Source organism: Sceloporus occidentalis, unplaced genomic scaffold (assembly GCF_023333645.1).
Source record: "Sceloporus occidentalis isolate IW3139 unplaced genomic scaffold, rSceOcc1.0.p SCAF_11, whole genome shotgun sequence".
NCBI classification, from domain to species: Eukaryota; Metazoa; Chordata; class Lepidosauria; order Squamata; family Phrynosomatidae; genus Sceloporus; species Sceloporus occidentalis.
The window spans coordinates 2,421,339-2,493,427 of NW_028316991.1; the positions used below are offsets into that span (position 1 = coordinate 2,421,339).

General features: G+C 40.1%; 1 protein-coding gene and 1 non-coding gene across 3 annotated transcripts; both read left to right on the forward strand.

The window, feature by feature from the left end:
* The first annotated feature begins 2,659 nt into the window (after positions 1 to 2,659).
* Positions 2,660 to 53,561, forward strand: LOC149305431 (ATP-dependent chromatin remodeler CHD7-like). 2 transcript variants are annotated; one of them, XM_089477455.1, is made up of 37 exons: positions 2,660 to 4,297; positions 15,748 to 16,148; positions 23,996 to 24,128; positions 24,216 to 24,353; positions 24,888 to 24,953; positions 27,093 to 27,148; positions 27,447 to 27,561; positions 29,456 to 29,539; positions 30,611 to 30,748; positions 30,848 to 30,969; positions 31,480 to 31,723; positions 31,942 to 32,118; positions 33,306 to 33,449; positions 33,977 to 34,238; positions 37,480 to 37,690; positions 38,259 to 38,454; positions 38,698 to 38,865; positions 39,153 to 39,332; positions 39,471 to 39,581; positions 39,683 to 39,888; positions 40,241 to 40,440; positions 40,701 to 40,860; positions 41,799 to 41,888; positions 42,984 to 43,087; positions 44,617 to 44,746; positions 44,838 to 44,910; positions 45,108 to 45,165; positions 45,385 to 45,610; positions 45,712 to 45,920; positions 46,040 to 46,720; positions 47,376 to 47,536; positions 48,402 to 48,629; positions 49,060 to 49,500; positions 49,760 to 49,981; positions 50,662 to 50,802; positions 52,298 to 52,402; positions 52,680 to 53,561. In XM_089477455.1, exons 1-37 carry the CDS (start codon positions 2,660 to 2,662, stop codon positions 53,559 to 53,561), a joined length of 8,901 nt encoding a protein of 2,966 aa, XP_089333581.1. The 2 variants fall into 2 exon arrangements, with proteins under 2 accessions (XP_089333581.1, XP_089333582.1); XM_089477456.1 differs by lacking the exons at positions 23,996 to 24,128; positions 24,216 to 24,353; positions 24,888 to 24,953; ... (27 more) ...; positions 49,060 to 49,500; positions 49,760 to 49,981 and having other exon boundaries at positions 15,748 to 15,802; positions 50,672 to 50,802.
* LOC149305432 (small nucleolar RNA U6-53/MBII-28) lies at positions 45,215 to 45,306 on the forward strand. Its single transcript, XR_016271764.1, has one exon. It is a non-coding gene; the product is annotated as a small nucleolar RNA U6-53/MBII-28 (small nucleolar RNA).
* Positions 53,562 to 72,089: the final 18,528 nt, after the last annotated feature.

The following is a 72,089-nucleotide window of genomic DNA, read 5'->3' on the forward strand; positions in this document are numbered from 1 at the left end:
AAGGGTGGGTGGACCATCCTCCCCTCTGAAGCAACAGCAGGAGGAGAACTCCGAGGCTTGTCCTTCCAGAGGCCCCCATCAACCTTCCCTTTTTTTTTTTTTTTTTTTTTTTCTCCTCTCTCTCTCCCCCAAGGCAATTTTTTTTTAACAGTATCTGCCATATCCTCTTAAAGAAAGAGACGGACAGATGGTGAAAAGTCTTACTGTTGTGAACAATAAAATTACTTCTTAGGTCACAGAAGAAGGATCAACATGATATGCCGCCATACTGCCCAAACCCAACAGTGCTTTAGCATCCTAGTTAACCCCTTAGTATCCAAACGAGTTGGCTATCTCTCTGAATGCATTTAGTTGACAATGGCTTCTCGGACCACTAAACTAGTTGCATGATTAGCTGTAGAAAATTCAGCCATCAACCTCAATGTCATATATATTGTAGTCCCCCCCCCCCCCTCCCATCCGAGTATGGTGGGGGGCTGGGGTTTAAATGGGCTAGCTGTGTGAGTATAACAGGACGGAGTACCCTCCAGCTCACGGAGGTGACCTTTGCCCCTTTATATCCTGTGACACTCAGCCAGCCTTTGTGCTGCCCTTTATTCATGGCGGCTGTGTTTCCCTGTCCTATGCCGCGGCCTACCAAAGAGAGGAGATAAATTATTTTCAGCTGCAGCTCAGTCCAAAGAAAAGGCCTCTGGAGGTGTTTGGGACGGAGGGGGGCAAACTTGCCATACGTTCTCGGGAGGTGGCCTTTTCTGCTCCATCTGCCCCCGCCAACATATCCTCTGCATTAAAAGTACCAAAAATGAGCTTTTTATTTAATTTGTGTGTCTTTAATTCCCTTGTGGTTTCAGCTGTAGCGTTAACTGCCAAGAGATCACTTGAGGGTTAATGGCATCAAATATGATGTCTGGTCTTCCATCTCCTCCCATCGTATTCTGTCACGCAGGGAGCCGTTCTATGCTGACACAGATAAAATGCAAACACACATCAGTGACTTCCAATGAGCCCGACGATCAGAACGGACAGGCCGCTCTGACGGCTGCTTCCTTCAAAGTCATGGAATCCCATTTATTTTTATGTTTTATTAAAATTATTTTTTAATAATAATGTCTGTCCAGCGCATCTAATGGTGTTAATCTGGATCGCTAGATTGGAGGTGTAATCGCTTAAACTTTGGCCGTACTAAAGCCTCTACTTCAATGGCGGAGTTATTGCAGCATTCTGCATAGATTTATATGAACTAAAGGTTTGTGTGTATTAGTTTTTATGTACAAATACCCCCCCCCACTTTAAAAGGGGCCGCACAGTGTCCACAAGGAATTGATGGGTTTAGGCATTCGTATCATGCAGCGATCCATGAAGTCGAGAGCTCCGACGATGGAAAGTTTTTAGAGACTTATGAATCCAGCTACTTGTTCCCTATGCGTACCGCAGAAGCACCTACCCGCAGCCATTAATGTGTGGAAAGAAAAATAAGATTACGGGTTTGAATCCTAGTGACAAATTCCAAGCATGAATGGAATTCTTGAATTAGTTTCTTGTGTGAATTTAAGACTGAATGTGTTCATCGTCCCTGGTCGGGATCTATAGGGGGGTTTGATTTTTCTGCTTGTAGAGTTCAGTTATTTATTTTTATTTTATTTTTTTTTGCACTTTTTGTGTTAAAACATGCATTTATTTATTTTGTCTGAAAACATCAGAAAAAATATCATTGTACTGAAGCAAGTAATGTTGGCATGTATTGCTGCCTTTAGATCATTTGCCGCTTCTGGTATCAAACTTGAAGTTTAGTAAACGGACCCTTTTTTGTCTAAAACTGCAGTATTGTTCAACTTTTTTTTCTTTTTTTCTTTTTTCCTCCTCCTTTTCTAAGTGTTGCTGAAGTGCACTCTCAATAATTCAAATGATCTGACCTTGTTGCGAATAGCCCACTTTATTTTTCAAAACTTCCCCCTCCGTGGTGGACCACAATGATCCCAGAATATCGCAAAAAAAACCCCAAAAAAAACCATGGCTTAGTTTTGTGGGGTCTTTTTATCTGCTTTGGTCACCGTTTTGTTAAAGGACTAGCCAGATCTGCTAAGTTCTTGATGACGGCGGTGGCTGCTCGCTCATCTGATTACCCTCCTCGGGGAATAAGGTTAAGGACGTGCTGTTGGTAACTAGAGCATTTTCAGGGCTTCAGTTCAGCAGATGGGATGCTCGGCTCTATCCATACATCTGTCTGCCTGCTGTGGCAGCTGAAGCCGTTGTGTCCTTTTGTTCTGTTCTAGGCACCCTCCTGATGAGGAAATAAGTGTGCGGTATATTAATATACGGCATATACAGCATATATTCTTAGGTGGCGGGCCCGTGTTCATTGTACTTGTTTCCTGTTAAAGTCTAAAACTTAAAACCATCCCCCATTCTTAGCAAAATGTAATGCAAATTTTCGATCTCCTTTTTGATATTGTTGCGGTTGTTTGCCGAGTTAACAGTGTCTTCATGTCTTTTCTTGGCACACAGGAGTACCTGACACTGCATCATCCGAGAGAATTAAGAAAATATGGAATGACATGAAAGATTAGTTTAAGGATTAACAACTGTGAGGACAGACACCTCGGCGAGGTGAAGCACAATCTGACACAATCGCGGCTCAGAAGAGCTGTGTACAGAAATCATGGCGGATCCCGGCATGATGAGTTTATTTGGAGAGGATGGGAATATCTTCACCGAAGGATTGGAAGGCCTTGGAGAATGCGGTTACGCTGAAAACTCTGTCAACACCATGGCACAGCAAATGCCCATGGATCAAGGATTTGGTTCTATGCAGTCGCCGCTCCACCATAACACAAGCAATCAGAATCAAGGAAAGTTGACCCACTTTGATCATTATAACCAATATGAACCACAGAAAATGCACATGATAGAGCAGCCCAATAGGATGATGACAAACACTCCTGGGAATGGTATTGCCTCTCCACATTCACAGTATCACAACACGCCTGTTCCTCAGGTCCCCCATACTGGTGGCCAAATGGGGGTGTACCCCAGCATGCAAAATGACCGACATGGGCCACCTTTTGTGGACAGTGGCTCTATGTGGGGGCCCAGGGCTGTGCAGGTGCCCGATCAGATAAGACCACCATACCAGCAGCAGTCACAGCAGCAGCCTCCAAACCCTTCCGCCCCCCAAGGACCCCCTCAGCATGTTCAGCAGATGGGGAATTACATGGTCCGGGGAGATTTTTCAATGCAACAGCATGGCCCACTACAGTCACAAAGGATGAACCAGTTTTCGCAGGGACAAGAGGGTCTAAACCAGGGTAACCCATTTCTTGGTTCTCCAGGACCAGGTCACATGCCTCATGTTTCCCAGCAAAATCCAAACATGGGGCCTTCATTGCGACACTCGGTCCAGCAGTTTCATCACCATCCTCCCACTACGCTTCACGGAGACTCCGTTTCTCACAGTCCTCGATTCTCTCCTAATCCTCCTCAGCAGGGAGCAGTGAGGCCACAGTCCCTTAATTTTAATTCTAGAAACCAGACTGTACCGTCACCTACATTAAACAACTCAGGGCAGTATCCCCGGTATCCTTACAGTAACCTTAATCAGGGATTAGTTAATAATACAGGGATGAATCAAAATTTAGGCCTTACAAACAACACTCCAATGACTACATCTGTACCTAGATACCCAAATGCTGTGGGGTTTCCATCAAATAATAGCCAAGGACTGATGCACCAGCAGCAACCCATTCATCCTAGCGGCTCGCTTAACCAAATGAACCCACAAGCTATGCATCCTTCACAGCCTCAGGGAACTTACGCTTCTCCACCTCCCATGTCACCCTTGAAAGCAATGAGCAATCCAGCAGGTACCCCACCACCGCAAGTCAGGCCTGGCAGTGCTGGCATACCTATGGATGTAGGAAGCTACCCAAATATGCCCCATCCTCCATCTCACCAGCCTCCTAACAACATGGTTATGGGACAAAGGAACATGGGTCCCAGAAACATGCCTCAAAATCAGGTCTTCATGGGTATGTCTTCAACACCCAGGGAAATGGGTGGGCACATGAGACCAAATGGATGTCCTGGAGTTGGCCATGCAGATCCGCAGGCAATACAAGAAAGGATGATGTCTGGCCAGCAGCATCCCAGTCATCAATCTTTCCAGCAGCAAATGGCAAACTGTCAGCCTCATCCAGCAATGCCCCATCAGTCTTCTCCACCGTCACATTCCCATCATCAGCCATGGACTCAGCTTCACCAGTCACCTCAGAACACACCGCAGAAAGTGCCTGTCCATCAGGTAAGTGAACGCCTGCAATGAGCTTCATATGCCCGTTAATAACGTTTTTATATTTTTAATGTGGATACTGTAACAGGTTCTTACCATTTCATTATTGCCAACATCTGCAGCTTCCACAAATTCTAATACAATACGTGTGCGTACTCGTCATACCCACACGCTAAACAAAACATGCCTTAACTTCCGTCTCTGTGTGCATCACATTGATTTTTTATTTTTTTTTGTTCTTGGCTAAATGGCACAACGTTAAACAGGAAGCTGTATCTGTAGCTTTTTGGGTATGCGGTGGTTTTTATTTTTCCGTCTTTCCTAGACTGCCTTGACAAGGTCCTACAAAATAAAACTACGAGGGACGGCACATCCTGCCCTGTACTCCTTCTGTTTAGGAAAGGTTAATAACATCCTCCGTCGTGTGGTTGGGGAAAGTGACGCCCCGGCACTATACTAAACTGTAACGATCATGGGACGGGTAACTTTACGGGGAGGAATGACACCGGGGCGTTAAGGTGGCGGCTCCTACTATGCTGGGCAGATTTTTTTTTTGGCTTGAAATTCAAAGAACGCGGTAGGTAGCATTTATACCCAGACTAGATCCTTTTTATGCATCTTTTGGCTACAGCGTGTTGGACCTGAGTGTTGCCCGTTGCGGATTGTTTACCAGGTTTGTTGGGACCCAGTGTATGACAGGGAAGTAAACAACCTCCCTTGTTTAATGTATGGAACTGTAATGCGGAACTATCATGAAAAGTGGCAAAGTATCCGGTATCCTTTCTGCCGGCCCTGCGGGGGCCGTATTGTTCAACGGCCGGTGTCCTCCGCCTCGGTTCCAAATGGGAGTACAGCGGTCAGATACTTAAAGCCTTAAAGCCACGGTAGAGCGGAGATATCTCGATGATATCGCTAGAATGCCTCGATAATCTCGGTGCTTGCGCTGAATATATTGTATATCTGCTTTTATTTTTAGCCCCGTATTTCCCTTCGCAGTCATCGTGGCTCGCTCTCCAGGAAATTCCAGGCATTTTTATGTAGCTTTATGGGAACGTGGTTAAGAAGCAGCTTAGACGTTGCAAAGACACGAGATGGGCATAAACAACGTCGTGGCAGAACGTGGCAGGTGCCATAACAGTCTGTTTTTATGGAGTAGCTAGTCTTTTTTTTTTTTTTTTTTTTTTTTTTTTTTCTCTCCTTCTTTTCGGGGTCTTCTTGCAGCTGCATGGAGATCGTGCCGTGAAGGAAGAACTATGCCACGGCGATAAATAATTTTGTGAAATTGCAGGGCTGGCTGTGGTTTCCCTGAAATATGTCTAAAACGAGTATTTTGAGATGCTGGCCGTACAGTAGCGCGTTTGCTGGACGCGGAATAAAAGCGTGTTTGTTTTTCCTAGAACACAAATTCTTGCTTCTTGCTAGAAGCGGCTTGTGGAGCCCCATAACATCGAGACCGCAGAGTTTCCAGGGATGGGGCCGACACTGGATCAAGTCACGGAAGAGCAAATAACGGAGAAACAGTTTTCCTTGTGTTTGCTGGGCATGGGTGGCATAGATTTTGGAAAATCTCTCCATATATTTATGTCTCTGATTTCTCCATAAGGAACAAGGAGAAAATGTATTTATTACACATTTTTTATTCTCTGTAAATCCTGTATGAGAATCCAGATTCTCTGCCGCCGGTTTAATAGAGTTTCTGGATACCGCCTTTTGTGGTTGGCGTTCATAACGTTTTTTTTTGTTTGTTTTTTTTTCCGGAAATAAAGAATTATCGTCATAGTTAAGATATCCTTTGTCAACTAGAAAAAGCCTGTTACTGGGATGAGCTTCCAGTACTGGCAGGAGAGCACTGGGGAGGAATAAAAAAAAAAAAGGGAAAGGGAGGAAGGATGTGTGGAGACCAAGAGAACATTAAAGGAGAGGGTGGTAAGGAGGATGTGTGGAGCATAGAGAATGAATGAAAGGGCCATACAAACAGGTAGATTTAGTAAATAATGTAATTCCATGTTTCCTATCTGCCAGCTACCCTTATATAATCTGTTCCCTTTCATTATAAAGGAATACATGGAACAGCCTTCCAGCAGAAGTGGTAGAGGTTAATACAGTGAGGGAATTGAAATATGCATGTGATGGGCATAAAGCTATGGAGAATTTAAGACGAGATCAAAGACTGATTAAGGTCCGAGTCTCTACATCATGGGCAGACTAGATGAGCCGAATGCTTCTTATCTGCCGTCGAGTTTCTATTTAGGTTTTGAACTGGTTTTCCCGGACGTTGCTGTGTGCTGACGCAGATTTTTCTCCGGCGCGTTTTCTCAAGCTGTTGGATGAGCTTACGAGCCGTTTCTTGCTTCCTATAACAATGTATTTTTAACTCTTTCTCTGTAGGGAAAGGCTAGATTTAGTTGAGAGATATATATAATTTCGCTGTGCATTGCCGGGGGGTCCGAGGGCTCCCTTGCTCTCGGATTTATAGCGTAACGGTGACTTTCCAGAGGAGGGAACGCTCTCCCCGCTCCGACGGAGGTATATTCTGTTTGACATCCCACGTGGGTTTTCAGTAACCCTTTCAGCGCTGTAACAAGTTACTCGTGCTTGGCGTCGGAGGATTGCGCCTGTGTGCTGCTTTGCTTTTTTGTACGCTTAATACGCCCTTTATTTCCAATGCGTGCGGGTTCGTTTGGAGCTTCATTTTAACTTCCTAAGGGTTGTTAATTTGTATGGATTGCATGTGAAAAGACGGCAGGACGCTGGCCGCGGTTACAATGCCCTTTGTTTCCCAAATTTTACTTATAGCGCAGTTTAAATCTCCAAGGGAGGCGTACACTGGGGCAAAATGTGCATTTTCGCATATCTTAAAGTATTTATTTAAAGTGAAGAAACCAAGAAACGGGTTTATTCACTTTTTTGTTTGGCCAATTTGGTATTCGCTTTGGGTCCAAATGTGCATTTTTGTTTTGTTTGAATGGAGGTGGTGATTATATTTGCACTCCAATTAGATTGATGTAAAATGCTAATTCATTGACAAAAATCTTACCTTTGCTTCCCAGGTATCTTGGTGCGGATATTGAGGTTATCTGCGATACATTAAAAAATCCATCCGATGTATCATTTTATAGACTTTATGCGAAGCCTGTATAATTACAGAATACTTTTTTTTATTAAAATAAAACTTCCCCAACCCACAGGAAATCTGGTGAAGGAATTAATTTATTTTTTTTTATATAATTTTTATTTTTTCCACTCGAAAGCCTTAGACGCAGAAGGGGCTCTGTGCCCTTGAGCGTAAAGTCCTTGTGTGGATGATTTCTCCGGTTTTTCCATCTCAGGTACTATCAGCGGACTGAGTGAGAGTAATTGGTGCCATTCATTATCTGCTCACCAGTCCGGTTAAAGCCAGTTCTCGGTGTATTAGCATAATGTGAGTCAACAACCGCATTCTGATTTGGTGGGTGCCGGAGTCACCTGACCCGCCGGTGGAGGTTAATGTGGTGCAGGAGTGGATCCACTCTTTCACTGCCAGGTCCAAGGAAATATTCAGGACTCTTAGTTTAAGGAGAAAGCATTCTGGCGGACCCTGGGCATATTTAGTTATAGTTTCTAAGCACGTTTGTGGCACTTCATAAATTTTGCTGTGAAAATTAATATTCTAGGTTTTCTTTAGTATTCATCAACTACTTGTGCAGTCACCCCCCCCCCCCCCCGGGTTCCTATTCGGTAGCATGCATAAGGGGATTTACTGTACTGCGGGGTTAAATGGGGTATTATCTCCTTGGGTGATAATCACACACACATGTATATACAGTATCTCTATAGAGGGAGAGCTTGGGTTGTGGATTCCTTTTTTTTAGCCGTATATATGACAGTAATATGGTCATTTGTGTGTGTGTGTGTGTGTGTGTATATGTGTATATATATATATATATATATATATATATATATATATATATATATATATATATTGTGGATTTTTTTGTAGCGCGTCTTCTAGTTGTCCTCATAGTAACCTTGTACATCCTCCGGTCTATACTGAACAGGTCCGTTCTAATAATTAATGTAAATGCTCTATTTCTGTCCAGAATGCTTGGAGTCTCTAATACGGACATGGAAATGAAGGCAAAACATTCTTTGTATATTCTTGCAATGTTAATGAATAGATTGTGCGCTTGATGCTTGCAGGCAGTTTTCTCTGAACTACACCTAACATGCGCGAATGTTCTTCTAGAGAACACTGGCCATCTATTGGCTCCACACATAATGACTGTTTATTCAAAAAATATATTTAACTATGTATTAGGTTTCTCATTTATTGCATAGCCCCTCAGCTTGGAGGCCTGGGCTGTTTGTCCGTTCATGGGTCAGATAGAGCTCAGAAGCCTACAGTGTAGTGAGGCTCCTCGCCCTGGTTCTGTCCTCCTTGGTATCCATTCTGTTATCTTCTTTCTGTCTTTCTCTCTGTCTGAACTCAGTGACTTTTGGGGTTGGTGGTAGCGGCATTACCTTAACTGCTTTCACTTGTGACAACCCTGTATGCATTTCACTAGAAAAACATCCAAACTACTTTGATTATATTGATCGAATTGGACAAAACCACTTCAGATGGCAGTCCATTCCACAATTTAACAGTAAAGTAACCTTATCTATGCTTAAGATGAAAGCTTCTTTCTTTCAGTTTTGTGGGACGCCCATGTGGTGTTTGAATCTATGCTCTGTCCTGATGGCCTTTGGGTAAACACCAAATGAACATTGGTGTCCTCCAAGGTGGCACAAGCTGTGGACAGGAGGGAGAGGGATAATTTGATGTACATCAGAGGGTAAGAACTGAATGGGAAAGTGTAGGGTAGAAGACAGCTCAAATAACTCATTTTATAGGTGTCCTTGTGTACATTAATGTGACTCTGCCCCATCTCCCAACCTTTTCACTGAAAATCTAATCTGTAGCGGAGCGAAGCAAGTTCAGGCCCCAGGCTTCACAATAGCCCTTGCATATGCGCATAGTCTCTAATTCAAACCGGCTTGGAATTTACCCGCCTGCAAAAACACTTGCCCCAGGGGCAGCTTTGATTCTGTAGGGGGCTTGCAGTAGTTTGTTGCCCTTAGCTGGATGTACATATTCAAGCCTTCAAATACATTAGTTTTCCACATGTTTTGCAGCAAGATTATTGTAATTGTAATAATTGCCAGCCTACTTCGCAATAAGGTACAATTTGGGGGTAATTTACATTCGCAAAAAAGAAACCTGCTATTTTGGCGTAAGAAAAAATGGAGTCTTCAGTCAGAGTTCATACCATACAAGGGGTTCCATAAGCTTTCAGGACCCCCAAGCTCTATATCAAGATGATTCTAAAAGAGTCCGGAAAGCTTATTGAATTGTACTTTTTTCTGTGTTGTCTGCAGCAGTACACGGGAGTTTTCTTTTGTTTTCTACCAACTGTTTTTTGTTTTTTTTTATGTTTTTCTTTTATTTTATTTATTTTTAAATTATTATAAGGATATTTTGTAAGTTCTTCCTGTCTGTAATGATATCCATATAGGGTTAAAATCTGCAAGCCATGGGCTCCTCCAACTCTTGATGGCTGGCTGTGCTTCATGGGAGTTGTAGTTTAACAGCTGGAGGACAACATGCTGTCCAATCCCGTTCCCACCCTTGTAATGTGATACGGCACCGGATAAAAACTCGGTTACAGGAAACAACACCCTTTTATTATAGCTAGCAATCATAGGGCAGAATAGGCAATTTAATGCAAACCTCCTTTTGAAGTAACCATTTTATCCCGTATTCCACCCTTGTTTACTGAAGCCTCATCAATATGAATCATGGTTGCATCATAGAAAGTGAATAAAACACAGGTATGCGCTTTATTTGCTTCAGCTTGTTTCTGATGACGTTTTTCATGTTCGGGACATGAAACAGGAGCGAAGTATTTAAATAACCAGACGTAGGCTGGCACTGCAACATTTCCAACGTCGTGGATGATCCTTGTGTTGGGTTATACCTTCCCAAACGTATTAACGTAAAAAAACAAAACGATCTCTAATACATAGTTTCACACTGAATGCTATATATACATATATAAAGCAATAATATTACAAGTTATGGATGTTAGATTAATAGGGACAGAACGTTGATCCAGGGATTTATTCTGATTGCCATATTTGGAGTCGGGAAGGAATTTTCCCCCTGGTATGGGGCAATTGGCATCTGCTTCATAAGGGTTTTTTGCCTTCCTCTGGATCAACACAGTAAGGACACAATATGTATATAGGTTGAACTTGATGGACTTTGGTCTTTTTTCAACCTTATGAACTATGTTACTATGTTACTATGTTACTATATATATATAATGTGTGTGTGTGTATGTATGTATGTGTATATATATGTATATGTGTGTGTGTATAATATATTAAATGCATACATAAACAGTCCCGCGGCACAATCATCCAGAGATTGTGTGAGAAAATCACATCTAAAGCAGTATTTTATCCTAGTTTTCCCTTGGTTTCCACTCATCTCCCATCAGATTAAATAAATTGGCCATGTTTTTAAAGCAAAATTGCAAGGTATAACACAGATTAAAATACTAGCCCTGGAATGTGACATCTTGCACGCCTCGTGTCTTGTTTAAGGAGCGCAGTAATATTCAGGAAGGGTTAACGGAAGCATTTAACAAGTCCCCGCCCCCCCCAATCGGATAACTTAATTTTAAATGTTAAATGTAATTAATCAAATGTAGACTCGCTTTATTCTGTATTATGCATTTAATGTCTTCATACCCCTTATAGTTGTTACCAGCTCAATAACAAGATTCTCTATTGCCCATTGGCAAAGTAATAATAAAAAATATATTTATAATTACACACAAAATTGTGTATTGTTTGGATTTGCGTATTATGAGCTCAACATATTAGGGCATTTACTGAGCAAAATCCAAATAGTCTTATGGGATAGCACTTGCTGCTCCGCTCCAGCGTGTGTGAGAATGAAATATGGATGTTAGTAGGGCCACTGAGGTTTACTGTAGACGAGACACTGAAATATCAACGGCTCTTAATGTTTCTTGACCTTGGTGGAAACACTAGGCTAGGAATATTTGAAAATCAAACGGAAACTATTGCAAACTAACCCGGTTTGTACGTATGCCTGTAATAATGTTTATGTACTCCTCCGCTGCGGTGAAACATCTGCCAGGGAGCCGTTCATTATAGAATGTGTTAGAAGCTGTATGAGCCATTGTACTGCACTGCAGACTATGATGGTGTTATATAAATCCATACATATTGGAAATGACAAAAAACGTGCGGATGTGGAGGTCCATTGCGTAATGAAAGCGTTAACCTTTTGTGACTAATCTTCTGATGTTTCCTGCATCACTTCCTCCAGTAATCGTGTAGTGAGTGATCTGGAATATCTTCTCCTGCGTACGTAGAATGAATAACAGACTGGGAAAGTTTTTTAGCAATAAATACGATCTTGTTTTATAGCGCGTGCGCACAAAATCTAAACATACAATAAATATAGGTTTTTATTTCCGAAATCTAAAAAGAACTTAAGTGGCAGAATGAAGCCTTCAGTAACATGATCTGAAAGGCACGCTGCGGACGTTCCTTTATCCCCTCGCTGCCAGTACTTGGGGGTTTCCTCTTTGCAGCGATGACATCACAGTCTGACAGCCAATGGGAAGTTTCCATTACTGACCAAATGATCAAACAGTTGGACTTGAGCTTTCTTCTGTCATCTGCTTATTTTAATATATACTTAAGTCATTTTTGAAATAAATGTAAAGATTTTCATTCTTATATTTTTTTTCCCCCCTTCTCTGTTTAAACTGGAGCAGTGTGTTAAAGTTGCAGCCGGTGTGTTACACATTACATTGTGTCATATCTTTTTCGTTACACTTTGTAAAAACAGTTTTTTGTATAAATTATCGTGATGGTGTTGCAGATTCATGGTAACTGTTTCAATGTTTCAGGAAGAGACAGACAAGGAAAGTCCAAGGTATTTAGACACTTGCTGTGCTTCCTATCTAGTGGTTTGGTTTTGTGATGTGGAACATGGAAAGTTCTCCTTGGTTTGGGTCTTCTGAAGTCTTGGCTCTTAGTGTGTGAGGATTCACAAGAATTTACTACAATCTTTTGTGTTGTGAGAGCTCTAAATAGTGCCTTTTTGAAGTAATGCGGATAACTGCGTTGCTTCGGTCATCCTGAAAGTTCCATCTGTGATGATAAAAGTGCATTCGTGCGAGGAGATCTCAGAAGGAATGCCCTGGCGCTTTGGCACAGAGAGCCCTAGAGGTCAACCAACAGTAGGATGACCTTTTATTGGACCGTTCAATGTTTGCTGTGATGAAATTAAGAGGTCCAGGAAACTATGTTCTGTAACAGAAGATGTGAAAACCTCCCATGATAGTTTGTGGGAGTAAACAATCAACCCAAAAGTGGAGCTTCATAGAGATTCCGGTAGGAAACACCAACGCTAGTCTGTTTTGCTGTTTTAATTAATCTGTGGGTCTCCAGTGACCTAATTAAGGCTTCATGTGATGTGCCATGTTACGCCATTACAACTAAATGTAATATTCACTAAACAGACTGTGGGTAGCAACAAACACTTTAATTTGACTGACTTGATTAAGCCTGTTTTGACGTGCCATCGGTAAAGATTTTCTCCTGGTCTTAGCGCAGGGTATAACTAAGTCTTAAAGTAAAGAAGATGAACGTCTACGTTCTTCCCTACCACAGACAATTCATGTGAATTCACTTTTTGCTTGCTGTGAAGCTCCGCCTGCGATGTCTCTGCATCCTATTTGGCTCTAATGCACTGCAGACTCCTTTGGGAGTGATAGTTCAGCCTTATTTTATAGCATGTTAATCTATTAAAGTTGCAGTTTTCCATTCGGAGGCATTTTCAGCAAATGTTTTTGACGGCTCTCATTACAAACTGGTGCTCTGCTAGTCTTTTTGCCTCCACAGTCATGGCACGGCAGAAGACTTGTTTAACCGTGACTTGTTATGAAATAAAGGCTGCACTTACGTATAGGAAGCCTTCTGTATTACTTCTGTATGTATACAGTTGCCCCAATCTGACCCTTCTTATAGGAGAAACTCGTCTTGATTTAGTGAATAAACATCTTAGCTGGCTTTGGACAATGGAAGAACCAAATGTCACCAGGCTTTGCCTATACAGCCAGAATTCAGGGCAATGAAAAATGTTCTGAGTATTTGTATTTGGCTTGAGACCTTGTTATAGGTTAAGGAAAAAGGTCATGGCTTCTAGCTATGCGTCCTGTAAGTGACTTGGCTCCTTGGGCCCTGCATCATCTATAAAACATGTTGGTAATTGCATAAATGGCTGACCAGTTAGGAAGTCGTCAGATGCTGTATTGAAAAGTTATTATGGTGTGAGGAAAGTCTGGTGAGTGGACATTCAGCGAAAACATTTGGTTTCTGCCGTCTTTGTTAAAGCTATTGAGCTCATCCGTACTAGACCTTTATTCTTGTTCTATGCGGATTTAACCTGGTCCGATCCTTAACTAACTGTTGAGCCCTCCTTTGACCATGTGCTAGACCACTTATCTGTCTCTTAACTGCTCTCAATAAACCTTTCATGGATTTGCCGTAAGTTTTATTTATTTTCTCATCAATAATATTTGAACGTTATTGATGTATTTAAAGGGACGTGCCTATCTCTTTAGACATTCCATTGACCTGGAATGAGTTTTCACCCTTTCTTTCCACATTTATTTGTGCTATTTTTCTGTAGTTCTACCTTATTTGAGTTTAGTCGAGTATGTCAGGTGGTATAAAGTTAGGCGCAAAGGCCTAAATGCCAATGTTCCTTTTCGTCCTTTCTCCCCTAAAGCTACAATGCCAATATCTGGATACAGCTATATTTAGAGATAAAGATAATATATTTTTTGTAAATGGTTTATATATCAAATAAAGTACAGTCTGCTTTTGTAGCAAAGTATCTGGCAAGGGGAAAAACGGACGTAGCAGGCACAAAGGAGAGTATCCCCAGGTTCTGCTTAGGCATTTACTTATCTTTCAAAGAAACCTACAGATAAACCACTCTGGAACTTGAGGGTTAAACTAGTATTATCCGGATTGAATGCGCTTTGCTGATGCACTTTACCCTTCTCCTTACGTTACCTTTTGTATGTCTTGGCTTAACGCCTCATCCTCCCGTCTTTACGTAATAAACCCGCTTTCCAAAGGACCAAACACGTTTGTGATCTGATGAGATGTTACCGTCTGTTGGCAGAAGCACAACTCTTAAAGTTGTAGCAATGCGGTGCTCTGCGCATGGTGGACTATATTATGCCGAAAGCAAAATCTGCTTCTATGCCTTGAAATATGTGCAACAAACAGCTGTCTTGGATCTTAGATTTATTTTATAATTTCAGCCCAGAGAAGCTCATCACAAAGTGCATGTTGGACAAATTCAGTTTAGGGAAGGCGATGTAGGGAAGGTCACAGTTCCTCCATGATGACTTTTGACTCCAAGGTCCTTCAACAAACCAGCCGATATTATAGTTGACTTAAAGATGTCTTTGTGCCCCTATAAGATCAGTGTTTCAGACGTGGGGTAGATAGGATGAGAAAGAAGGGTTGTTATACATTTTCAACAGAAAAGGGTAGTTAGAACCTAATGCACCAAACTTTTTCGTAGAGGACCCGTTTTATCAACTACCATGGATACCAGGGCGAAGACTGTAAAAAGCACACTGGTGTATATTAAATCGCGGCATTTAGGGATAATTGATTAGCCGTCCTTCAGCCCTCGCATTGATGACAAAACAAGCCCTTTTCCTGAGTGGTTGTAATCAAGACATTGCCATGTGACTGGATTCTATAATCTTTAGCCCTTTATAGTGACTATTAAAAGAACTCTCCAGGTTTTTTTTCATGTGATTAGGGCTGGCCATCTGTTCTTTGTTAAATGTTTGTAGAAACAGCTTTCTCTAAAAGATGTGAGGCGTCGCTGGTCTACCAAACAGTACTCTGCGTTGGATCACCTTTTTGCCTTCCGCGTAACCTTATTGCTACCAGTCCTGATTTCATAGAACCTATAATAAGCCTGTCCCCGGCATTCTATGTAGAACTAATATAAAAGGGCAATATGTTGGTGTGGATTGCATTTCACACCAAAAAGCAAACTTTCCATTAAACTGCCCATCCTATTAGCTATGGTTCTTATTCGTTTTTGTATGATTTCACTGGACAAAAACATATCTCCATTTAATAAGTTTGACTTTTCCTGACATCTTTAATATTCAGCCTGTTTCTGACTTATTTTCACCTTTAATTCTTAGGTGGATTTCTCCCAGTGTTGTGATTTTGAGTCAATTGGGTGTTTTTTTTTTTTTGTTTTGTTTTGTTTTTTTTAATTTTAAATTGCGTTGTATGTAATGTTAAATGCTTTATAAATGGTTTATTTTACCTCCCAATGTAATCCTTTGTTTCAGCATTCCCCATCAGAACCTTTCCTTGACAATTCTCTACCGGATATGACTCGGATTAGTGGTCCCAACGCTCCCTTAATGAATACAGAAGACTTCATGCCATCAATACAGTCGGAACAGCCTCCGCAAAAGAAAAGGAAGAAAAAAAACAATCACGTAGCTGGGGAGAAGACCGGTGAAGGCTTCCCTGGTGAAAATGCAGAGTTGTCAGCTGACGGCACGCCGGAAGGGAAGAAGAAGAAAAAGCCGAAAGTTAAAAAGGAGCCCAAGGAGCCAAAAGAGCCTAAAGCAAAAAAGGAGCCCAAGGAGCCCAAGCCTCCAAAACAGCCCAAAACTCCCAAAGAACCAAAAGAGAAAAAAGTAAAAACTACCACGCCAAAATCAAAGGCCAGCAAGAAGGCGAGGTAAGCACGGTTGCAGAAATAGAATCCTTTACATTTATTTTTCCCAGAGAGAAGGTTAGCGATATGAAGCGTATTTCAAGATGTTTTGTTACAGGAACATAAAATCATACGTGGCTGTGCAATTTAAGATTATCTTGGAACGAAAGCTCTTAGGTTTTAGTTTTAGGTGTGATCATTAGTCAACTGCAGTTAGATTTAATTGATATAATGTGTGTATATCCTAGATATTTGCAACATACCTATTTTTTTTGTGTGTGTTCAGTGCAGATTTATATTTCTTTGATATATGGGTTATTTGTATCTTCTATATAAAAGTATGGTTCACTTTCCATTATATAGTTGAGAGGAGCTTGAAGATGTTGCTGTTTTGTCTACACATTTTTTGGGCCTCTTTGTTATTGCTTTTATGTTTTCTTTTGAATCTGTTTTATTATTATATATATAAATTTACATCGTTTGACAGCTCTTTCTAGATATACTATATACAAGGTCTTGGTCGTTTCTACAGATCTCTTGTTTGCTCCATGCGGTTTGGTTTTCTTTGAAATACAGATCATGGCTTGATTTCCTATTGTGTTATCTATTGTTCCCCAGCTATACTTGGCTAATGCGTGTCCTTTTTGTTTGGACAACACAGGGAGGGGCATTTTTCATAACTTGTCACGTGAGCGGCATTTAGCTTTTGTGAAAGCCTGTGTGTGTTTACACTGGAAAGTGCTGTGTACCCTGTCGGCGGGACAGACGGTGGAAACCGCAAATAGGCTAAAGCAACATATGTTCAGGTGTAAATATTAATCCTGCAAGAAATTTGAAGAGGAAATGCAATAACCTTCCGTTTCTGCGTTTTGTATCCAAAATGTCTTACAACTGTTCTGAATACTTTCCAAACATCTGAACCTGTTTTTCAAGCCGAGACCAAGGTTGGGAATATATGGTTTCCAGATGGAGGCACAGTCAGAAGTTCTTAATCCAAATCGGCTCAGAAACACTGTTTTCATTAGGATTAAAAATCTACTTCAGATTAGTGTTTTCACTCTGCGATGCTTTCTGAGAATTCTGAGTTTTGAGGTTTTTATGGCCGATCTGATGCGTTTGGTAAATCTGCCTTTTCTCCTGGTTTCATTTTGCTCTGCAAATATATTATTCACATCCTTTTTTTTATAGTTTCTAGTGTAGTTCTAAAAGCGATTTCCTTACATTGTATAAATTGTGGTCTGTAAAATGACTGTTTAACCAGCAAAAAAACAATGTAGCTGTGTAGTAGATTATAACAAATGGGTAACTTGGTTTGCAAATTCAGGTTTGGTACCATGCACTAAATTAATTGTTATTACAATGAATAGTTGATGCCTTCCTGGCCTGAGAGGTTTGAGGAGCAGAATGTTATTCAAATGATCACTTTAGAACTTGAATCTCAGTAGTTCGTACACTTATTTTATTTAATTATTATTTATGACGTCTTTAACTCTCATTGTGGCTGGTGTGATATGCTAATTTTGCACAGGCTTTACTAGGAACCCTCCTGAAAGGACTTGGAAGAGCCTCACTTTAATAGTCTAGGTGTTTTGTAGACCCTGCATCGCTTGTTTTAGGATATACAGTGTCCTGCTTTTCGGACCTTTGTCCGCCCTATTGTAATGTTAGGCATTTGTGATGACCTATTGTAATGTTAGGCATTTGGTTTTATCTACATGTATGAAGCGTAGAGCCCGTCCGGCTATTTCAATGGAGTACATGAACCTAGAGCGTAGACGCTTCCTCTTATAACCGCCTTTTGATCCCAGCTTGCCACATCTACTAATTAAAGGGGGTGTTTCATGTTGATATTGCTCCAAAGGTAGGAGCTACTTCATAACAACGGCGAGGCCGTTACAACTGGCTTGGCTGATGAGCTTCACTTTTATCTTATGCTGCTAACAAAGGTGACGTTGAAAGTGTTGAAGAACCCTATAATATTGAGGTGGTAGGAAGATTTGCTGTTTTGATTTACAAAACCAGCACATCCTCTGTATTCTACAAATAGAATTGGAGAAAGTGAGACTTGGGAACAGCATTTGCTATACGTTATAAATACTAGGGGACAAACGGTGCACTAAAACCTTCAAACCTATATATTCAGTCCTTAAATGCCCTTTCGCAGTCTCCCTTGGTGTCCAACCTACGTAACAAGATCAGCTCCTTGATCTTTGGGTGCAAATGTTGCCAGAACTATTGAGATGCCCCCCCCCCTTAAAGAATAAAACACTTTATAGGAATATGAAAATAATTTCGCTGATATTGACAGCAGTGAGAAACTGCAGCCAAGGCTGCAAGGAGAGGCGTCTATACTACCGAAGCGATCTTCACCGGCTCCTATTAGGAACTCGCTTTGCTGATGACGACGCTTGCATCATATTTTACAGGCTTTCAATTGGGGCATGCTATTTTATGCAGTCTTATGCTGTAACACGTTAAAAATAAACCTGGCATTTACAACCAGGACCAAGTCGATATTCTTATCTCACTGCTTCAGTCTGTAAAGAGGTTTTCATCTCATGTCGTCATCCATTTAAAGGCAAACTTGAATAGAACTATATATATATATATATATATATATATATATATATATATATATATTATATTTCTCTAAAACTGGATTGGCCACTATTATCTGAATTATCGTTGGTACCCCTGTGTTGTTACAAGCAGCTACCCAGCACAGTCATCAGTCCGAGATTTGTATCTTGATCTAGCCAATACCTTGCATTTGTAAACCAAAAGGACAAATTATGATAAAATAAGTCAAGTCGCATTAAATGCCTGTAAAACTCATTTAGTTAGTGTGTCCGGGTTTGTACCTATTCCACACAGCCTTTTATTATAAGGTCTCCAGTGCCTGTATGTAGACCCAGTATGAGTGTTACAGGGATTGGCGCTGTCCTGAAATGTAGATATTGAAACATTTTCTTTACATTAAAGGTATTGTTACTTTAGGAAACTAATGTCCTGTCTGTGGTGCCGAGCGGCAGCTGGAAATCTGTTTTCAGACTCCTTTTTATACCACTTCCTCCAGATCAGCGACACCACAGATGTTGCCTACGCTGTTTCTTAAGCTGCCGTAAATAAAGATCTGGCACCGTACAGAATTGGGTTTGAAACCGTTGTATTGCTCCAACTAAATCTGTTCTTTTGCTGGTGCCAATATTGTTTAAAAGCAAACTTAAGTTGTATGTTCTATAATTATCAGAGAGTTGTCGAAAGGCATCCCAACGTAACGTACTATGCATGGTTCGGGACTGGCCGGCCCTTCTTCCAGAAGAAACGGGGTCATGATCAATGTACAGCTCTTACCAAGAGCCCAGTGATTATACCCCGGGAGGAGACTAGAAGCATGAGGCATAATATTTGGGAACAAATAGTTCATGTAGATGGAGTATTCCATAAGGCTTTTGCATATTGAGTGTACCGGAGTTGGTAGGATTATCTTTGTTACATTATATGGATGTGGTACCTTTTTGAACCTTCTATTGCTTTTGCCTGACGAGCGTTCCATGCTTAAGAGAAATTGAACCTTTTTATGGCCAGAAGCCTTAACGCTTTCTTATGAGTGCCATGGCTAGCCCTTGGGAGTTCAATTTACAGCATTTGTAGACTTTCTGCTTTTTCTATACACAATGTATCAATGTTGTATATCTCTAAAAGTAACTTATACCCAGCAAACATTCAGAGACTCCCACAAGAAATACCAGGGGATTTGGTGGTCAGAGGGACTATACCTTCAAAAAGAATTGACTGCCTAGTTGCCGACTCAAAGTGAATAACATCTGGCCTATCATTTTTCCTTGAGCTCTTTTAATCAGTTATGATGTCATAACGACACAACTGTTCTCCACACAGGATCAAAAATGAAGGCTTATTGGGTTTGCAATATTTTAGTCACACGGGGTTAGGACCAAGTCATACTAGCATCACCTATTGAGCCATTACCTCTTGAGTGTTTTTAATGTTTCGGGACCGATTTCTTTATTCAAAAGTCTCAAATTGGAGATAATTTTTCCTCTGCTATATATTTTATTGGCCTCATTAACTTGGCTGCCCTTAACTGGCGGCAATTAAGGTCATGTGTGCGCCACTTATCAGTCCGCATCCAGTGTTAGAGGTGCGGGGTTGACTGTGGCACAGGTATCCAAAAGGTATCCAAACACCTGGGCTTCCGGTTGTTCTTAACGTTTATTAGATATTCACTTGCCAGCTACCAAAGTATGTGTTTGAGTTTGCACAGTGTGCGCTTTTCTACCGCCTCCCCTACTGTTTATAAGCGGAGATCGTGCTGTTTACAGAGGAAACGCGTTATAAAATTAAGGACGCCACCAAAGAATACGTATAATGAACGCTTGCCCCATTATGCGGGGGGGGGGTTCCCTGTAAGAACATAGTGGGGATAAGAGGCGAGATCTGCCTATTTAACTCCATAGTCTTGGAAGTGAATTGTTCTAGAGGAGTACTAGAGGAGAACTTTTGTGTCTTCGTGACACCGTGGTGTGGTCTCTCCAGCGAACAGGCCGAATATCTGAAAGGGTTAAGGAGGGATATTTATATATTTGCACTGATTCTTTAGCAATAATAATAATAATAATAATAATAAAAAAAAAATGAAATAAAAGGGACCACAAAATGCGGCAGCGCAGGTGTTGCCAATGTTTGAAAGCTGATTGAGGGAAGCAGATGGCTTGAGTCAGTGGCACGCTGCCAAAAGAGCAGGTGCTGGTCACGTGAGCGCTGGTTACCACGGTAATGTGATTGCTCTTGGCGTGCAGATGAAAGGAAAGGGGCCCAGCGTTCAGCTGTAGTGTTGTATAATTTGTGGCAGTTAGAGCGGAAATAAAGGCTGGAAATGGAGCCTCATGCTAGGGGAGACTTCTGTCCATGTGTGCCGTAAACACCAGGGCAGTTGGGAACAGACATGCCTGGCTTTCTCAGAGATGGCCGTGGTGGCTTTTTGTTAACCCCTTTTTGGCTTTTATTTCCTATTCCCCCCCCCCCCCTATTTTAAATAATAAAAAATGGCTGTCTCCCATGTTTACATACAAGTTAACCCCCCCCTCCCCGAATAGTAATAAAGTACTCTGTAAAGCTATGAAAGTGTGTTGCTGCCTTACTCAGAGCCGCATGGCGGACACAAGTTTGAAAAACGCCCCCCCCCCCCACCGTCGGCCCGATGCCCACGGTGGTATCTGATGACAGGTTCACACTTCCCTCCATTTTGAGCGACAGAGGTGTGAAGTGAGGCGCTGTACATCTCTGCGGCACTTGATGGCTTTTTAATGACACATCTCGTGACGGGGACCGGTCCGGTGCTTCCACTCTGCGGAGCGCTTTGCTGTACAGAAGTGAGCCTGCTGGTCTGATGGGGAGGACCAAATCTGTTAATGGAAGGGCTTTGAAGGGGTTAATAGGCATTCTGCTTTCTGTAACCCTTTGTATGCCATTATTTAGGATAAACCATGGGCAGCGCACAGTATTCTGGATTGTCAGGGCGGGTGCAGCATGGCCTGTCTGACCTTCTTTACTTCTTCCTATGGCTTCTGTCAAGTGATGACACCAAGGGCTCTTTCATCATCTGTTAATTTATAGCAGGCCTGTGGTTTTTCGGTTTGTATGACTGTGACACGCTTGGCATGGCCCATATACACGCTTTCCTCTCAGGGAAATGCCTCGGCTTCCCACGCGGGATGCATTTAAACAAACTTACTGCGCCACTCTTGCATTTTTATTCTTTAGTGGCGATTTTGTGACGTCGTTTGAACTTTATTCTTACCTCAGATGTGAGCGGCCAGCCGGCAACATCCTGAACGCTGTATTTTATTAATGATGGAACTATTTAAAGATGCTGTCCCATCTGCTGTCCTCACCAGCGCAGCCCAAATCCCATCCAGAAATTACGTAATCACATATGACCCAAAAGCTGAAAAACGGAAAAACTTCTCGCTTTCCCAGTTCAACAATAGCTTTTTAATTTTTTTTATTTTTAAGTAAATTTTGAGGATCAGCGCCTCATAACTAGAAAGTTTACGTTAAATTCAATCCTGTATATAGATAGTGGCTTTCGTTCACAGCTGCTTTATATATTTCACACCCATGTAAAATAACTGGAAATTCTGTATTTTGTTTTATACCATAAATATCCTGCTTGTCGTACTTCCCTGTGCATACAAATCACTCCCATTACTCTCATCTCTAAAGGAAGTCTGATCATAAATCTTTTGTCTGTCTTTTGATTTAACCCTTAAGACCCAAAGTGATCTGTTCCGATGATGGCAGCGATGACTCTAACCGACTCTCAAACTTAGCGCCAAAGTTGCTCTTTCTAAATCTCTGTTGCCGTAGAGGGTCACTTGTGTTATCCACCCTGAGATTAAACATAATTTTGTTTTTGTATAATTGGAAGCAGAATTTGAAACCCTACTTTGTGCGTACTCTTTGGCGCAAATAACAGAGTAGCCTTTCATTATATCGCTCGCCGAGGACAGAGACTGTAATCGGATAAGGGTGAAAGAGGCTTTATTCAAAATACAAGCAACACGTTGTATATTTATCTTCTACCCGTTCCCGGTCCCAAAAACCCTGCATTCGAATCTTATTTTGGCAGAGAGACTACAGGGTTTCATTTGGACACGACACTGTATCCAGTGTCTCAGACGGTGCGCCCTACAGAATAATAGGCGACGGCACCAGTAAGAAGAGCCTTAAAAAAAAAAAAAAAAAAAAAAAAAAAAAAAGTCATGGAGGCGGCCTCTGAAAACTTGCTGTTTGCAGCGTGATAAGGAGAGCACCTTTACCGCTGTTTACTTCTTGGTAAAGGTCCAAGCAGATGTCAGCGGTGTTGTTGCCATTAACAAATGTTGAACTCCTATTTGTGTATAAATGCCTGTGCTTAAAATCCACACCTTGGATTAAAGTTAAGCGGCTATGTATCCTTAAGAGTTAATATGGAAATATTCATCCAGTGCTGTATGATCTAATGTACGTTAGCTTTTGTTTGCCAAACCTGTTTTTATCGCTCTTGTTCCAATAAACTTCCGTTGCGTGCAGACCTGGAGGCGGCCATTGTCCTCAGTCATGTGATGGTTTAGGTGACTTTCCCGCTCAAACATCACCCGGAGCTGATTCTTAATGGCAATGCTAAAAGAATATTGCCCTCTGTTAAAGTTTTTCACTTAGTCTTTTATACCACCCTTTCTAACAAGATTAGATATGTTTCCTCTTTTACAGAAATAAAAAGCTTTACTATGCGTTCATAATAATAGCTGAAAGTTTATGTATAGAATATGAATTTCCCTGTCTGGTTAAATCGCTTGGTTTACCTCGCTCTTTATTTTTTTTTGTAATGCAGTAAGTACCCTGGAAAATAGACATTTTCCCACTCAACCTTGAGCTGTGCGCAGCTTTGTAGAAGGGGCTATTGCTTTCAATCCTTGCACTTGTCAAGGCATTGTATTGTCATAAATCCAAAGCATAAGCCTTTTGGTTCAGAACTTCTATGAATTGAAATAATTCCCTTGCCCAGTTAGCGCGGAAAGATGTGTAGTTTTAATTAGAGCTTTCCTGTAAGAAAATGTAGAAATCTTTAGTGTTTTCTGGGCTGTTTTTCCATTTGTAGCGAGTGTACACAGAATATGCCCTTAGCTCTTGTGTTGATGAGCTTCTGTGGTAGCAGTGACACCGGCTGAAGCTGGAACATGCTTGCCCCTGACATGGGGGGGGGGGGCGGTTAGAGAGATTGCTTTTCTGGCTGGCAGGGTTCTAATGTATCCATTCCCAAGTAATACTATAATATGTATTTATATATATATATTTTTTTATTATAGTAATAAGGCTGATGGTGAGGCCTCTGCTCAAAAGAAAAAAGCTACCAAGGTGAAACCAGAAGGTGTGGAAACCTCAGATTTGGACAAAACCCCTCCTCCCTCTCCAGAGGAAGAAGATGACTCCGGAGTACAGGTAATAAAACAAAAATAAAAAATAAAATATGTATTTGTAACCTTTTTAAATTGTGTAATTCTCCTCTAAATCCTTGTTTGTTTGCAGAAGAGACGCTCAAGTCGGCAAGTTAAAAGGAAGCGCTATACAGAGGACTTGGAGTTTAAGATTTCAGATGATGAACAAGATGATGCAGAAGCTACCGGAAGAGATTCCCCTTCCAACACTTCACAGTCAGAGCTGCAGGTCGGCTGCCACCTTCTGCTTCCCAATGTATTTGGTTATGAGTAAAAGCACCCCCTCTTTAAAAATGAATATTCCTGTTATCAGTCGAGCCTATTTGAAAAGCAAAAAATGGGACATAGGTAGCCAAATCAGCTGATGACCCGTTAAACCTGGAGAGCGTGTGTCATGCAAGGTTATAATATGTTACTCAGAGTTCCTTAGTGGGTTAAACAGCAGTATGTAGTCCGGCAGTAGAGTCGTTTCAGCTTGTGATCCACTGGTTTGGGAATGGTGTCCTTGAACGCTTTTGAAACTACATCTAGGACAGTAGAAGCCAAGCTGCTCTTTGAACCATCACATCCTATTACAGTCCTTGCATTCCCGACGCAGCTGGGAGTCGGCAAAAAAAACAAACTAATAGAAAGTATGGGTCCCCTCTACAACAATTTTTCACTTTTCAGTTAGAACATATAATGTTAATTTTGTCACATACCTTGCCTTTTGCGTTAATAAGAGATGCTCAGCTCTAACATGTCAATTTAATGTATTTTCTAGGAGGCCCTTGATGCAGAAGGACCTATTGTGGAAAAAATCATGAGCAGTCGATTGACAAAGAAACAGGTATGTTTAATATGTAATCCAACATAAAAAAGTAATATAAATGTGTCTGTTAGCATGCAGAGACTTGCCATAATGATCACTATAAGGTGGTAGTGATCATACTGTAATACTGCATATGGTATTGGCGGTTTACCAGTCAATTTTCTCAATTTTAGTATTTTAATCTGTTTTGATTTTGGCATCAAATACTTTAGTAAGAAATATCTCTGGTTTTCGAGCCATTTTTTTTCTCTCCTCCCCTTTTCTCCTTTGTTTCGATAAGATCTTGTTTCCTTATTTGTGCTTCACCTTCACTTGTTTTCTTAAGTCGTAAAGGACAGGTTTTGTATTTGATAGATATTCCCTCTACTAAGATACTGCGTTTGGTCAGTGCTCTCCGAGTTTTGTAGGTCTTTTGATGGCTGCCTTAAGATGCAGCTCTTCCTAATCGACTCCATCAGGGCGAGTGTTTTCCCCAAGATGAGCCATTCAGTGATCCACACAATGGCAGAAGTAAAGGACCTGTGGTCTCGTCTCATTGAGAGCTTAATCAGTGCCGGTTTTGTACATCTGATCTGTTAAAGCTGAGATTCTTACTGAAATTGCCTTTTATAAATTTTTTTGCTCCAGTTCCATTACTTTTAATATTTGACTCTTGCTCTGTAATAATTTTAAAGTGAAACTTTGGGATTTCGGCCATTCTTTAAAACCCTATTGTAAATATCTCTGACCAGTGGATTCCGTCTGAAAGCAGCAGTCCAACTCCTGTTCAGCTCTATATAGGAAAGTTTTGTTTTTTCTCCCCTTTTCATTGTGTTTACTATGCGAGCAAAAGATTTGCTTTGAGAGAATAGAAACTCTGCCGTGAGCCTGAGAATCCCCGTGTTTACTGCAGCCTTTCATGGAAAGTCACCGTGTCCTTGTACATTTTCAGGAGACTATAGTGTGGGCCATTAGCAGGAAATCATGACACGCATGTTCCTGAAGTGGAAAGGGTGGAGTTTGCCCTCCGCGGCTGTTTTTTTCTTTTTTTTTCTTTTTTTTTTTTCTTTTTAATATATTATTTCTTTGACCTTTATTTAGACAAAGAACTCTGTATAAATCTCCTCTTTTGCCGCATGCATTAATGCAGTTGCAGTGAGAGGCTGCTGAAGGGTTAAACAGTTGTAACTCAGTGCACTCCTCGTATGCCTATCCCCTTCTAGTCTTTTCCGGGCAGATTTGCAGCTGTTGAACACAAGCGTAAGACCCCATTATAGAATCCCATGGCTGGCTGTGATGCTTTCTAATATATGCTACTGACGGCCTCTTTCGAGGAAAATCCTGTGCGCCGTTTGCTTCATTCATATCCATTTGTTGCGTTTGTTACACCGTGCAGGCAGCGTCTTCCAGCAAGTCTTGGATTAATGTCTTAAATGGTTTCTTAACCCCTCTTTCCTAATAATGTTTCATCTCGGACTCCATCACGTACTTAAGTGCGAAGGCGATATAAATTTGGACTGCAAGCGTTTTGCAGCCGCGGTTGGTTCTCGCTCGACACAGAGGCACACACCCCGTTGAAGCCAATTGTAGAACGAGGCAAGACTGTCTTGAGCCGGCCAAAAATAATACATTTGGCATTAGGGAGTGCAGTCGCTAATTGGCTGCTGCCTGAGAAAATGGTACGCTTGGCGTCTACTTAACTCTGTGGGTTTGGCAGCCCGCCAATTACGGGGTCAGGTTGTTGTGAATGAAATCGGCATGTGGGGAAGGAGGAGTTAAAAATTATTCATGTGAGTTATGACAATGCAGGACCGGGAAGCTGTGTGCGAGAGGGTTTGCGTTCGAGCCCCCCCCCCCCCCCGCTGTAATGGTTAAAATCAGGGCGTGCAGCTATAGGTATTACGTACTCTTTATAACGAGACTTTACGTGAATGGATCTTAGGGTTAAGCTGATTTGGACCCAGGAAATTTACTCGTCGATCAACAGCATGCACATTTTAGAATATTTTTGCTAGATTATCTGTAAGGCAAGACTGTGCTACAGGAAAAAATGACTCATTCTTCTCTCTGCTGGTAGAAGGCTGGCTAATGTTGATGAGAGTTGGAGTTCTTTTTTTAAACGGCTTTTGTTGTAATGATGATTACTAATACTAACCTTTTCTTTTTCTTCCTTTGAAGCTGGAGTCTGGAGACGAAGTAGAGGCTGAAGAATTCTATGTGAAATATAAGAACTTGTGAGTATTTTTATGTGGATATTGTCTGTTTTAAGGCAATACATTGTTAGATTCTCCAAGTAATTCTGGGGCATTCTCTATAGATTGTAAACTTGCGAGCTGCCCCTTTAACCCTTAATATATTGCTTTGTTGGCGCAGTATAAAAGATAATGGTGGATAACGTAATTGTCAGTGCGCCATTCTTAGCATTCAAGCGGATGATTTTAGTTTGTATCTCCGCGTGGCCTGTGACTATACGGTACTGTATTCGCCATTGCCGCGTTCTCTCCATTACAATGGCTCCCCGTTTGTTTCCAGCTCATACTTGCACTGTCAGTGGGCTACAGTGGAGGAACTGGAGAAAGACCGACGTATTCAACAGAAGATAAAACGATTTCGGGCAAAGCAAGTGCAGAACAAGTTCCTTTCAGAGGTAAAATCCATGCATTTCTCAAATAAGGCCATACTGTTTGCTGGAACTTAGACATTTTTCAATTGAGGTAGTAAGAATTTTGGTTCGATGGCTGCTTCATGTAAATAAAAGTGGACCTTGCGTTATACAGTCACCATCATCCATGCAGGATAGTTAAAGTAGCCAGCATACGCTCCCTTTATCACTTCACACACCAAAGCATATATTTTTGTATTACCTTCTGGTTAAAAAGATCGCCTTTAATGAAACCGCTGTTAATGCATGAATCTCGTACCTGCTTAGCATTACATGCTTTGAGAAAATCAATGCCATTTAACTTATGATCAATGCATGTGTTTGATTTTAATGCACCAAAGGGAATGACTTGACATCAACCCTTTCTAACAATTTGACAATTGCCGAGAGGAAACCTTTCAGAATTATTAACCAAGCTGTTTAGTCTTCTTACCTAATGCCGTTCGCAATGGCCGACGTTCAAGAGCAATATTTATAAGTAACTGTGGGCTGTGAATTTTTATGATTTTATATTGCTCTCAGACATATGTATTGATTCCTATAATCTTGACAGATCTTTAGAACGTGTGATTCCGGGGTTAGTTTCTTTAACGCGTGACATCATTAGTTAACTGGCATGCTCTGAACGACTGTCTCTGTTTTAGAAAACTCCCTAATGTTTTCATAGTTTTGAGGTTTTCTTTTTCTCTCTATGCAATAAAGCATCTGATCTGGAAGGGTTAAATCCATTCTCGGCACGATGCTGGGAGCATTCATGCATATTCTGTTCCAAATCTCTTCAGCAGCTAATTATGCAGAGGATTGTAGCTGTCCTTCTCAGATCTGGACAATTGCCCGCATGGGACTAAGCTTCTGATCCCCAATTTAATTTCACTTAGATCTGTATGCAGAACTAGAGCAGGGGTCACGCAGTTGAATGTCCAGAAGGTTTCCTTCTCGCTCTGCCCCATACGGTCTCCTTAGAACACCTAAACGGTACAGTCACAAAAGCGATCTGATGAGAGAGAGAGATCACCCCGGGATTCAGTCTTCAAATAGTTTGCATTTATCAGTGCCGAAAGAGTTGTACTTTGTTAAACTATTTGAAGGAGATTTTTTTTAAATAAAAAAATTAAATGGTAAAATATATTTAACAGGTAACTGCTTGCGCAAGGATATCTTAAGACATGACGACGTGAAATGTTCTAGTTCAGAAGCTAAAATCTCACACAGGGTTTAAAACCCAAATTATTTATGTACCTTTTCTTTTGTCTTTTTTTTTTTATTATTTTTTTTTTTCCTCACGTGCTTTTTCTGAGCAAGGATTGGCAATCACGCTCTGATAAAGAATATGCTATAGAACATACTTTAGAGTCTTCCTTTATAGACTGAATGCTGCCGTCTATGTGGGAATCCGCAGGAGTAAATGCTGTGTTGAGAACTTATTTTTTTTTTAACCCCCTCCCCCGATCTATATAGATGTATATCCATTCCCATCCAGCCAATAGGAACTTTTGGACGCATTGTAAAAATGAAATGGTCAACTTACTCCTGCAGTTTAAAGCCAGCGCAGCCATTGGGGAAAGTCTGTGAGCTGTAAGCCTTCTTAGATTGCTCATTAGTGAATTGTAATTTCACACTTCATTTAAAATATTCTTCAACTTTTTTTTTTTACCACCGTAAAAGGTTTCACACAGTAATTAAGAGGCCCAGCCGAGTCTGAGTCCCGTTCTCTCACTGGGAGTGATCTGGCTGACTTGTGGCGTTTCAATTAGCATGTTTTGAGGACGTTGAGTAGTATTTCTGTGTTCCTTTGACCCCCAACGTGTACGCATCCTTGGTGGAGAGGGCTTTTCCCTTAGGGTTGAAGAAAATAAGACACTCTCTTGTTTGTCAACAGATTGAAGATGATCTCTTTAATCCCGACTATGTGGAAGTCGACCGTCTACTGGATGTCTCTGAAAGTACAGATGAGAAAGGAGAGGTAAATAATGCATTTTTAACGCGTCTCAATGGAGGTGTAGAGGTCTACGCAATGACACAAGTCAGCCTTTTCCCTGCAGTAGAAGAGATCTTGCGGTAAAAGTTTTGGAGTGTTTTTAATCAAAACTCCAAGCTATTATATACTAATTCAACATATAGAACAAGACCTCTCCACCTCACCGTGGTGCTGCAGCTGTTCAATAGACTGTTCTTCAAAATTGTCTCTAGCCCCCTGATCAAATGTTAATATTGTCCCGTCCGTGTTTGTCCATTGGCTGCTTATGGCGAGTGTCTGTGCGCCTCAAAACCGGGGGTCTGTAGCCACTCCTTGGGTTAATAACTGGATCGCTTGATGTGTGCCCCCCAGTCAAGTAACTAGTTCTGTGAATTGGTGAGCGGTAAGGCACCTAAATCCTGTGTTCATCAACGACTTACTGCATCCATCGTACAGAAATACTGATATCCCTTTCCGTGCATAGTTTTAAACTGAACGTTTGTGCAGTATGGCAATGGCGCAAAGCACACACATGATCTGTATTCAATTTAGTCGGTTTTCTGCAAATTCCATCACGGCTAAAATGTGACAATGAGTGTGTGCAAAAGGAATAACTACTAATTAGGGGATATCGGCAATTAGAAGGGCATAGCGGTGGAGGGGCTGCAGACCTTTGTTAGCAGCTGTAATGCGGTGTCAGGATGCCATAGTCTTGCACTGTTTGGTTACCACGGTTTTCCTTGCCAAAAAATTTGCAAAATAAAGGATTAGCCGAACCTGTCCCAAGTGCAGCTTTACCTTGTTGGGTACATGGCACCTGATACATTGCGTTTATGTCGAAAAAATAGAAAATGAAACGTTGAAAGCACTAAAATTTGAGACTAAAAAATTAATTGGTTATAGTGCTGCCAATGGCTTCCACACTCCTTTTGCTTCAGCCCTATATTAACCATTTGAGCCCTTTGTGGATGTAGTAATTTTAATCATTCCCCTCTGCGGAATGGTGTCCCGGCGGAGATTTTCGGTTATTGCGAATCTGTCTTACAATCTGTTTGCTGCCGTTCTTTCCTTCTACAGCCTGTGACTCATTACTTGGTGAAGTGGTGTTCCCTGCCGTACGAGGACAGCACTTGGGAGCTGAAGCAGGACCTGGATCCAGCAAAGATTGAAGAATTTGAGAAACTCCAGAGTAGGGAGCCAGAAACCGAGCGCGTGGTAAGAATTGGCAGAGCCAACCAGTGTTTTTATTTGAAAATAGCTCAGTTATGTGGTCTTTCGGAAAACCACTAATGGGATTTACTGCATTTGAAACAGGAGCGACCTCCCGCCGACGAGTGGAAGAAATCGGAGAGTTCCAGGGAGTATAAAAACAATAACAGTCTCAGGGAATACCAGTTGGAGGGAGTAAATTGGCTGCTGTTCAACTGGTACAACGCGTAAGTATATTCCCCCCCCCCCTTTTTAGCAGTAGCTTTACTAAACTTTAATAGCTATGTTTCATGGCATAGTTTAACCTTCCAGATTTTATTGGCATCTCAGGGACTGAATTTTATACTCTATTAAAAAAAAAAAGAGAGAGAAAAAAAAAAGTTACATTTGGGGAAAAAAGTGGAAAACCATATTTCTTTATGGCACTTGTGTTTATATCCTTTAGTTTTTTTTGAGAGCTAAACTATGCTTAGCAAAGCAGTGGGGAGTCATTCGGGGCCCAGTTAACCCCTGGGTTTCTTTTTTTTTTTTTTTTTGGAGGGGAGGGGCATGTTCTTTCTGGGTCTGTTACGTTTCTTTACGCTTATCAAGCAAAAATGTTTACTCTAAATAAGAGTAGACTGACATTTCCAGCAAATGACCTGCTGTAAAGCAGTTCTTGTAATGGTAAAAGAAGCTGCTGTTTCGTGCCTGGCATTCCATTGTTTTACTCATTTTTCCTCCCCTTTTAATTTTAGGCGAAACTGCATTTTAGCAGATGAAATGGGCTTGGGGAAGACCATTCAGTCCATCACTTTCCTATATGAGATCTACTTGAAAGGCATTCACGGGCCATTTTTGGTCATTGCCCCACTTTCTACTATCCCGAACTGGGAGAGGGAGTTCCGGACTTGGACAGAACTGAATGTGGTAGTTTATCACGGAAGCCAAGCAAGCAGGAAAATGATTCAACTTTATGAAATGTACTTCAAAGATCCGCAGGTAAAAATACTTTCATAACAAGAAGCTCTATGGCAAATACGTTTTTTGATATTGAAAATGAGTACTGCATAATTTCATAAATGTAATATCTTGTTGCTTGTTGAAAACATTCAGAGGCACCGAGGACACCAATTCTTTGTTCTGGTAGAGTTATCTCAGTTGTCGTCATTCGCTCCCACGCTTTTAGAGGATTATCTTCAATTATGTTGTCATTTTAGGGCCGGACAATGAAGAGTTCCTACAAGTTCCATGCGATCATTACTACTTTTGAGATGATACTGACGGATTGCCCTGAGCTCAGGAACGTTCACTGGCGATGTGTGGTTATTGATGAGGCTCATCGGCTGAAGAACAGGAACTGCAAGCTTCTAGAAGGATTGAAGATGATGGATTTGGTGGGTGTTGGAACCGTGTATAATTTGGTTTATTCATTTTGGCTGGTGCGACGACGTAGGATGACGAAGTTACATCATTGTAAAGGCCACTGATTTAAGGAGCCATGATTGTTCATATCGGTATATTTATAGTGTTCCTTTTGCACTACAGTGCATGGTTTTTGTGCCGAATCAATCATGACGGGAGGTGCCACATTTGTCTGCTGAATCAGCAGTGTTGGGCTGTGAGGTTAATGTTGGCAGGAGTATCTGTTGTATGAGCAGAATGAAGGGAGAAGAAGCCAAACTCTAGATTTGTGGGCTTGAATTCACTGTGCGTTGGCCACGGTGTAATGCTTGGGATTTTTTTCTAAATTCTTTTAACCTTGTGTCACAATGCAAAATGCTCTGAGAAGCCTTAAGGTACACATGAAAAAGTAAGACAACACTGATGACAAACCCTATTTCCCATGGACCATGGTGCCTTTATGATTTATTTTTAATATAGATCTTTGTGGAGCACCAGTATAATTATGTAGTTCTGTATGAGGTTTAAACTATTTTGTAGAAATAGGCTTAACCTTGGAGAAGCTCAGTTCTCAATATTTAAATGCTGCTGATTGAGGAGTTGGACCTTATGACGAACTGTCAAATCCAGCGATAGAATGAGTGAATGGCCAAGTGCTGGGATTTTGGAGATCAGCAAAGTGCTGAAGTGTTTAGTGCTATTGTAAGCTGCACAGATGTAACTTTAGAAAAGCTGCCACATGCTTTGTTACTAAGAAGCCTTAACAAATTAGCTGCCGAGCGACCAGAGAAACTTTATACAACAGTGTGTCCAAGAGCCTTTGGTAGATCCCAAACAGCTCAATGTATTGTAGTTTCACTCCCACTCAGTGCAGATGGCAAGTAACTAATCCCAGCCTCTGAAAAGAAATGCTGGGATCCAGAAACTGAAAGACTAAAAGAGCCTTCATCTTAACAAAAAAAATAATTTAAAAAAGTCATCAATGAGGGGGTGCCATAGTGTGGTACCAACCTTATGCTCTTAATACAGAAATTAATGTTTAAAAAAAAAAAAAAAAGAAAAGCATCCATGTGGAATATTAAAATTAGCATTTTCCAGGGCAGGGAAGTGGGCTCAGATCTGGTATTTACCGTAGCATCGATCTGCGTTTTGTCTAATTGTTCCTCCTTAATGGTTGCAGGAACACAAAGTGCTGCTAACTGGGACCCCCTTGCAAAACACTGTAGAGGAACTTTTCAGCCTGCTGAATTTTTTGGAGCCGGATCGATTTCCTTCAGAAAGCAATTTTATGCAGGAATTTGGGGACCTTAAAACAGAAGAACAGGTAAGCTGTTCAAGAGTGTATTTTTGACCATTGCCCGAAATGCACGATCTCTTCAGATACTGTTGAGAGGGGCCAAAAGTGCGGCTGCTGCTCATAAAGCTAAAATACCGGCCTTTGTGGATCAGAAACAGCCTGACTTCTACAAAGCACGAGTGCTGCGAGAAATATTACTACGCTTATAGCTACTTTAGAGGAAGAAAGGCTGATGCAAAAGGTACAAATGTGGTTTCTGTGGTCCAGCCACTCCCTCTAACTTGGCAAGGGCTAGAAAGCGACAGGTGCACATTGTATTTAAATAGGCTTTTTATCTGCTTTTTTTTTTTTTTGTTTTTGTGTCTAGATATCATATCTAAAGATTACAGTGATAAATATCAATGCAGTCCATTACTCCATAGACTTTTATTAGCCAGTGATTAGGGCTGAGCCATTCTATTTAACACATGTGCTATGGTAAGGAAACGGTGTCTTGGTATTTTTTTTGTGTTAAATTGCGGACTAAACAGACATTCCAAATTGTCGGCTTACAGGTTCAAAAACTGCAAGGCATTCTAAAACCGATGATGCTCAGGCGTTTGAAAGAAGACGTGGAGAAGAACCTGGCTCCAAAAGAAGAAACCATTATAGAAGTAGAGCTGACAAACATTCAGAAGAAATACTATCGTGCCATCCTTGAGAAGAATTTTACTTTTCTCTCAAAGGGTGGTGGAGGAGGCCATGCCAATGTCCCTAACCTACTGAACACTATGATGGAACTCCGAAAATGCTGCAATCATCCTTACCTTATTAATGGTGAGTAATGCTGTGTATAGGAAAATGTACATGTTAGGTGTACAATGTTTTGGATTTAAGGGTATAAACCCCATTCCATGACATTTCTACAAATCCAACATAAGGAGTTGGGATTTTTTTATGTTTTTCTGGAGCAGACAAGACACTGGTTATTCTAGTAAATCTAAATATATGTACTGGACAAGACAATGACAGTATAGATGACCAGCCTTTAAGTGTTGAATGTGTGCATTAGGCATCTGTCTTTAAAATGAGGGAGTCTTGAGGCTCTTATTAATGCTCTTTGATTCTAGGACTTAAGGATTTACTGTTTTTATTTTTATTTTTTCTGTATTTGCATCATGTTTGAAGCTAAATATTGCCAAGATTGGCTAATAAGGACTGGGTCATTGACTTTATGGTCCTGATCGTTATTGTCTATGGGTTTAAACACAAGCTGATAAAATGAACATTAACTTTAAGAGCGATTTCCTACCGCTTCTGTAGTTTGAAATCAGAAGGGCGACATATCTTTATTACACAGTCTCCGGTTAACGAAAAATATGGTTTTATCCATTGCTTCTAGTGCCGGTTTTACCCTTTTACCGGTGAGACCCCTGGGAGGTGTTGCTCCCGCTAATAAAAGGTGAATAAGTATATAGACAGGCTCATTAATCCCGTTTTAGCTGACAGTGCAGCATGTTAATGTTATTGAATTTGACTTTGGTACACAGTAAGGATATTGCGCTTTTAACAATCTCAACAGCGGAAGAAAATGTCGGTATTTGTTACTAGGGAATTTTTAAAAGATGAGAGTTGATACCGTGTTAGGCGTAGAATTACAGGAGACAAGTGGAGTTTGAATGAGACCTTTATTAAGGTATCTTTTTTTATTTTTCTTTTTCTTTTTTTTTTCTTTTCAATTTTGGAGCAATGTGTAATTTTTTATTTATCGATTGATGCTGGGCTCGGAACTTAATTTCTTTAAATTTTGGAGGATTTCCATCCTTTGCTTCCCATACCGGCATAAATAATACATTTTGAGGAGCTTGTATGGATATGGTGCTGTAGAAGCCATCTTATATCTTTTTGTGTCTTATCCTATGACCCAAAGCGGCCTTTTCATTACAAATGGCCTGTAAGTCCCGAAGCGGTCAGATACGTCTGGTCACCATATAGTTGGTTACTTTCCGGCTTTCGTCCCTAGCTTCACAAATGTCAAACCTTTGGCGTTCTCCATCTTGATTACTTGTTGATGGTTTGTAAGAAAGTGTTACGCTGTCCGATGTAAGTGTATCTGATACAGCTTAAATGTGTTGTACTTGACACGTTTGTAACACTTTGCTTTTAATTGTATTTTGTGTTGTCTGTAAATGTTTTGCTGTGGGTTTTTTTTTTCCATCTTTTCTGGCAATATTTGAACAGTAGTATATTCAGTGCTGTGCATCTGCATATCTACCCAAGCTTCCGCAAAACTGTTTGCAAATTATATTTAATTATAACCTGGTAACCTGCAGTGATTGATGTGTAGCATCCTCCAACCCCCTATTTCCCTCTCCCCCAGGCTATGACTCTCACTCACAATAACATTTTCAGACAAGGCTGTCACTTCTAGGGGCGGATTTCATCCTGGGCAATTTGCCCCGGGCCCCATGCTGCTGACTCAGGGGCTGTGCGTGCCGTCTGTCTGGATGTTGCATGCTGACTTGCTCACTCCTCAGAGCCCTGCTTGGATTTTCTGCCCTTGGACTTTCTGACTCCCCCTTGCCCCAGGCTTTTGCATTGAAAGTTCCCTTAACCCTTCGAGTTCAAAGAACCGGTTATCATTGTCTCGCTTTGCAGTAAAGATAGGGCTGCTGGTTTGTCAAACCCATATCCTGCTAATCCTAGTCACATCCTATTTAACGAGTTATCATTCAATTAGCTAACACACCAGTGCACTTTTGGCTTTTATATGGGACCGTTATATCAGCTGCTCCCAAGGCATAGTCTGTGCCTGTCACTTCTGACGTTTGCGTTAACTCAGAGATCACAGCACCTAATTCCCCTTTTTCTTTTTTCATTTTTCTTTTTTTGCTTTTAAGAGTAAAACGTGCTTAATTTCCTCGGACTGATAAAGCAGCCATTTCCTTTCTCTATAACCAACGCGAACAGGAGCATAGGTCATGGTGCACAGCTGGCCCACCTGGACAACCCTTCACGGGAGAGTCTCTCAGAAGAGCTCTCCGGTTGTGCATGGCGGCACAATTGGCCTCTGTCTTGATATGCTCGACTCATTTTATATTTAAGAATACTCCCATTGTCCACCAAAGAAATGTCAAAACTGGGCTTAATATTTCTCATAAAATCTTAATTTCTGTGCCAACCACAGTGTTTCTATGACTGTGTATGCAAACGGAACGATTTAGACTCTTGGCTTACTGAGCCGTACTTGTATAGACTTCCAAGCCATGGTATATGATTCTTTCCCAGATAGATTATTTATATATATATATATATATATCTCATATACCTACCAGGTATCTCTGGGTTTCGAGAGGGGCAATGCATTGTGATGTAGTTGGTACCCGGCCCACGTCCTTTGTGCTGCTCCACTACCTCCCTTATACTAAAAGTGACGGTGCTATCCATGGAGAAGTGTCTCTAATGAGTGATTTGGGTGGTAGGCTGCACTGGTGGTACTAGTGTGTGTGTATATGTATGTATGTATATATATGTATATATATATATATATATATATATATATATATATATATATATATATATATATATATATAATGTATATGTGTGTGTATGTATATATGTGTGTGTATGTATATATATTATAGTCTACTTACTGGAAACATGTTCACTCCGTCCTTGCATTTTCTGGGAAACGTAGCCATGTACGATGCAGCGCGTGTAGTTCACACCAGATGGTTCTGGGCACAACCAGTCATGTTTGATCTGCTTATTTGACTGGAAAAAGTCCGGTCAAATGGTAGGCCATAATGTAGCTTAGGATCCTTACACATGTGGCCTGTTTTTGTTTTTTTTTCTCTTACACTTGGTGTTTATTAGGCTTGATTTGTTAAAGTTGTCTTGGCTGTTTTGTGTATCCTGTAAATTCCAAAGATGATTTTTTGGGAGGAAAAACCTGGACAAAGCCAAAACTCTGCCTGTGGCACATTTGGTAACATCGCAGTAATGCCCTGACAGCATTTTGCGCTCAACATAATTTTGTTGAGTTCAGTTTGTAATTCATTTTTTGTAATCTTTGCAGGTGCCGAAGAGAAAATATTGGAGGAATTTAAAGAAACGCACAATGTTGACCCTCCAGATTTTCAGCTCCAGGCAATGATCCATGCCGCTGGCAAACTAGTTCTGATTGACAAACTGCTGCCAAAACTGAAGGCTGGCGGCCACAGGGTGCTTATCTTCTCCCAGATGGTGCGATGCTTGGACATACTGGAAGACTACCTCATTCAACGAAGGTGAGCTTGCATACAAAACTAGAGCCGAATCGACCTGATGAGTGTTCAACAGCCTTTGCTAGTTGTCCTCCGCAATTTCACCTTTCTTTTTACGAATATGGTCACGGGAAAGTTGTCCATCTCGAACAGGCGTTCCAAGTTATTGTGCTTTAAAATCCCCTCTTGATTATGTCTAATCGTTCATCAACCTTTAAATGCCAAAGAAACCTTTGTCCCAATGCAACATGCGCTTCCAGCTTTTACATTGTGCCTTTTCTTTATTAAATTAAGAATTACAAAAAATGGCACTCCAACTGCTTAAATTCATATAATTATTGCTAAAAAATCAGTTAAGTGTAATGGGAACGATGAGATGTAGGTGATGGTGAAGCACACACACAACTGCAGTGCTGCTTTGCGGGAAGCCGTGAGGCCAAAGAGGATGTCTCATTGCAATTCCATGCACGACTTTGCCTTTTCAATAGGTCAATCTTTTTCAAGGAGGATACTGATGGTGTTCATTCTGAGTAAATATGAAGACCAGTGCCTCAAGGTATTCTAACGCCACATTTTTCTTTTCCTCCTTCAGATACCCATATGAGAGAATTGATGGAAGAGTGAGAGGCAACCTCCGTCAGGCTGCCATCGATAGATTTTCCAAACCCGATTCCGATAGGTTTGTGTTCCTGCTGTGTACGAGGGCAGGAGGTCTGGGCATTAATTTAACTGCTGCTGATACTTGCATTATCTTTGACTCTGATTGGAATCCCCAGAATGACCTTCAGGTGAGTTGTTGGTTACGAATTACATTTCCCGTTGACTTGAACATATAAACCCCCCCCCCCACTGGCAAATGAATATTTTAGAATCCTAGCATCCAGTTACTCAATCTGTCATTGGACTCAGCATTTTAATTAGAAAAACATTAGAAGCAATAATTGTCCTGACATTTTTGATACATATTTTGTGTATAGGTGCATTTTTGTATTGTGTTACTTATATGCTGTCTTTGTTTTAAATTGGTTTAGGCCCAAGCTCGATGTCATCGTATCGGGCAGAGTAAGTCTGTGAAGATCTACCGCCTGATAACTCGGAACTCCTACGAGAGGGAAATGTTTGATAAGGCCAGCTTAAAACTCGGCCTGGACAAAGCCGTCTTGCAGTCCATGAGTGGGAGAGAGAATGCCACAAATGGGGTAAGCGAGTTAGTGGAATGCCGTGGGTTTCGCAAAGTTTTGTATCCATACTGTGAAGTTTCTCTGTTAAATGTCATTTAGTACAGAAATGTCCAGATATTAGTGTACTTTTTATTGCTGATATGTAATAAATCGTGCCGTGGTATGTGCTTTGTCATCTTTTATATATGTAGCGGCATTGAATTGTACCATTAAAAAAAAAAAAAAATAATAATAAAAAAAAAATAAACCTAAGCCTTGAATGTAGTTGGCATACAAAAATTTACATTTTTGTGTTCCCTCTGCAGGTACAACAATTATCCAAAAAGGAAATAGAAGATCTTCTACGAAAAGGTGCCTATGGTGCCTTAATGGATGAAGAAGATGAGGGTTCCAAGTTCTGTGAAGAGGATATTGATCAAATTCTCTCAAGGCGAACACACACGATAACCATAGAGTCCGAAGGAAAAGGCTCCACTTTCGCAAAGGTATGTTTGCACTGCAGTGCTTTAACGTCTTGCTTAATGTTCATGTGATGACAAATGTTCTGTGGTCCTACAGTTTCCTAAGGATTTAGCATCTGAGGCTACAATTTGGTAAATGCATTTTTATTCATTTTTTACTAGGCTAGTTTTGTTGCCTCTGGGAACAGGACGGATATATCCTTAGATGACCCAAATTTTTGGCAAAAATGGGCAAAGAAAGCAGAATTGGATGTTGATGTACTGAATGGAAGGGTAAGCGCCATACTTTAATTTTTCCTAAAGTGTAAAAACAAAAAACAAAAAAAAGTATCCTAATATGACATCAATGGCTTAATTGTGCTCTTTATATACAGAACACGTTGGTAATCGATACCCCAAGAATAAGAAAGCAAACTAGGCTGTATAGTGCAGTGAAGGAGGATGAACTCATGGAATTCTCCGATCTGGAAAGTGATTCAGAGGACAAGCCGACCATCAAGCCACGTAGACCTCAGGACAAATCACAAGGCTATGCAAGGAGTGAATGCTTTCGAGTAGAGAAGAATCTATTGGTTTATGGGTATGCGCTTAAACGTTTTACTTTTCATGTGACAGATCAATGGTAGGATTTATGAGGTATCCATTTTCATAGAAAATAGCTTCCAAATGTTCTATATACTGCTGTCACCTAGCCAGGTCAATAATAATTTGGCAGTGGTTCTAAAGATCCCTAGCTTAACGACTTCTATATATTAAGACTTATAGACGGTGAATTTTCCATAAACCGTGAGGTGTTTGGACATTTTCTAGTATGCTTTGTTGGGATCATCTGATTAGGTGTTTTTTTTTGTTTGTTTTTTTTCTTCTTTCCACCTCTTGTTAGTTTTTGTCTCTAAACTTTGAAAATGTTCAACATTTCTTATTGCGTATAGGTGGGGCCGCTGGACGGATATCCTTTCGCATGGGCGTTTTAAGCGTCAGCTTACAGAGCAAGATGTGGAAACCATCTGCCGTACCATCCTCGTGTACTGCCTGAACCATTATCGAGGGGATGAAAACATCAAAAGTTTCATCTGGGACCTGATCACGCCAACAGAGGACGGCCAGACACGTGCTTTGTTGAACCACTCAGGCAAGTTTGTCAGCACTGCTATTCCTAAGTGTTTGGAAAGGGAAGTTTCTTATTTTTTCCCCTTTATGTCTCAAAATCAAATGTTTTTTAAGAAGTTGTTCTGTGTCGGGTTTCATTATGAACAGTTCTGACTCTAGCTACAAAGTGTTGCATGCTTTCCACCCATCTGTCTCTCTCTCTCTCTAAAAATACCATTCATGTTTAACAGTACTAGGAAGTTGTAGCCTTATTTTGGTTAACCCATTTGTGTTTGATTTTAGGTCTCTCTGCCCCTGTACCTAGAGGAAGGAAAGGGAAGAAGGTAAAGAGCCAGAACTCTCAGCCTGTGCTGAAACATGCAGAATGGCTTCAAAGCTGCAACCCGGACGCCTTGTTCCAAGAAGACAGCTACAAGAAGCACCTGAAGCATCACTGTAACAAGTATGTATTAAGTGGCTTTCCAGTAATGTCTCCACACGTCCCGATCACAAACTGGATCCGTTTCCCATTGGATTGAGTTGATGGCTTGTGCTGCTTACGTATACTTTGTATATTTTAAGTTACAGAAAAATTTGTGCTGAAAAAAGGAATTGAACACGAGGCTGGCATGGGCTTCTGCAAACTTCTGATACATTTCCAAAATAGCTTGTTGGGAGCCATCTTTGTTTGTATTTTTTAAGTCGATTAAAGAGTGAGCTTGTATGTTTTGGCCCATCTTTTACCACGAAATGGTTAAACATCATGGCAGCGCAAGCAGTCTTACGATGTCACTACAGAGTTAAAAAACAGTTTCCGTGCAGTAGGCTTTCTCTCCAAAAAGTAAATAGTTCTCTAATCTGAAAAGTCCACCATCCCATTGTGAGGGTTTATTGTTCAGTGGTTAAAAAAAATAAAAATCAGATTATAGATCTCGTTTATCCTTGCAACTTCTGATGTGCTTCCAGAAATGGTATTAAGGCAGCAGCTGAGGAAATTTTATGAGATAATGAAGCAGAACAGTTACTGAAAGCCATCTGCTCGGTTGTTTACAAACTTGCTTCAGTACTTCAGAGGCAGCGGTGCAGTACGTGTCTGAACTTCACAAGCTGCACTAGGTAGGACTAAATGTAATACGCCTGGGTTGGGCTCAGCCTGCTCCCTCCCTGTGCAGCGTGAGCGGTTGCCAGGCAGGCCCGTTGGAAGCCAGCAGAAAGCACCACACAGAGGTGATTATATGCCACCATCTGTCACGCTTCAAGCCTACCATACAGCATGGCTAATCAGCCTTGGCAGGATGATGGATGAACAGCAGCAGCTGCCAAAAAGCCACTGTTGGCAAACAATCCTGAAGTTAAGAACTTCTCCCCTCACCCCCTCTCCTCTCCTCTCCTCCTCTCCAGGGTCCTGCTGCGTGTCCGCATGCTCTACTATCTGAGGCTCGAAGTGATCGGGGACCAAGCTGACAAAATCTTGGAGGGTGCTGACTCAAGGTGAGTGAATGTTCTGTGTGTCCTTGTCACAGAGAAGCAAGGTCTCTACCTGCTGTTGCTAATTATACTTCCTAGGATTGCTTTCTGGAAGCTTTTTTTTTTTTTTTTTTTTTTTTTTTTTTGTTTGTCATTGAAATGCTTGGAGAATATAACTTTTTTTTTTTTTTTTGCAAATGGGCTGATTTTAGTGGCGTTTTTTTTCTACATGGTACAGATGTACATTTTAATTTTACTAAATTGTGTGCTGGTTTATATTCAAAAGCAGTAAAGAAATGTTGCTACGTTCAGTTTTTTATGCAATGTTGGTAGTCTTGTATGTGATATTTTATATATATTTTATTTGACGTGTATCTCATGCATACACACACATGTGCATGTACCCTCCTTGGCACAACTTAATCTCTGCCTTTTCAGACACTGATATCATATATAAAAGAAATGGTGGAAATAAAAATTCAGAATACTTAATAGGGTGATATACCATAGGTAGATATTAAGAAGGTAGACACCAATTCAAAGCTACATTGCGGTATAAAAAACATGTCCTTTTTGCTGCATGGTAATGTATAATAAACCTGTGCACATGCATGCAGATATTGAGGTTACCTGCGTATGAGGATCTTTAACAGTTACCGTAGACTTGCTATAAAGATGCATAAATACAGAATCTTGCGTTTTTGTATAATTTGGTACAAACACAGAGCAGACTCGCTGTACAGGGCTTTGGCCTGCATCCTTTTGTTGGTGGACTAGACTTTTCTCGGCTATTTAACGCACGCGCACTCACTCAAGTGATCGGTTACACATTTTTACTTTCAAAGGGCTGAGTGACGGCTTCTGTTTCGATGGACACGGTCATACTCGTTTATGTAATGACCTGTATTAGAAGTGGCTAGTTATCCATGCTCCTCTTACGATATAACTTACTGTTAATACCTTCGACTGTTTACATGACTTGCTCAATACAGATGGCTCACAGTTGATGACCCCATCTATTCTCAAGTAGACGTACAATTAAAACCTTGCGTTGTTAATGGTGCTTCTGAGTAATGCTAAACAGTTACAGGCTGACTCTACCTATCTCATCCTTCACAGTGAGGCAGATTTGTGGATCCCAGAGCCGTTCCATGCAGAAGTTCCTACGGACTGGTGGGACAACGAGGCTGATAAATCCCTATTAATTGGGGTCTTCAAGCATGGTAAGCTATATCTGGTTGTGGTCAACGTGCATGTAACTGGTGAATGGTGGTGCTCCGGATGAAACTTTTAAACCAAATTGCTCTGTAGCTCTGGCTATTTAACCCCCTGAGCACCACTTTATTGTAAAATCCTTTGTCATTTGAAATAAAGGTTAGTGTGAGATTAGAAATGGAAGCACAGTTTTCAGATCAGACCCTGGATTTGTATTCAACGTGTTACTAAATGATGCTTTAAAAAAAAAAGTACCATAGATGCATCACAATGGGAAATGGTAGTGAAACAAATACAAAACACGGTACTTGCCTATAAAGTAGAACCCTTATTTTCAGTACTAATGGCCAAGTGGTGTTATAGATCTTCATAAACTTTGCTTACAGCGCCGCTTCCCTTGCTAACTCTCTGCCAACCAGTGTCAAAGTGGATGGTGGGCTTAACCTCTGCTATTAATCTGTACAAGTGCCTCCTGGGCTTTGTTCCAAGCAATATTTCACAAATGTCAGCGCCGAGATCTCCCCGCTCCCTTGAGTGGGATGCAGCCTTGTTAACTTTGAAAGGCTCGGAGATGTAGAGCTGGCATGATATATACAGTGAGCGATTCCTGATTATAATCCCAATTCTCTGGAGGTCACAGGCGTATTCTCAGCAGCGTGGCCTGACTAAAGGGGAGAATGATGGCTTATAAAACCTTTCATGATTAGAGTTTGGCTTCGGGCTCTACAGCAGTTAGAAGTGTGTTGTCATACAAATCCTAATTGAATTGTGCTGTTCTGCCTATGCGCTGCTGTCTCTTGCGCCCCCTCCTTTTGTTTTAATGGGGGAGGTGGGCCTCGGCCGAGACGAGCCTAGCCTAAAAACAGTTCTCCTGCCGTGCGCTGTTGGGATCTGCCATCTTCTATCTAGTCCGTTCATGCAGGAAAAAATGCAAAACCGGTTCTAACCGTATAGCGAACTGTGCCGTCTTACTCACACGCATCACGCAAAACCTAATGAGACAGCTTTGATGGCCTTCTATGTAACCTGTGTTTGTTGAACAAGCTTTGGGGAGGGGGCAGGAAGCAGTTAAAAAAAATAAAATAGGAATCTGGCTGGGCCTAAAGCAGGCAAACAATTGGGCTTTGGGCTACAGGAGGGCAGAGGTCGTTATTCGAGACCATTAAAAACGTGCAGTTCATGCGTTAGCTGAAACTAAAGCTTAATACAATGGCATTTTCTGAAGCGGGGACTGATTGCGTGCGTGCGTGTGTGCGTGCGTGCGTGCGTGTCTTCTAATGGGTATTTTACAAACATAAAGCCAAACCAAGTAAATGTGTGTGCTGCATAAATGTAAAGACCTGTGTAGATGAATTCTATGTACAATTCTGAAGCCAAAACATGCGTTGCACACACAATTTGGGAATTACCGTAGTATATTACAAGCAGCAGTAAAAGTGTTAAAGAACCCTGGGGCATTATATGAACCGGCTCCAAAACATGCTCTGGGCCCCAATTTATTCTTTGTACATAACAATTCTTCCCTATTTCTCTGCAGGGTACGAGAAGTACAACTCTATGAGAGCCGACCCGACTTTGTGCTTCCTAGAAAGGGTCGGTATGCCTGACGCGAAAGCGATTGCTGCTGAACAACGAGCAACAGATATGCTGGCAGATGGAGGAGATGGGTACGTTACCATCTAAGCAGTGTTTATACATCTTAAAACGCAGCCTTTTTCCCATGAAGTTAAGTATTTTCCCCATGTTTTTGTTTTGCAGGGCTGACTTTGACAGGGAGGATGAAGATCCTGAATACAAACCAACAAGGCTTCCATTTAAGGATGACATTGATGTAAGTACACCCAGTCGCTCAGAACTTATGAAATCCATTTGCGTATGCTTCTCTTCGATTACTGCGCTAAAACATTTTGACAAACTGAAAAGAAAGGAGATCACCAGCTGAGATAGCATTAAAAGGCAACCATAACAATGTTTTCTTCATTCCAAACTATTCACTAAAATATGTGGATGTGATTCTCTCTCCTGCAGGAATATGCAAACTCTCCTCTTGAGGACAAAGAGGAATGCATGGAATTGGACACACAAGGTAAGATATGTGGCATTACTGGCCAGGCTTTGGGTGGTGATGTTGGACTGTTTAATGATGAATATCCATGCTAATGCTAAGACATCAAGGGATTTACCTCCCTCTGGATGTAACTGCTGAAGACTTCCAAAACTGAAAACAATCTGGGCACCACGCTCTTTCTTTTTATTTAGGCATCCGAGATGGAGACTCTTTATATATTTTAATTTATTATTGCAGGCAAGATTGAAGGTAGTACGGAGGCAGGACAACTATACTGGCCTAATACGTCGGCACTGACCACCCGTTTACGGCGCCTCATCACCGCCTATCAACGTAGCTATAAGAGGCAGCAAATGCGGCAAGACTCTCTAATGAAGACCGATCGCAGGAGGAGGCGTCCACGGGAAGAAGTAAGAGCCCTGGAGGCTGAAAGAGAAGCAATAATAACCGAAAGACGCCAGAAGTGAGTTTTTTTGTTTTTTTGTTTGTACCCTTACTGAAAATTTTTGAGAAGACAATATATGATGTGTGCATGCATTACTTAACATCCATCCTATTCTTTAGGTGGACAAGGCGAGAAGAAGCAGACTTTTATCGTGTTGTATCTACATTTGGGGTGATTGTTGACCCAGTCAAACAAAAGTTTGAGTGGAATCAATTCCGAGCTTTTGCACGGTTGGATAAAAAATCTGATGACAGTTTGGAAAAATACTTTAATTGCTTTGTGGCTATGTGCAGGAGAGTATGCCACATGTCAACTAAGTCTGATGATGGTGAGTTTATAATACAATGCAAATTGAAATTCCCAAAAAAAATGGACTTAATTATAAAATAGTTTCCCATGTGTTGTCGTTACATCTTTTTTTTTTTTCCCTTCTATCTACTCCAGTAGATTTTTGTGATCTTGCTACAATGATCGAACCTATAACAGAAGAACGGGCTTCTAGAACACTTTACCGCATTGAACTTTTAAGGAAAATACGCGAACAGGTTCTTAATCATCCTCAGTTGAATGAACGGCTTAAGCTGTGCCAGCCCAGCCTTGACTTACCCGAATGGTGGGAGAGTGGAAAGCATGATAAAGACTTGCTTATTGGTGCTGCTAAACACGGGGTTAGTAGGACTGATTATCACATTCTCAATGACCCAGAATTATCCTTCTTGGAAGCCCATAGGAACTTTGCCCAAAACAGGGGCTCTGCCCAGCCACCCAACATGCCTATCCTAATTCAACCTGGCTCCAGCTACAGCGACACTCCTCCGTTAATGCCCTCCACGCCGATCCAGGACGAGAAAGCAGAAAATGATGAAGTGAAGTCTGAACAAACTGAAGATGTTGACATCAAGGAAGAAAAAGAAGTTAAATCAGAAGGTGAAGAACCCACATTGGACACTGTTGAAAGCTGTGTAAAAGAGGAATGTGACACTGACGCCCTTCTTGTGACGAATGAAGATAAGAAGGAAGAAGTAGCTCCAGATGTTGAGCCAAAATCCATCTCAGAAAAGGGATCAGAGGAAGATGAAGAAAAACTGGATGATGATGACAAATCCGAAGAGTCTTCCCAAGCTGAAGGTAAACTCAGCATATTTTAAACTGGTATACCCCAAACTAGGCTACCAAGCTACTTAGCATAATGCCCAGTTGGCGCTGAAACTTGTTTTAAAAGGGACTGGGAGTTTTGGTCTCATGTCAGACAATCAGTCGCCTGTTTGTGCAGCCGCCACAAATCTATTGTGCAGGACTTACGTGACGTACGTGACGTACGTAATGTAGCTTCTCACTAGTACAAACAAGGTTTTCAGAACGTTTTGTCATGAAATTATGTGTTATGTTATTTGTAACATTTTAGTGGAGCTGATTATTTACCATACTAAGATCTATTTAGTATTTGAATTATTACACAATTACTGCAACCAAAAAAGTAAAATCAAAAACATTGATGCTCATCTTACTTCGGTAATTTATTTTTTTTTTATTTTTTTTTCCCCCTCACCAAAAAATCAGTCTATCCTAGACTTCTCCTTTACAGAAACATGGAGTTTCTTTGAGTTTCTCTCTTTTTAATGCACTAGTATAATTTACTTTGATACTTGAAAAAGTGACTTATCACCTCTATCATTTAATAATAATGGTGGATGTCCATTGGACGCTTAAGACAGAATATTGTCTGTAATGGTGTCAGGATTTTTTTTTTTTTTTTTGCTTACATTTTTATGTTTTCATTTAGCTGGTATAGCTTCTCAGGATAAAAACTTTGATGAAGAAAGCAACGCTTCTCTAAGTACAGCTCGGGACGAAACCCGCGATGGCTTCTTTCTGGAGGACGGAGATCCGTCTGGGCTCCATATGCTTCGCGAGCGGACATTTTCCTTCTCTTTCTGGCCCAAGGTGCGTTAATGATTCACTGCATCGGATGTCTCGCTGCAGATAGCAGACAGTCTGAGAAAAATATCTGTAAGAAACTGGTATAGAATGTGATGGGTCCTCTGTATGTTATGGTTAATAATAAAGAGACAAAAAGGGTTCCTAATCACCATGACGTGGCCATCTGGGGTTATAAAAAACACGTCACTAATAGGCTTATTCAGTGGAAAAGAAGGCTGTGTGCAGCAGCTGTTGGGAGCTGGCTGTTGCTTTTGAGCGCTAACTGCTTCAGTTTCTTAGGTGGGGGCTGCCTTTTTTTTTTTTTTTTTACTTTTGTATAAAAAATATAAATAAAATATGTAAGTTAAATTCTGTGTTCTAGAATGTTTGGGGGGGATTCAATTGTTTAGGCTACGTGCAGAGTTGCAATTAGTGAGTTTTTCATTAGCATGAAAAAGAGCTTTAATAAACTCTGATCTTGAATGATGGGTAAATGATGCAGCGTGTAGAATGAATATTGACATTCATTAAACATGCTGAAGTTTCAAAATGTTGGATTTTTATTACTAGTGACATTAATGAGCAAGTGTAAACCTGGCCTACTGGCTTTGTGTAATGGGGAGTGGTATGCACTGGAAGCAGATGTTTTCTTTGTCCACCAGTTGACGATTAGACTAAACAATACACTATAGCCCGTAACAGTAGGAGAGCAGCGTATACGCAAACTCCCTCCCAACCCCCCTGCCATTTTGCCATTGTCTCTCAGCCACCCATGCCTCCAGGAGACTTGTGTTGCACTTACAGGCGAAACTGGAAGATGTTGAACTAGGCTTTTTGTTTGGCTTTGTTTTTAACCTTCTTTTTTTTTATTATTTATTTTTTTATCCAGGATCGTGTAATGATTAACCGATTAGACAACATCTGTGAGGTCGTGCTGAAAGGAAAGTGGCCAGTAAACAGACGCCAGATGTTTGAGTTCCCTGGCCTCCTCCCTGGCTACACACCAACTGCTGTGGACAGCCCCCTGCCGAAAAGAAGCTTTGCAGAGCTCTCCATGGTAGCTCAGGGCAGCTTCAGTGGAAGTGAAGACATTACTGCTTCACCACAACTTTCCCAGGCATGTTGTGTTCCAATTTGTGTGCTTTGTTGGCTCTCGCCATGACATGAACGGTGCCACCATTCCAAAATTCGTCTTGTATGCAATAAGAGTCCCTCAAACATTTTAAATGTTAGCGTTCTTATAGTACTGTTTGCACTCCCTCATCTCTCCTGCTCTTAAAGTTTTATATAGTAAGACAGGAGGGAGTTTCAAGCTCCAAACTAGCACATCTTCTGTGAGTGTTATCATTTGTTCTATAGCATCTACGTGAGCTGTAAAGCCCACGTCTGTATCAGATCCTAGAGCTAGTTGATATTTATACCTGCACCTCACTGAAGATTTTACTGTGCAGCAGTTGGTCTTAGTTGATGTTTTCAGAATCTACATAAATAGAAATAATTAAAAAAAAAAAAAAGTTAATTTGTGAAATTCTTCACCCTTGTTGTAGGATTCTGCACTGAGTATGTCTGTGCCACGTCAGCGCAGACGGAGAAGGCGGAAAATTGAGGTTGAGGCAGAAAGAGCAGCAAAAAGAAGGAACTTGATGGAGATGGTGGCTCAACTGCGAGGCTCTCAAATGGCTGAGAATGGACAAGAGAAAGTTGTGGATTTATCTAATGCCTCCAGGGAGGCAACAAGTTCTACCTCAAGTTTTACTTCTCTTACACCCAAGTTTATTTTGCCTAATGCCTCCACCCCTATCTCTGATGCCTTTAAAAGTCAAATGGAGCGACTCCAGACAGGTCTTTCTTGCACTCAGACAAGGCATTTACTCAACGGTTCTATAATCGATGGAGAACCTCCTATGAAGAGGAGACGAGGGAGAAGGAAAAATGTTGAAGGACTAGATTTATTGTTTATGAGTAACAAACAAAGGAATTTATCTGTGGTAAGATTGATATAGCTCTTCCAGAGAATGTTACTAACGTGCATACTTAATTTAGTAGTGAATTACAGTAAAGTTAAATGTCGGATTAGTTTATCGACCAGCATATCCAAGGACTTGTATTGATTGATTGCCTACAGACAGTTTAGCATTACATATTAAACTGTGTTTTTGTTTACATGTATAAAACCCAAGACATTTTTTGCTTGCATTTGTGTATGTTTGTGTATATGTATAGATATAATTTGTATTTCTTATACAGGAAGATACTGATGTGACCAAAGGATATGAAGATGATATGGACACGCCACCAACCCGTAACATTCCATCCCCCGGACAGTTAGAACCTGAGACCCGCATCCCTGTCATCAACTTGGAGGACGGGACCAGACTAGTGGGAGAGGAAGCTCCTAAAAACAAAGATTTAGTTGAATGGTTGAAGTTGCATCCTACGTACACTGTTGATATGCCAAGTTATGTACCAGTAAGTATCCACACTTAAAGGGATTGATTCATCCTCATAGCAGCACTTGCTTTGGTTCCAACTGTATTTTCATATAGTTTCGTATTTCTTCCTGGTTTTTAAAGGGTGTTTTTTGGGGGGGTTTTCAGTAACTTTCTTGAGCTTGTCAAACATTACCCGATATATTAAAAATCCAGTAACTGTAACCTCAAATTACATTAATTTCACTTTGTAAAGCACTTGTTTCTTGGGTCTAAGCAGCTGTCACAAGATTAGTGCTATTTTAAATTGGTTATTTAAGGAATGAAAAAAAACATACCTCAACTAGTGGCTGTAAAGTTTGTTTTTTTTTTGTTTGTTTTTTAACTAGATATGTAAAGATTCTGAAGCCATAATCAAACATTTTATTTTTAGAGTAAAATGATAATTTTGGAAGCTATGAAGGCTAAACTGTTCAGTGCATTATATATGCAATTTTTTTTATCACTTTAATAATTACAAGCTTACCTTGCAGCTTGTCATATAAGTAAAACAATCATTTGGTTTATACACCTAGAAGAAGTGTGTCTAACACTGGTTTTGGACCTATTGATTGTAATATACGCATGTTGACCTAATAGACTTAAAGTAAAGAAGTAAAAAATATATCAAGTTTTTGTACTCTGGCTGTAACTTTCTAAACTGTTGTTCTTTTGTTCTAGAAGAGTGCAGATATGATGTTCTCACCATTTCAAAAGCCTAAACAAAAACGTCATAGATGTCGGAATCCCAACAAGCTGGATATTAACACATTGACGGGAGACGAAAGGGTGCCTGTAGTGAACAAACGGAATGGGAAAAAGGTAGGTTTCTGCAAATGGGAGATCTTGCTTTATTTAATCAGTCAGAAAAAAATGAATTCCACTACACACAATCCTAAAATTCAACATGCTATTTAACACTTCCTCACATTTGAAATCTGATCTTCAAACAAAATTGCCATCGTATTTCTGTTCCAGAGCAAACTGATTCTGCTATAGTTAAACCGGGAGGTAAAGGTTTAATAAGAGTATGTTGTTGCTGTTTAAAATATTCATCTAGATCCCTACGTGTTGGGCCAGCCAACAAGTCAGTCGGATGGATTAAGCTGGCATAGACAACACGCATTGTCCATCACATGTGCGCTTTCATTCTTATGCTGTAAACAGGATGTTTTTCTGCTTTTCTTAGGACTTGTTTTTAAAATTAATACTGAGTGGTATGGTTGATAATGCTAGATAGTCCTGCAAGACTATCACAATTTTTTGAACGGCAGCCTTTCATCTAGCTTTGTTTTTTATTTTATTTTTATTTTTTTTTTTTTAATGGACATTCTGATTAAAATCTACACATCGTTCTCCAAAATATCTTGATTGAAATATAGCCTTCCTTAAACTTTTGTTTCTTATTGGTACTTTTTTTTTTTTTGTATTTGCTAAACTACATTTCTATACACTCCTTAAATGGAATAGTTAACCATTAGAGGTGGAAGAATGTTTTCCCCGAGTGTCATAACAGTTGTTGTTAAATAGTTGGATGACCTGACTGGGCCTGGAAATTTTCTACATTGTGGTGTGCTTTAATGCCATATTGATTACATTAATCACCAGATGTACGCAATTTCTGAGCTGCTACATAGAAGTATTTAATGTTTAAGCGTAAGATGATAATGGAAAAGTCCTAAAAAAATAAAAATCATTGGTGCAAATTAATAGAATGAACAAATTATTCTATCCTGCCATGTATCTCATGGCGGGATAGAATATTCCATTATGGTGCTCATTTTTTGGCTCCTGGTTAAGCAGGAGCTTGTCGATGCAAAGTGCTACAATTTGCTTCAGCTATGTGGGGGGGGGGGGGGCTGAATAATTCAATACTTAAACTGAATCACCTTAGTCACCCTTACGAAAAAATTACTGTAGTTTTTCTGAAGTAATACTGCAGTTTTTTGGACATGAAAAAACTGCAATACTGCACTTTTACTGCAGTTTTACTGCATTTGTACTTCACTGTACTGCAGTTTTACTGCAGTTATTTTTGTACGGAAGTACAAATGCAATAAAGCTGCGGTACATTGAAGTACAACTGTAGGTTTGCAATATAAAAAAAAAGTGCAGTAAAAGTGCAGTATTGCAGTTTTTTCATGTCCAAAAAACTGCAGTTTTACTTCAGAAAAACTGCAGTAATTTTTCGTAAAGGGCAATGCTAAGCTTCATTTAGTGTCCTAATTTTGACATTAGACAGATTTAGAGCTGTAGACTTGCTACCTGAAAATCACTCTTGATTATTCGTAACAATGCCTCTTTTCAACGTTTTCAGATGGGGGGAGCCATGGCACCTCCAATGAGGGACCTTCCTCGGTGGCTGGAAGAAAACCCAGAGTTTGCGGTTGCTCCAGACTGGACAGATATCGTTAAGCAATCTGTAAGTGTGCGTGCGTGCGTGCGTATAAGTGTGTTTGTGTGATGCAATCTGTGTTAGATTAGCATGAGTCGTAGTTAAATATAGACAAATAACTACTCAATAAAATTTTTAGAGGTGACCGTTTAAAAAGATTGCATAGCTGTACCCGAGTTCAACGTTGGCATGTCCGCAGTATCCTTAATGAAAGGAATTCTACCAGAAACAGAAGTAGAGGGAAAACTGACATAGCGGAAATGCCCTTATTTAATATTGAGGCAACATCTTGTGTCTTTTGCAGGGTTTTGTACCAGAGTCTATGTTTGATCGTCTTCTCACTGGACCTGTAGTAAGGGAAGAGGGAGCTAGCAGAAGAGGAAGAAGGCCAAAAAGTGAAATTGCCAAAGCAGCAGCTGCTGCTGCTGTAGCATCCACATCTGGAATCAACCCACTCTTGATGAATAGCTTATTTGCTGGAATGGATCTTGCAAGCCTCCAGAATCTTCAGAATTTGCAGTCTCTTCAGCTCGCTGGTCTCATGGGGTTCCCCCCAGGGCTTGCAACAGCTGCCGCAGCTGGAGGAGATTCTAAAAATCCTGCTGCCATGCTGCCTCTGATGTTACCAGGCATGGCAGGATTGCCCAACATGTTTGGGCTTGGAGGACTTTTGAATAACCCGTTAGCATCTGGCAGTGGCAATTCCACTACAACTCCCAGTCAAGGAGAAACTGAAGAAGGAACTTCAGAGGAGAAAACTGAAAACGAAGAGGATGCTAAAGACTCTGAGAAAACTACAGACACTGTTTCTGCTACTGACTCTGGATCTGTTGGTGCTGCTACTACCACAGCTGGATTGTCCACAAATTCTCTGGCCTTCAGCCCTTTCCTACTGTCCACTATGGCTCCAGGCCTGTTCTACCCATCTATGTTTCTACCTCCGGGACTAGGAGGATTAACACTGCCTGGTTTCCCATCACTAGCTGGACTTCAGACTGCTGTGAGTGCTAGTGAAGAAAAGACTGCAGACAAAGGGGACGCTGAGCATCAGGAAGCCAGCGATGCAGAGGAGACCCTGGACAAAACTGCAGATTCATCTGTTTTGGAAGACGAAACGGCACACGGAGAAGAACTCGACTCGCCTGCCGGAGAGGAAGATCTGGAAAACGATGAAAAAGATGATTAATGGTCACGGTTACATTTAAAGTGTTCAAAACTTTTTGACAAGTGGTAGTCCTACTGTTTACACTCACAGTAAATGTCCATACCTAGTTTTTATAAGCTGTTCTGTAAAATAGTGTAGCAAAAAAAGTCCAAGTCATGTCACACGGATGTGTCAAAAAGGTATTTTGGTCATTAAGTATTGTGCAGTGCATTATTTATTGTTCCTGGGGAGAGATGACATTTCAGAGACAAATATTGTCTAAGGAAATTTATATAATGCTCTGCTAGTGTTTTTTGTTGGGTTTTTTTTTTTTGTTTATTTTCTACCTTTTTGGTATTATGAGAGCAGCATATTTTTTTTTGTTTTGAATCTTGGTGCAAATAGAAGGAAAGGCTGCTTAAGGAAGTATGAAGTTATTTATCTATTATTTTTTTTTTGGAGTTTGTTTTTCTTTTGCTGTGAAGGTCAAGATGAATTTTTACAAACACATATCATAATACTAGTGTTGGTTTTTTTTTTGACTGTATATGGGGGTTCCACATACACAATTTCAGACAATCTCCATATGAGCGTAAACGTCTCCGCCTCGAGACCCAGCAATAAAAGGCAGCTGTTGAATGTGAATTGTACTTTTTTCAAAACACACCCACTGCGAAGGTTGTTACAGGACAATACTACAGTTGAATCGTCTCATGATTTTATAATGCACTGGTCGAAGCATAAAATTAAAATCAGGTACCTTTTTTTGTTGCTGTTTTTTCCTTTTTTTCTTTTTTGTTTTTAAATTAAAGGACGTTGTTACTTTAGCCACAAAGCTAAACAGCATTACCTCAATTCTAAACTAGCCTTGAAGTTTACAGACATGACTTTGTAAATGTTTTCCCTTTATTTTCTTTTTGTGATGTCGTTTTTTTTTTCTTTTCCTTTTTTTTTTTTTTTTCTTTTCAAAAACTGCTATCATGTAAGATAAATTGTAAATTGCTGCCAACCGTAGTAATGATGCTTTTAATAAAAGTGATCCATGAGATGCAGTGATGTAATTAGAGAATGTAGATGTGTCTAGGGAAACCAAATCAGAACTGGTGTACACCACTTTATATTTTGTATTCACAATAGAAGCAAATACAGTATTATGGCTTTTTGTATATTTTTCTTGATCTCCTCCTCCTGAGTTGATGCTTGGTCTGATTTCGTGCCTGTGTAAACCGTGGCGGTGGGGGGGATGGGGGAAGGTTTCCCATGTGCACCAGCCCGGCAGTCTACATACACAAAGGCCATATTCTCACACAAGCCTCGCAAACCTGAGAGTCCTTTAGAAAACAAAGCAAGGTCTGCACAGAGAGATACGGAGCTCTTAGCAACCAAGAGCCTTTAATAGGCACAATATGTAGGCCATTTATCTCTGGTTAATGGGGGACAAAAAAAAAAAATCTCTGAACAATAGGATGGTGTCAGAAGAACCGACTCGGTGGCATTCTGTAGACTATTGCTCATGGTGCCAGCCAGCTCTGTGCCAAATAAACAAGAAATGAAAACTGACCCAGTTTTCTGACACCAGAGGCTTCTCTGACAAAGCTAATGATTTTTTTTTTTGTCTTTCACTGACCTGTGTCATTTTTATGATAATATAATAGAGCCATTCAAGCCACCAGTGAGCCTACAGTTACAAAAGAGGCAGCATATGTTCGATTTTCTCTCTTTAAATGAGGATTTAAACACTTATATTTTTGGGGGTTTTTTTGCCTCGGCCTAGTATATTGGTTAATTGTGCTGTATACATGCATCCCATGAGTTAAGACATTAACTTTGAGCCTCCACCAAACTAGATCTGCCCAGAGAGCCACTGCTGATTACACTACCTGTAGGACAGACCTTCACCAGATCACTGAGTTTACATGGAATGCCTACATCTCTTGCCGGCCTTGTGTCTCTGTCCTCTCCAACTGCCCATGTGCGCGAGAGCGCGAGTGATCTTCACAAACTTAGCTGGGAAGTACACTTATGTATTTCTAGGACCCACCACGTAGCTCCAACCTAATGGGAGTAATGGGCAATGCTTAAATGAATCTGTTCAATTGCGTGTTTGTTTCTACTGGTGGAACGTATGTGAAGAGTTGCCATTCTGTGTGTCCTTGCACTGACGCTATGGAGAAAAGCTCGCTTACTCACACATACTGTGTAACATTTTAGGAGTCACCAGTAACACTAAGCCCATGGCCACAGCACGCGTGCAACCTCTCAAAAGGGTGTTCAGGAAATAGATTGGCAAAAAGTGACTTCTCTTCCTTTTAGTATCAAATGCATTTTAATGCTGGAGTATGATTCTGAGACATGGGGTCACAGGGCATGCTCAGAAAGTTCCCCCATTTCTTGTATGCCAGTAGCTGAGATGGATGAAAAGTAGACCATTCGGGGTTTCTATGTTGCAGTTCTTAAATATGCATTATTTGCTGTTGGGACTGTATAGGGGCAATGGAGTGTCCCTTTAATGTAAAGTGCTTAACCTGAAGCTTACTGGGGGTTCATTATATACCTATAGAGGATTTATCCACTAAATGCGGCACATTTCCATGGCTTTAAACAGACCATAGCCTTTGGATTCTTCATCTTAAGGTGCGGTATCTGACTTGAAGATTCCTTTGTCTTCGTGCAAAGTATTACTGGCCTGTTTACAGCCCTTGAAAACTCATTTTGTCATTTTGTTCTAATCAACTCCTTTTAAGTGCAGACCTGGGGGCTGCCATTGTCAGTCTTATGGTATTTTGGATGACTTTGCTGCTCAAACACTTATTTGTGGTAATGCTAATGAAGTCCTTTCCTCCATACACTATTATTGTCAAGTGTGCTGGATGCTTAAGACTGGGGTATTCTATTGTTTACCGCAGGCAGTACAAGACAAAGGGTGTTTAGTGAATTGCTAGAACACATACAAATGGCTAATATGCTGATTGAAAACATATTATGCAAAAACTTAAGTGTAACTTCTCAATGTCTCCAAAAGCATCTCCCCTATGACCCTGTGAAGGTGAAAAAATCATGGTACGTTAACGCCCCCCCCCCGATCTGCTAAAGGTAACCATGCCTGTGGGTGCTACATTATGACTCTTGAGTTCAGTGAGTATCATTCTGATACTGTGGGTGATACAATGTCTCCTGTACATATTTGACCTGTCATCATAATTACCTGTTAATGGTTTCCATTTATAGTTTGAAATAGAAGGTAACATGAGGAAGCCTTGAATGATAGCATGATGTGGTTGGGTAAGTCTCTGGGTTTTTTTTATGCAGCTGTCTATGTTGGCCTCATGATCCAAGTCTCTCTTCAGCCATTGTTTCATTGTGGCCATTGATTTTCATCAGACAACAGTAACGTATTTGAACAATCCATAATTTGGTCTCTGTATGGCTGATTTCACTAAGCAACTGGGCATGTTTCCAATAGCCCCCAGTCTGTCCTATAACCACTAACCAGTCTGTGTGCAGAGTGAGATGTTAAAAATAGAAGACGGCTTTTACAAAACATCGTATTAAGAGTTCAAAGCTATAACCATTTTAGAAAACTATTATATGTAGTTTTAATGCGCTGTTCTATGTCTGATGGGGTAACACCATCAAGTCTTCTCATCTGTGGATTTTCTTATTAATCAACATGATTTGAATTTTGTATGACTTCTAACGGACTGAAAACACCAAGAACCCAATCGGCATTTGGGTTTCACGTTAACTTTTTTGTTCTGTTTGTCTGCAAATCTTATTAGCTCTTTTATTCTTAAATGCAGGACAACACAACACAACACAGAAAATACATGTGTGCATTTAGACCTGGGATTATTTTAAATATAATTAAACTATGTCAAAACATTAAATGGTGAAATACTAAATTCTTAAGAAAAAAATCAAATGTCTACTTTTAATAAATAATAAAAACAGGAATTCCCCAGGGTAGGCTACCTGTAGCTCTCCCTCTTCTGGGGAAGTGCCTTCATGAGGGGCAGGGCTAGCCATAGGCCACCTTTAGAAGGTGGGATGTGGGTGGGCACTGGGTGTGGTCACTCCCACCCACGATCATGAGGTTCTATAAAAACATACCTTGGTGTCTTGTAGGAGCTTTTCCACCTACGTGCTACATCTTTTAAAGTAAAAAACTGGTTTTGTCCTTAATTCTCGCTGTCACTTAAAAACTGTGTTTAAAAGTTTTTATTGAAATACTACAGTTGCCTAGATGATTGTATCATCCCTCCAAAGCTCTCCTCTGCGTATTACATATTGCCTACAGTCACTCATACCTGCCATTTCACTCTCGTGCACGTGACAGCAAAGCTTTACATGATGATGGGGAGTGAGTTATGTGTACTAGGTGTGAAGGGAGTGATATGTAATGGAGTGAGGCCCCTTTAAACTAGAAGACCTTACAGGTAATGGCACTTCTCTTGTGGTGTCTCAGCCAAACCGGATTGAGAGACCCTGTTGAAATGTTTTCAACAAGAAACCACCCCTAAATATTCGGAAAAGGGAATTAGTTGATTTAAGATGTATACCGTAGTGGTACATAATATAAGAATCTAAGTTGGGGAAAAACACACTGATATAGTATCATGATATGTCCCGATTTTCACAATATGGAGGGAGGTTTGTGGGTCTACGGTGGTTGTCTCCAATCCCAAAATAAAAGGAAGACGACTAGAGCTCAAAACCGATTGAGCACCAATATATTTCACTGGAATGGGAGCCCAGGAGCGGAGTTGGATAACTACCCGAAAATGCAGGACACAAGGTAGTCTGCAAACAGAGGGTGAAGTCTAGGCCATTGGCAACACCAAGAAAATGTAAAGGGATCATATGCATTAAAGTGCATATCATTGCTGGTGTCCCTTTAAGATTTCAATGAACAATTAGAGATCTGGTATGCTAATTATCTATAGCTTAATTATTTTTGGGTATTTTTTGTCTGCTTTTCAATGATGCATACTAATTATGAAAATTTGGGATAAGAGGAATCAACATGCCTCACAGAGGAACATTCTGTTCTGAAGGGAAGCTGCCATATATATTGGCTGAATTCACTCTGGTTACATCTCTGTGATTTCAGGAGAGGCTTTCCACTTGAATTCATTTGCCAGCTGTGATATCAGCCATTGCAGGCACATGTGAGAATGCTGAGCTCATCTTTCTTTTGTGTTATATTCTTTTCAGTAATTCCACTGAGAATGCTTCACTTTAGGCTGATGCAGATATAAGAGACAGGCAGAATTTGAAGGTGAAAGCAAGGTGCTGAATTACAATGAGTTAGTCACTATTTGTTCTATCTATCTATCTATCTATCTATCTATCTATCTATCTATCTCGTGTGCATGTATTGCCCCTGAGGCTGAATTCTTAATGGTCCCATCCATGTGTTACCATTTTCCACCTAAAATGTGCCACTCTATTCATGTTCATACACATGACTGTCCAGAAATGAAATTACTACAGCATTTATTTTTAAAATGAGAGGACCTGGTGTTTCCCAGGCAATATTTGCATTACTCATATCACGGTTTTGTGGGGAGCAACGTGTCTTCAAACAGCAACTGTGCAGTGGCTGGTTTGAATGTTGGAGTTGACCACACCTGATGGTGGTACTAGACAAGAGTGGGCGCATATTGTCGCAGTGCCGCAAGGACATGTTGCTCTTCCCGCTCAGTTTGAACCAATTGCAAATACCAAGTGCCAGCATGTAGCCAAGCTGAAGTCCTCATAATGTTTCAGAAGCCCCAAGAGCTTGGGCTCAGCCTGGCCCTAACCTGCTGTGGATTTCTGTATCTTTAGGACAGCTCTCAGGTCTGACCTGACCTACGTTGAGTCTACACAGTCACAGCCTACATAACATAAATAGGTAAGTTCGGGAGATCAAAGATCTCCCTTTTAAATGAACCACTCTGCAGAGGGACAACAGGGGCTTGATCATCCAAACGGTCAGCCTAGGCTATAATATGTTACTCAGGACACCAGTATGTCAAATGAACAATCAAAACAAGTACTTCTACTCGGTTGCCCGCCAATGTCAGCTTCATGAAGACCCCTCTCCTAGATGTTTTTTGTTTATATAATTCCCTTCCCATTCTCATCTATGCCCATTTGGTTTTAACTTAACTGTGAAAATAGATTGTGGCCAACTTGTAAGAGTTATACCGCTACCTGCACAATGTACGCTCATCATACACAGTTGCAGACATGAATGTTTTAGACCCCATACATAAATTAATACATACTCCTCCAGTTGTATATTGTATTAAGCTTGAAATGAGTGCAGTATTGAAATGTCAATTAAATCCAAGATGGCTATTCTTATCAGCCAAACAGAAAAAAGTAAGATGCTTTACAAAATACAATACTTTATTTCTTTACTTTTTCAATGACATTTTATTTCTGATACTGTTATTAATTAATATGGACATTTTAAAAATTGAAATATGGCATGACAGGTCCATTCTAGATTACTCAGGCCAACACGACTCAGCAATGCAGGGAGGCTGTAATATGGAGCTCCGTGCTGGCAAAAGCGCAGTACAAACCTCCCTGTAGACAAGCCGATTATCTGACGGTGTGAGGCAAGCACTTTTGAGTGTGACAGTTGCCTAACAGATGACAAGTGGAACATAATGTGCCTTCATGCTTTGACTATTAACGTCCATCATCGTTTTCATTAAGCAAATGGCGGAGCTTTGTAGTACAAGTGGTAGAGAGAGGCCGTCACTATAGATGCAGTGGCATAAAAGTCTGATCATCCTACCTGGGTACTTGTGGGCTCCAGCCAGAGCTTACTCTTGCGGGACGTGGCCAGGACTGCCCGCTGATGTTGGTGGACCGCTCCCGTGACCTGAATTTCTCCCCAGGTGTCTCAGAGACCTGGAGAAGCGGGCAAAACCCAGGGAGTTCCCACGTATGCTTACGCAGCATGAAGGGAGTTATTACAACAGTTCAGACCCCGGGTTGCCTTCTGGCACACCAGAAAACGCACCCATGGTTTCTGGCCTGCAGTGCCACACACTCACCCAATATGCCGCTACAGCGACCCGGCCACTGATTATATCATCAGATGGCTGCTGGCCTTAAAATGCCAGGGCTGCCTTGTTTTCTGTTTATGCCTATTCTCCCTTTGTCCAGACCTACTTTGGGGAGCTTGATTTGTATGCTGTGTTATTTGTGGGTCCCCTATATAACCATGTATTAATGCTTTTGACTTGATAAAGGGAGGACTCCCGAAAGCTTGCCTATTATTTTAAATACTGTTAGTCCAATAAAAAAGGTATTACAAGATTCTGCAACATTTGCATTCTTATACACTGGACTAATACGACGGCTACCCCAAACTACAGTGCTCAAAGAGAAAAATATTTACCATTGGACCTTCACTACATAGTAGTAGTTCACATTCAGTTGTTAAAGTTGCAAACGGAATTTAAAATAAATACATAGTTTTTCCAAAAAAGCTTGATGGTACAAAAACGACAAAACAGGAAAATACTCGCATATGACGGGTGGGATCCTTTTATTCCGGTTTAATATTCATAATCATCAGTATTGAATGACTTTATTTTGGAAGCAAGCATTATTTACACATTATACTGGATTTTAAGGTTATAGTCCTAATCATGTAAGGGCTTCACGGACAGTAATGAGGAAATGCAGATATTTAGTTGTTTGGTTTTAAATCCTCAAGGCTGGGTGTATTATTATTGACATTTGCTTTAACACAAACAACACCAAATGATTGAATCCCCGTAGGCTATTTAAGTTGAATAGAGTACTTTCAAAGAACCGCACAAACCTTTATTAGGTGCGGATAGGGACACCTAGGAGGGATTACGTTAAATAGAGGTGCCAATGCTAAAGCGATCCAAATGACCCGAACAATACCAATTCGCATCTCCTTTACATTTGTTAAATAGATTACCTCAAGTACATAAAGGGGAACTGTCTCATTCATTTATTCAAACTACCTACAGCTGGTACTTGTTTGTGAATAAATGAAACAGTGTTTGAGATGCATAGTTTTGCCACCACAAGTCAAACTGCTCCAGATAGAGATGTAAAAAAATTAAATGTTATTTTCTGGTCACAAAATAAAAATACATTTAGGAAGCACATTTTATCTATACGGCTTAATCGTAGATCATAGTTTAAATGCCCACCCCCAGTAAAGCAGAGATCTATGTCTCAAGCCTCTGAAATAATCAATAACAATCAGCGGCTTCCTGATAGGGGAGACGTATTGAGAAGGAATAATCATGCGCATCCTGAAAAAAGGAAAGATACGTTTCCCTTGGACATACAAATATAGTGGGTGTTTAATGTATAACATTGCTTCACTTAGTGAATAAAATAGTAAAATGTAGGATTTGGGAAAAGTGAAAGAACCTTTTTAAACTGTGTTATGTAAGTGTGGCTCTTAGTCTTAGTGAAGAATAAAATTTGGCTTTGTTAAGAAAGAGCGCTCATATCATCTACAAGAAGAGGTCTAGAAGTGAGCATAGCAGAAAAAAATCACTTATTGTTCCTATGATCCAGCCTTAGCGAGAGATGGTTGCCATTTTGGCCACTTAAAGGAAGCCATGCATGTATTCTTCATGGTACAGGGTAGTCATAAAGTTGGTCTCACTTGGATTTTAAAAGTTTTTTTAGGTGTTTATACAGAAGACTGTTGGAAACAATAAATTCACCATGATGCCCCCAATAAAATATTCTAATGCCACGATCTTACCAAGATGATTCTGGTTGTATTATGTCCTTGTTCTGTTTATACAAATTATATATAAAATACAGATTAACATTGAATTGTTAAAATAAATAAAGTACTGTTATTTTTATTTTGTTGTGCTGTATACCCAGTAGCAGCTGATAAAACAAATGAACATTTGCCAAGTATAAAGTTTTGGAAGTATAAATTATTAATTTAATTAAGAAGAACTATAAGTCAATCCCCTGCAATGTAGGCATCCACAATTCTTCCCCATGTATTCAGAGCGATGGACGCTATCCAATTCTCCAAGTTTAGTCCAGGTTATTCTGGAATCTGTCATCTGCTCACCTAAATTAGTGAGCCCTGATTGAGGAAATAATTGAAAGCCATTTTTATAAGTCCTAACAAACATTCAGCAAAGATCGCCTGGCTTATGTTGGCTGAGAATAGGGACCCTATTTATTTGCAGTAATTAATGCTGACCTTTGCAAGAATACACACAGCCTTGTTTAATTTGCTAAACCTTCCGCCGGATTCAAAGATTAATTATGAAATCTTCGACTAGCTTTGCTCTTTATAACATGAATTCCCCTAAACCAATTGCATTTTTATTCACACAACCTACAATTCTGAGATTTGTTCGCTAAAAAAATATAGTAACTGAATTTTAGCACTAAATCTATTTGCGTTTTTCAAAATTTAGTATTTTCAGTAGACTCGGTTGAATTATTTTGCAATTGATCGTAAATGCAAACATTAATTAGATGGCTCCAGGTTATCATCACAGATTTAAATCTCATTCCCCTTCAACCTCTCTGTAGATTGTAATCTTGCAAGACCAGGGCCCTCTTCTGCTTCTGGTACCAGTATGTCTTAACACGTGTTAATGTTGTTGTGAATTTTAATGTTACTGTTAATCTTCACTCCCCCTTATTATAAGTGAGCTATGGAATTTGCGGGTGCTTTAAATTATATTGAATGTAATGTAAAATTCCTTTCATAAGCAAAGCGGTACGGAATTCACAATATTTTAGTGTCCATGTTTTTCGGTAGTAAAATAGCATTGCATTTTCTATTACTGTGTGTAGCAACAGGACAATGATCCTTTGAACACCGGCACATCTACAACAGAATGGCTGAAAAAGAAAAGAATCAAGGTGTTTTCAATGGACCAGTCAGAGTCCAGACCTCAACCTGATTGAAATGCTGTGGCCGGACCTTAAGAGAGCTGTGCATAAACAAATGCCCACAAACCTCAATGTACTGAAGCAACATTGTGAAGAAGTGAGATGTGAGAGACTGATAAGGTCATACAGAAAATGATTAATTTAAGTTATTGTTGCTAAAGGTGGTTCTACAAGCTATTGAATCACAGGATGTACTTAGTTTTTCACACATGGCTTCTGCATTTTGACTTTATTTTTGTTGAATAAATCATGACACAGTGTGATAAATCATGACACAGATGATTGTTATTATGTCCTGATATGTAATAAACATTTAATTCAAAAAGGGTGTACTTTCTTTTTCACATGGCTGTAAGTGGATACCTGTACTTTACTGCTGATAAGTAGTATGGAAACAGGAGGAGGTGCAACACAAGTAGACACCTTGGTGGAATATCTACTATCTAGGCTGCATCTCGGCATGTGCTAGAGAAAATAAAACCACACAATGGGTATGATTGAGGTCACGTGGGTAGACTGTTCAGAAATTTGGGATATTCTGAAGCTAAACCACTGCCAGTACAAAGTAACAGGTCAATGAACTGTACTAATACACTGTGTGTATTAATTAAAAGGTTTTTTTTAATCACAGTAATATACTGCTATATAAAAGCATAAACAAGGTATTTGTTGCTATTTATATCCAACCAGTACTTTTCCAATCAAGTCAATGGTTTGTAGGACCAGTTGCAGAACAAGTCAAGGATGAATGATCAGTGCAGCTTTATAATCAAATCTATCAAATAATGTTTCTTCTATATAATATTCCTTTCTATTTTATCACTCATAAATCTGTCAAGGATAGGGTGACCTTACCCTGCAAATAGCAAGGGCAGGAAGCATGATTTACAAGATTAATGGATAAAGTAGACATTTTCCATTTTTAAATACATTGCCTTATCTATGGCAAATAAAAATATTAATATAAATTTAGGATTAACCTTTGAGTACTAGAAAAGTGTTCAGTCTATTGCATCACACTGCATTGCTTATCCTTCAGCACATACTGGGTTAAAAAGAGTTATTCTTATTAAATGAACAGGTTGCACACATGTTTTTTAGTATATCCCTTGGAGTCTAATTATTTATTTCAACAAATTGTTCAAAGATTGGCAGGATTATGTCTTAATAACAATGTGTTCATAAAGAAATGTTTTTATGAGATGCACATTTCATGAATTGGAATTTCCTTGGGAAAAAATGCTTGCAAATATAGCTTTACAAATTGTAAAATCTAAAAAAATTATTTTTTAATTTTAAAAAGTACACAAATGTATTATTAAAATGATACAGGAATTTTGTTTTTCTCTTAACTTGATACAATGTTGGCACTGACTAGTGACAGGTCTATCTCATAACCTATGAGCTATAATGTTATTTTGAATGATTGACATATCTGCATATATAGAGAGTATATGTAGATTATCTGTCTATCCTCTATCTATCCATCAATACTTTCATCATTATATTGGCATTTGACATTTTATTGTTTTCCTTGATGTTTATATTACATTTGATCCCTATCTTTAGAATAGCCCTTCATATGTATTATATTTCTTACCAACCTCAGTCCCTAAGTAAATCAGGATTAATGTATTGTTTAATTGTTGTATATATCATTATTCTAAAAATGCAATAAATACAGAATTCCACAAAAAAATCTTTCTTGCCATCCTCAGCTACCTTCTTGTATAAGTGGATTACTTGACAAATGACACATCCTTTACTATGGAACACCATGGTGGCATGTATTAGCCGGTAGACACACATTATATTTCTAGAAAATATTCATAGTGTTACATGTTCTATACTGTTTATACTAAGGTTACAGGCAAGTTTATATTTAGTGCATCATTAAATGACATAATGGTTGTCAGATCACAGTTTTTAGGTAGCTATTGCTGAAGATATCCTGCTGGAACCAAATTGGGCAGGTTATCAACACAAACCTTTACACAAAACTCTAGATAATGTTTTTCATCAATTCTAATTTTAGAGTGTTTTTAAAATACACAACTTTGAGACAACCCTACTCAAGATGGTGATCAAACTCAGTTGGAGTCTTTTTAATCAATTTTCATTAATGTTTAAGAAAAGGTACAGTCAAATCTTGATCAACTGAAATTAAAATAAAAAATATATTGGTTTATAGTATGGGAAATTTCCCAAGCAGTGGTGTGCTGTATCAGGTTCACTCCATGCTAACAACCTGTGATTCCTTTTTAGGGACAGATTGAAGGAGACTGGAGTACAAGGGCATGACTGTTTTCCCGTGCGACTCAGCTAAGGATGTGTGCTGCTCAGCTGCATCAAACATTAATACACGTGGGACATCAGAGTGGTGCCTTGGTCTCTTAATAATGCCTACAGCATGATAGCTGTTCTGGCTTGGCTTAGGCCTTTATAGTGTAAATGGGTCAATTGGAGAAATCAGAGATCTTCTTTGTAACTGGTCTATTAATGGCACACCAAGGAGTCTGTCGGCCCAAAAGGGCCCAGGCAAGAATACTTTAGTGGACATCAGTGAGCATTAATTGACATGACAGAAACAGGTGCTCTAGGGAGTTCTCAGAGCTCACCGACTGGTTGAGGTGTGGCTGTGATCCGTAGCAGAGGATAAGAGTAGAACGAACCTCAATTAGACTTTGCAGGTACAGGAAGTGGGCAGCAGCGGGCATACTGGATGGAAGCATTCATGACCAAATGTTGCTTCCTTGTCTGGAGATTTGAAGATACTTCCCTGAGGCAAGCTTGAAATAACTCCTCACCTGGAAGCTCTTAGTGAAACCTGGCCCTGGCCTAGGAATGGAAAATCTGAAAATCACTACTGATGAAAGGGGGTTCATTTTATATATTTTGCGCTGGATATTTATTTATATATATATATATATATATATATATATATATATATATATATATATATATATATGTATAGCCAAATAAAGCCAAGTATTGTATTAAGACAGAAATTTGTTCTATATATTCATAAAGCACAATACATTCATTTCCATGATGCTTATAGTTGTCCACTATAATCATCCATTCTGCCTCCTAGCAAGAAAAAAAAACATAAATGGTTGAATTATAAGAAGCAGACACCAGTTTTAAGCATGATCTATGTTTTAGTGAAAATTCATTACAATATGTCGTCGAGTAGCACACTCTTTAATGCATTTTTCATGTCTGCATACCAAGATATATATAATACGATGAGAATCATACACCTTTGGGGCAATGCTGAATGCCAGCTGTTTCAGGGATGATTTATAGGTTGCCATGCTGAAGGTTAATAATCAGGAGAAACAGGTTACACTATGCAATATATTTATGTCAGGTTAGAAGTTCAATCCAAGAGATATCTTGCTAGTTAGAAAGGCATACGTTGGTTTAATTATCAGCTTCTTCTTTGCATTTTGATCTTCCTAAATTAATAGGAAAAGAATAAAACAATCTTATAACATGATTATACCCATACTAAATATAATAATATTGTAAACAATAACAAACATCTATATATATGCATGTATATATATATATATATATACACATTTTTTTAACACAATTTTATAAATAAAATGAAAATGGAAAGATACAAATATTATTAAAATGACAAACCCCGTTCCTGTGAGTTTTTCTGAGCATGAGGTGCCAATTTTGTGGACACAATTTTGCATACTTTGCACCTATATCCCAGTCCTAACAAAGTGCTTTTTTTTCTTAGTTCTTGTTCTATTGTTTTAGCTGGTCTTTTGTCTCTGCTTTGTCCTGCCTCTCTGTTTGTACTATTGTTTATCATCTACTTGTGTAGTTATTTGTATTTGTGTTTGATCCTTGCTGGGAGCCTTATTCATCTCTTTGTTCCTGTGAATCTCTTGATACAATCTTCTGGTGGAACGGTTGTCTGGTCATTTGATCCAAGTGGCTCAGTGGCTTGGGCCATTAGCACCTCCACACTCTCTTTTAGACTCCCATCTTGCTTTTGTTTTTATTATTGATCATTCCTTGTCTTTTAGCTCTATTTAAATTGCTTTCTTTATCCACACGTTTCTGCCTTGAGCACTTTCCTTTGCAGTATCTTTTACAGTTTGAGTAGTTGATGACTGATTTGGGAGGGCTAAATGTGCTAACCCAGGGCTGCACAAATCCAATACTCAGGTCAGGAACTCTGTTGGTTCCTGCCTAAAAAAGGTAGATTATTGAATTTTTTATTTAGATGTTGGTGCTGAAGCAGGGATATCCAAAAGTTGTGAACAGTTTGCAGCCCCTGAGCGCTAGAGTTGTGAAACACCGTGCTATCAAAGCAAACCTATATTTAGGTTATCAATTAAAGCTTCTTGTTTTGTATTTATACCCATGTTTTCTTTCATGCTCCTTGGAAGACATTTAGCTAGTTCCTCTGCTATAGGCAACAAAAACAGGTAATATCTAAAAAGTTTAGGACACTGGTTCTCAACACCAGTCCGTAAGTCCCAACTAGGGACAGGCTGGCCCATGGGGCAGGGGGGGAATTGTTAAAAATGGGCCTGACTGCCCACTCGTGCAGATGTCATGCAATATGAGCAGTGAGAAAGAAGCCTCTGAGAAGGTAAAGATATGAAGGGAGGGAATGAGAGGGAAGAAGGAGGCAAGGAAGGAGAGAGAGAGGGTAAGGGAGGGAGGAAGGGAGAGAATAAGAGAGAGGGTAAGTGAGTAAGAGCAAGGAGGGTGGCAGACAAGGAGGTAGAGAGTGAGAGAGACATAATGGAGCTAGGGAGGGAGTTTGTATGTGTGTGTGTATGTTATAAGTGTGTGTTTTTGTTAGTATGTGAGTGTGTTGTAGGAAGCATGTTAGCATGGTTGTGTGTATGTACTTGTGTGTAGCATGAGTGTGTGTAAATATGTCTGCCAATGTGTATATTAGTTACTGGGGGGTTCATCAAAGGGCCGATGAAACCACTTTGTTTTACCTGCCTCTCTGGGTCAGAAAGTGACAGCCCTCTCGTGCCCCAACAGGTTGCAATATAACCTCCAATATGCTCTAATTGTACCATAAAGATCTGTCTGAAGCACAGATTTATTCAGTAAAGTGGAAGTTTGCAGGAGAGTTGCAGTTTCAACTACCCAAACTCCATAATGCATCATGAAAGGCTATTCCTGTTGAGCTTCTTCTGTAAGAACTTGGGGTCATAAACATGGGTGTTTACTACTGGTAATGATTTACTACTTAAAATTATATAAAGTTGATGTATTTGATGTACCAGCGCCTTGACGAATGGGATCAAAATTTGAAGAACCACCATGCTCAGAAGGACACAATCAAATGAATCTTTATTTTATATTATATATTCATATTCAATGACCCATTTAGCCTTTAAAAATCTAGCTTTTAACTTTTTGGATTGTTGTGTTACATTATAAAAGATTACACTGTATCTACATTCTATCCAGGGCCCAGCACAATGTCTATAAATTGCTAAAACACATGTATTTCATAATTCAGAAGCACTATTAATAGAATATTGTATTTTTATCATAATTTTTTTAAAGAAAATTAAATAAGGCCCTGTGTTGAAATTTTGCTATCCAGCCAACCGATCGCATGCAAACAGTTTCATAATAAAGATTAAATGCCAGCTAAAGGTGGCTTCTGGTTCTACATAATTGATGGTGAGATTCTTCATGTGCTATTTATAATCCAGCCCTCGTATGCTTCGCAGTGTAGCTGTGTTCTGCTCTGTTCCATAGTAAGGATCATGAAAATGGTGCTATGAAGACTCGGCGTGGACAGTGGATGATGATCAAATGGATAACATGAATATACAGATTTAGACTCATGGCAACATTGCACAATGTGAGAAGAACTGAGCCAAAAATTCTAAATAGGTTCACGAGTATATGTCACATGACCACGTGTGATGTCAAGAGGCATGCAATGTTTCAAGAAACGACCTGTGTGGAAACTGACGGCATCTACCCGCTCTCACACTTGTCATTACCCAAGTAAAAGACTTCTGTTGACTATGCAGAGTTTGTGTTGCTGGGTACTAAAGAAAGCTGTACAGTTTCTTTACAATGCTCCTGTGGTTGTCTCAACATTTTACCTCTGTTAGGGAATGAGGTCTACTCAGGTCTTGGACCTAGTTCTGATTATTTCATGTACAAAAGCACACTACACGAAACACTCTTGCCTTGAGTTCACCGACCGCATAGTTCCATATGCATGCAAATGCTTCTCCTACTAGAATTGTGTATTTATGCACCTTACTACATGCATGTCTTGTCCATAAAAAAACATTCCTTTCAATTCACCAATTGTTTATTGTATGAGATGAATCTGTTCTTTCTTTTAGATGAGATCTGACTTTTATCCTGTATTGATTATCTGATCTTGCATGTACCTTTGACCGCATGTTATGATACCAGTGGACAGGCAGAGTCTAGTGGTCTGAATGAACAGGGAAACCTTCTGCCAAAACATCCATCCCAGATAGAAACAGACAAAACAAAGCTGTAGCATGATACACCGAATGCTGCAGGTCCGCTACCAGACAACATCCATTCTCTAATCCTGGGATTTAACAGGACAGGAACTTTTCAACTCCTGATATCACTATGCATTATAAAGGGAAAACAACCTTCCCTTCTCCTGCAGAAAAGTTGAGTTGGCTTTTCATAATGCATAGTAAATACAGGGGGGTGAATCAACTCTCCTACAAACTTTGTGAATACACCCTTATGTTAATTTGTAGCTGTTTGTATTTTGTGACATTTCCCTCCCTATTGCGTATAACCAGCATAATTCCAGCAGCCAAGCACACTTTAGGCACAATCTCTGAGGGACCTTCTTCTCCAGGGGAAGTCCCTGGAGAAATACTGTTCTCCTTGTGCATAAAATAGAGTGCTGTATACAGTGATGTAGCTGAACATTGAGAAATACTAGTCTTATCTTATTTTGCTCCAATAGTCTTCCTTTATGTGCGGACCTGGAGGCTGCCATTGTTGTCAGTCATGCGATATTTTGGGTGACTTTCCTTGCCCAAAGACCACGCTGAGCTGATTCATTGTAACAATGCTAACAAAGTATGTTCTTCCATAGACTCCTCATTAGTCAGAGTGTCCGCCTGGGTGATCATCACCGAGTCATTCTATTGTTTATCACAGACAGACATTGGGCTAGAACACATACAAATGGCTAATATGCAGCTGCCTGAAAACATTAGATTGAATAAAAAAACTATCGTATAAAAAACTAGAACTGTATTAGAAAAAGAAAAAACAGCACATTTAATAATGTATTTTTTAATCTGATACTAGTAACAAAATTGGTGGGACCCTATGCACAGTGTTCCTGTTTCTAGCCTGATATTGCTTCATACATCAGCCCCTTGAATTAGGTGGATCTCTAACTAAGTTGACAAACAAACCTGGGGGCTTAAACCCCAGGGAACGGGGGTCACCGAGACAAAGACGACCTGTGTATAACTACGTTCAAGTACAAATCCGCACTGGCTTCCAGTATATTTGCCCAGTATAGAGTATCACTACAGTTGATTTATGGTCCTCTGTGCTGTCTAAGTGGAAAAATGTCATTATTATCTACAATATCTATTTATAACTACAGAAGCAAACCATAAAGATTCCTAGGCAGTGTACAGAATATCTGACTACTTCAGGCAAAGTGTTGAAGATGAACATACATCGCCCAGGCATCTGCATTGCATAGAATACATTGTATGGAATTATTTACCAAAATGGTCTTTGACAATATATAAAATTAAATGGGAAAAAAAAAAATATATATATATATATATACCGGTATTTTGAAAGATGGGTTTCATGCTCATGCTTGTTTTAGTACAATTTATTAGATTACTGTGCTGCTTCAAAATTTGTATGAACAAAAAAAAATGATAAAGCATGAAATAATGTATATGATTTGTTAGTAAAAATATTAATATATATCATACAGTGTATTAGCAATTCAGTAGTCTAACCTCAATAACATATCACAACCCTTTGTCTCACAGACCACAGAAGCATATGTTGTGTGCGCTAATCTCAAATTCCGGAAAGAGATAGAGGGTGAAGTTTTAAATATTTTGTATGTCAGCTCCATTTCTCCTGCTTTTGTTTCCATCTTTCCCGTCTCCAGTAAAGAGAACAGATGGACTCATCAGCGTGCCTTACTCCTATTGTTTATGACTGAGTTAGCTGGAGGTCAGAGGCTCCCCCAGCAATTGACAAAGAATTTTAAGAAAGACGCAAGAGACAGTTGTCCCTTCTGAAAATACAGTGGTGATATTATCCCCGCCTGGTATAATATTGTAGGTCATTTGCTTGCCCACGGCCTTATATAATGGTTTTGGCAACTGTAGTCAGTAATCTATGGTGCATCTTATCGGGGAGGAGAGGGGGAGGATGAAGCACTTAAAGGTCTGAAAATATTGAAATATTTGATTTCCCAGTACAATACTAATTGCAGCCATTCCTCAGGGACAAGTTTATTTTGCTCCGTTTTCTCACTTCGATGATACTCTTGGGCATTCAACCCATTTTTCCATTTTCACTTGCCTTAACTATTTCAAGTGTTAAGTATCTATATGAATTTAGTATGTGAAAAAT

Coding starts and splice junctions, on each gene's coding strand:
- LOC149305431 (XM_089477455.1), top strand. CDS start 2,660: ATGGCGGATCCCGGCATGATGAGTTTATTTGGAGAGGATGGGAATATC. Junction 40,441..40,700: donor TGCTTTGTTGAACCACTCAG/GCAAGTTTGTCA, acceptor GTTTGATTTTAG/GTCTCTCTGCCCCTGTACCT. Junction 46,721..47,375: donor AGAGTCTTCCCAAGCTGAAG/GTAAACTCAGCA, acceptor GTTTTCATTTAG/CTGGTATAGCTTCTCAGGAT.